The sequence below is a fragment of the Anolis sagrei genome, chromosome 3 (assembly GCF_037176765.1).
Source record: "Anolis sagrei isolate rAnoSag1 chromosome 3, rAnoSag1.mat, whole genome shotgun sequence".
In the NCBI taxonomy this organism is placed as follows: domain Eukaryota; kingdom Metazoa; phylum Chordata; class Lepidosauria; order Squamata; family Dactyloidae; genus Anolis; species Anolis sagrei.
Window position 1 is genome coordinate 23,372,321 of NC_090023.1, and position 60,948 is coordinate 23,433,268.

General features: G+C 40.2%; 3 protein-coding genes across 3 annotated transcripts in view; all 3 read right to left on the reverse strand.

Moving 5' to 3' along the window:
• Nucleotides 1-9,571, reverse strand: part of LOC132772199 (matrix metalloproteinase-27-like) — a 17,340-nt gene extending 7,769 nt beyond the window's left edge. The window contains 8 exon segments of the mRNA XM_060771049.2: nucleotides 389-509; nucleotides 1,101-1,262; nucleotides 2,504-2,620; nucleotides 4,043-4,171; nucleotides 4,267-4,415; nucleotides 5,912-5,934; nucleotides 5,936-6,151; nucleotides 9,340-9,571. Coding sequence (XP_060627032.2) covers nucleotides 389-509; nucleotides 1,101-1,262; nucleotides 2,504-2,620; nucleotides 4,043-4,171; nucleotides 4,267-4,415; nucleotides 5,912-5,934; nucleotides 5,936-6,151; nucleotides 9,340-9,546 — 1,124 coding nt within the window. The 5' untranslated portion in view covers nucleotides 9,547-9,571.
• Nucleotides 9,572-23,087: 13,516 nt separating this feature from the next.
• Nucleotides 23,088-33,651, reverse strand: MMP8 (matrix metallopeptidase 8). Its single transcript, XM_060771048.2, has 10 exons — nucleotides 33,494-33,651; nucleotides 32,014-32,258; nucleotides 30,967-31,115; nucleotides 30,370-30,498; nucleotides 29,772-29,933; nucleotides 29,474-29,591; nucleotides 28,827-28,957; nucleotides 28,419-28,578; nucleotides 26,074-26,177; nucleotides 23,088-24,381 (listed from the first exon to the last, which is right to left on the reverse strand). Exons 1-10 carry the CDS (start codon nucleotides 33,587-33,589, stop codon nucleotides 24,281-24,283), a joined length of 1,395 nt encoding a protein of 464 aa, XP_060627031.2. The 5' UTR covers nucleotides 33,590-33,651; the 3' UTR covers nucleotides 23,088-24,280.
• Nucleotides 33,652-43,284: 9,633 nt separating this feature from the next.
• LOC132772196 (stromelysin-1-like) lies at nucleotides 43,285-55,379 on the reverse strand. The gene is made up of 10 exons (XM_060771044.2): nucleotides 55,209-55,379; nucleotides 53,797-54,041; nucleotides 53,551-53,699; nucleotides 52,633-52,758; nucleotides 50,793-50,954; nucleotides 48,862-49,018; nucleotides 48,505-48,638; nucleotides 46,143-46,302; nucleotides 45,583-45,683; nucleotides 43,285-44,144 (listed from the first exon to the last, which is right to left on the reverse strand). Exons 1-10 carry the CDS (start codon nucleotides 55,296-55,298, stop codon nucleotides 44,044-44,046), a joined length of 1,425 nt encoding a protein of 474 aa, XP_060627027.2. The 5' UTR covers nucleotides 55,299-55,379; the 3' UTR covers nucleotides 43,285-44,043.
• Between the last annotated feature and the right edge of the window lie 5,569 nt (nucleotides 55,380-60,948).

The window sequence follows — 60,948 nt, forward strand, 5'->3', positions numbered from 1 at the left end:
TCAGAATTCCAGAAAAGGCATATATCACTGGGGATACTTGTGGTACAAAATGTGTACCCCCCGCCAATATACTCATAGGCACTGTGATGATGAGCACATCACCATCACAGATGATAAACAGTAGCAGCAGAAGCATGCTTACTGCTGTTTATCCGATTTCTGTTCCATTTTTGTAAAAAAAAAAAAAAACTTCTTCTAGGCCTAAAATCACATTAAAACTGCTTAAAATTTGACAATGACAAAATAACAAAAGCCATTTTTGGGGGAAATTATAAATGTTTCTAAAAAACAACAATCAGAGGTGGCATTGAGATAATATGAGGGTGATGCTTTGCAGCTTTACTAGACAGGGCCTTAAGAACTTGTCTGGAAGTGGACTTGCGCTTACCTGCCCTTCAAAAAGAGGATTTCTCTTCTCAGTGTAGTGATAGCATCGAATGAAAGCTTAGGATCACAAGCTTCAGGCCGTGTTGGTTTTACTGGGCTCTTTGGAGGATTTAATGATGGTCCTAACACAGGAGGGTTAACAAAAATCTTTAAGTTGTTTGCTAAAAATGGCTAGAATCCATACTTAGGCATTTTTAACAGGTTTGGTCAACTTGGGCTTTCATGTTCCTCCTCCCTACCATAGCCCCTTCAGACTCATACAAATATTCTAGAAGAAATTGAGAAACTTTACTGAATTGAGTGAGCTGTGGTATGCAGAATGAGATAGGGGAGCTCCCCAATTTGGGCCTCCAACTGCAGAGCAGTTGATGCCCAGGGGTCTTGGAAAACTCTCATTCATATTGTTGCCATAATTCAAAGCCTACTATTAACAATAAGGACAATATAAGCAATTTACTTTTTCTAAACTGTCTCATTTTGGCTTCCTAGGACTTCTCTCACTATTGAAACAGAGCTTTTCCATGTGTGAAAACACTGCTCAAAAGAACAACAGAAGCTAGGACAGGATGGACATTGGTGAGATCTACTTCCAAACAACCTTGTTTTATAACAACAGAGAGGACAATCTGGAGTGTATGTAATGGTTTATTTTTATCTTTGTTCTCAATTATTATTTTCTTTCAGTTTATTTTTGATAATCTGTTTCTTCTTACCGTAAATAGCCTGAATGCCATCAATATCATCTTGGGAGAGTGGGAAATCCTCAGGGTCAATGGGTTTATAATTTGGGTACATCAGTGCTCTTGGGTCACCAGAGTGTGCAAGGCCAAGTGCGTGACCAATCTCATGAGCAGCAACCAGCCATAAGTTGAATTCTAAATGAGTAAGAGGATAAACAAACAGAACCTTTACATGTGGATTCTGTGGTGTAGAGAGATGCCAGCTTCGTTGAATTTTTTGCACCTTACAGCCTACTACATTGTGCAGTTACAGCAGTGTGAGATCACCTAACTATTCCCCAATATTCCAGTGCTCCATAGGAATATGGCACACATGCTAAATAAGAAATAAATAAATAAAATTATTTCCTTGCATATTCTCAGGGAGGTATTCCACCATTTGAGTCATGTAAACTCATATGGAGTATCCCTTTTCCAAAATGTTTTTGTTTTGTTCTCCCCCACCCATACATAGATTTTTGTCCACCCCCCAGATCTTGTCTGTATTTTGTCCCCTCTCCCAAATTTTCAAATACCTTTATTTGAATGTATGGGTAAAATTAGATATCTTAAAGAGGAGACTCAAGTCTTGATATGTAATTGATTTCTGTATCATATGCAACTTATATACATAACATGAAGCTAATTTTATACACAATATTTGAAAAATAATTTGGTACATGAAATGAGGTTTGAGTACCTTGAGTATACCAAAAAGCAAAGATGCCACTATCCCCGTCACCCATGTGTGCAATTTTGAATTTTGGAATATTTTGGAATCCTGGATAAGAGATGCTCAACCAGTATATAACTAATGAACTCAGACAAAGAATACCCAACATTGGACAGATTTCCAACCATGTATTAAAAATCATTAATACGTCCATTAAAATCATTAATACATCCATTAATAAGTGGAAGAAGTATTAATACATAATACTTCTTCCTGCACGCTGACATTCTATTTGCTGTTTTCCCTTCTGTGAATTTCATTAATGTTTAATAATTCCTTGCTCCTCCAGTTGAGACCTTTGCTGGGGGACCTAGAGATTCCTAGACAGAACACTTCTCTCAGAATGTGTAGGTCCTTTAGCATGGACCTAGAGATTTCTAGAACAGTGTACTCTCAGGTTAAAAAATAGTAGCTTTTTTGTTTGTGGTTTTTCCACTTTTGCAGGAGTTCTGTGTCTGTAACCTCAGAGGATGAGGAGTGCTGACTGTAGCAACAAATTTAATCTAGAATCCTCAGAATGCCACAACTTTGTTTTGTTCAATAAGACACCTCTGCCTTTCTGTTTTGCTCAACATGATAATGCAGCCTCTTCACTACTGACAATTCTTTAGCGTAAATCGATCTTGCATTGATCTATATTACATGGCATCATTTTTCAACTTACCTATAGTGCTGTAGTGGAGTGGGAACATGGGGGAGTGCAACTCGGAGACCTTTTCCATAGCAGGATTGATGACATCCTCTGCTAGTGTGCCAAGGTAATTGGCAGATCTCCTTTGTGCTGACGAGTAAAAGCGGAAGCATGTTTTAAAGTTGTTTGTGACATTTTATCACATCAGAAGAGATAATACTCTAGCAGGAACTACGTACTTTTCTACTTTGGGCCAGCAGTGAAGTTTTTTTGCAGCTTTAATTGTATTTAATTGTATTTCTAATGAGAAGCTAAAGGTTGCATTGCAGCTGCTAAAGAATTCTTTTTGTTAAAGATCAGTGTCTTTTACAAGTTAAATTTATGACGATGCACCACTGATTTCATTTTCTTAAAATTTATTTTTAAACCTTATATTCTGACCTTGTTTTCATGCACCAGTCAAGTTGACTAATAGAGATTACTTACTTACTTAGGTGATCCCTCGTTATCCGAGTAAGATTGTCCCCCAAGGTTGGTGTACTGGCGATGGGTACGTAGGTGACTGTGGAGCCTTATTCTTGACATGCATGTTCTCCCACAGGGAGGACATCAGTTTCCCGGTGGAAGGCTCTAACACCCTCCCCAAACCCACAGAAAAGCCTTAAAAAGTAAAAATTACTTACCTGGCCAGCATTTCGCTGCTGCCGGCCCTCTCCTGGCACTTAGAAATGATGCACCAGGAGAATGGGGCAGAAAATCACTCTTGCCCTCCCTTCACCTGGCACATCATTTCTATGTGCCAGGAGAGGGCCGGCAGCAGCGAAATGCTGGCCAGATAAGTCAATTTTACTTTTTAAGGCTTTTCTGGGATGGGGGTTGTTAGTGTCTGTGTGCCAGAAGGTCTAGCAGGACATTTGGACACCCTCCCCCCGGAAAGCATGAGATTTCTGGTGTGTGTATGGACTCTAATCCAGGCCCATTGGGGTTTTTAAAAACCTGATTGGGCATGAATTAAATTCCTGTCTGGAACTGCCCCCAGATGATCAAATCAGATAATCCACATTATCTGCTTTGAACAGGATTATGAGCCCACACTGTCATAAAATATATTAAAAGATTATGAAGTGTAAGAAAAACAGTTAATATAAATACAATATTGCATAAAATTATTGCAATGATTATCTCATCAACTGCGCCCTGCCACAGCTGCAACACAGAAAAAGGCCTCTCAATCAATGGCTAAGTTCAGGTAGGCTGATCGGGGAAAAGGCAGTACTTAAAGTATCTTACTGTGAGGTTTAGATTCCCACAATGCAGATCCTAAGAAATTGGGTGTTATGCTATGTAATGATGTTGTGTTTATGTTAAGCTCTTATGCCAGTGCTTGGCAAAACCACTGGTTTTGGACTGCATTTCCCAGAATCCTCAAATCATCATGAACACTCGTCATGTTGACTGAGAAATTCTCAAAACTTCAGTCTCAAAAAAATAATTTTTCCAAACCCTAGGTACAAGAGCTCATAATGAGAACATGTGTATGTTTCCAAACTCTGGTACTGTGTCATTGCTTACCTGCTAAACCGGCAGTCCAGTTTTCATCCTCATCAAAGTGGACATTGCCACGGAAGGGATTGTTGGGGGGGAAGGCATGTCCAAGGACTCCCAGAGGCCCATCAAAATGTCGAGGACACCGGCCATGCACTAAGCACCAGAACAAGCAATACTGTTACACTATTATAGCAACATAAAGAATACATTTCTTTACATCATGAAGTTGGTTAATATTTTGATCCTACCTCTAGTTGCAAACTCAATTGTAATGTCTGCTCTCTCCTTATGAACCCTCCTGAAGGTCAGAGGAGTCACTGTACTCCAAACTTCAAAGGCCTTTTGGATAGCTGTGACCACATCAGCTTGTCTCATGTCAGGTGTGTAATTCACAATCCTAAAATTATAAAATGCAGGGGTGGATATCAATGGCATGCACCTTAGCTCTAAAAACTGCATACAAAATTGGAAATCAAAAGAGGATTAGAAAAAGTTGCTTATTGGCAGCAATGCGGCCGTGGGTCCATTGAAGGTGTGTGTAGGGCATTGTGCTAGATCCAGCCCAATCCTGCTGTTTACTCCTCCAAAACTCAGGGATTACTCTGGTTCTTCCTGGGAACTCAGAAGTAAATGCCATGCTCCCTTAACCCACATTAACAACTTGAGCAGTGTTTCTGCAGCACACCCAGATTTGGACTTCCTTCAATCCATGAATTTTGGCTCTGTAGACAAAACTTGAGTAAACTCATTATGTCAAGTGAGTAATGTGCAGTTTCTTCTATGACATTTTACTCAAAGGTAGATATCTGGTAGAAAGTCCAGACAGAGCTAGTCTGGAAACATCAGAAGATACTTTCATAATGATGTCATTTCTAGAAGCCATCTCTATGAACACAGAGGTGTTGCATCCCAAATTTAAACATGCCTCCATCTTGGAGCTTCTGAGAAGGAACATATAATTTAAATTCAAACTTTCCCTTTTCTCCCAACCATATGGTTGAAGACCCATGATGCATATGCCGATCTGGCTGGCACCTTCCCTCCATGTGCTATCCAGCGTTCTCATGAACTTAGCTTTAACAATGAATATTATTTTCAAGTTGTGGATAGTCTTGGATACATACTACGAGTAGAACAAAAATGTGTTGTTTAAAATATAATTTAAAATATAATAGCAGGAATGTAGAACATGTGATAGGATAATTTTCTCCCAGGTTACTATTAATAATAATAACAATAACAATAATGATAATACTTTATTTGTAACCAGCCCTATCTCCCCAAGTGGACTCAGGGTGATTACCCCAGTAGTGCAATGGATTAAACCCTTGTCCTGGAAGGACTGCTGACGGAAAGGTGGGCAGTTAAAATCCAGTGAATGGGGTGAGCTCCTGCTGTCAGCCTCCAACAGGATAGTAAAAAGATTCAAACATTCAGGCGTCCCCTGGGTAACATTCTTGCAGGTGGTCAATTTTCTCACACCAGATGCGACTTGCAGTTTCTCAAGTCGCTTCTGACATGAAAAAGGGGATTCAAAGCAGTTTGATATAAAAACATTTGTATACAATTGAAAATATACTACTATACAAACATTAAAACAGAATTAAATACAAACAGTACTAAAAATGCACAGTTAAAATGCCTGATATATTCACTATAATGCCTGATATATTCAATAACTATGCAATTTTTGAAAAATCCATCTACATCTAAAAGGCTATATGTTCCTTGTGTCTGCCAGGCACAAACAAAAGAGAGCCTCCATTGTTCGAAAACATATATCATATGCCTATTTACTGCAAAGAAAATCCAATGTTTCTCTTATTTTCAGTAAATGCTTAGTCATTTAGGATTGCCTTAATGTATTTATCATTGAACCTTATTATTAATTACCTGTATGTTAGCTTAGTTTTTTTTCCATCCAGGAGAAGCCAAGACATACTGTCCAACATCAGGAACTCCGCATCTTGGCTGCTGCATAACTTTCAGTGTGTCGTCATCTAACTTTCCAGTTACATTCAGGTTATAAAATCTTTGCATTTGTTGAATTTTGTCCAGAAAGGTGTAAGTATTGCTTTTCCAGCCCCGCTGCCCTGGTTCATGATCTTGCTCATAGAACTGACTTAGAAATTTCTGTCAGAAATGGAAAATAAAAAAACAGGATAATAATTTATGGAACATAAAGCATAAATTCTATAAGCACAAGATTGTTGCAGTTACAACTCAACTAAGCAATTTAATATCATGATGCTAAACTTATCCACTGGGGGCCATATGGTAAATGGTTTACAAGAATGATTAGATTTGCTTAATTTTATGGTGATTCCTTTCTTTGTGGAGAGCTACCAATATTCATTCTATCTCTATTTCAGCATTTGAGTATTTTATCCTGCCTTTACAACATTTAAGGTTATAATTTGCTTTCATTCTAACCAATTTCATTCTAATGAATTTATGTTTCATTGGGTTTGGATATTACATGCTTGAAAGCACTGAACACATTTAGCAGACGTCAGAGTTGCAATTTCAACAGTGTTGTGCTTATGAAAATAGAAAATCATGCATTTATGGCAGGACGAGAGGGTACCTTTCATCTTAAAATAAGTGTGCCATCTTATTGCTAAAAGTATTCTATGGAGGTCATGGGGTGGGGGGGGGGGGATAAAAGGACAAATTGGTAGCCAGGTCTTAGAGCAAGTCAAGCTATAACTCGATGATGATGATGATAGTAATAATAGGAATTATTTATTTATTTGTCACCCATCTCTCTTTATGGCTTGTGGTGAGATACAACATGGTTAAAACATAGTTAAAACACCAAGATAAAACAAAGCACTATTAAATTACATATATCAAATACATACAGGTAAAATGCAACACAGAATTTACCGATAAAATGCAGGTTAAAATTCACAAGTAAAAATGGACTAGAAGCAAAGATTAAATTGAGGATATTGTACTTTGGACATATGAAATGATATGACTCACTGGAAAACATAGCAGGGATTCTGGGATAGTAGGAAAACAAAAAGATTGCACTGCAGGCAGGCCTGTAGCGAGAGGGGTTTTTAGGGGTTCAATCCCCCCCCAAAATGTTTCAGATTTTTTTATAAAAAAAACCCTGGTTTGCTCATGAATTTTAACTGGTTAACCAAATCCCCATGCTAAGTCTATGAGATGCAAAAAATTAAGAATCCCTCCAGAACTGTAAGCACTATCTCAAGCAAATATTGACAATTTATTCACACTGTCATTACTTGCAGCAATAGCCGATGTAGTGAAGCAACCAAGTTGGGGGAGTGTTGAATGCTCTCATTAAGGAGGCCAGACTTGGTAGAGGTGGTTGACAGGGGTGGAGCTGCAGGCTATTGAAGGCTGTTCTGCCCCCTGCTGTGCTCTTTGTTTCAGCGTGAGCTAGGAGGCAGGTTTCAACCCCCCCCCCCCCCGAAAATTTCAACCCCTCCTGAAAAATTTTTCTGGCTACGGCCCTGACTGCAGGTGAAATGACACAACCAAGGAAGCCACACTCCTGAGTTTACACGTTCATGACCAAGGAAATCTTGGAAATCTTTCATTTAAAGGGTCATCATACATTGAAGTCAACTTGACAACAAATAATATAACAACAAGCCTTTTGTGTTTTCCAGGTTATCACCACTGCTCCTTATGAATATAGTTTTTAAAAGGATGCTCCTTAAAACTCTACTCTACTATCTGACCATGGTGTAAAGGTGACAATGAAGCCTTTGTCATTAAAGAAAGGCACAAGCAGGTTCAATCAAGCTAGAAAAGGTTTGAGGATTCAGGTCACCCAGCTGTCTTGACCAATGATAAGGGATTCTGGGAGCTAAAGTCCAATACACTTAGGGGAACAGAGTTTTGTGAAACACTGGACTTGTAGTTCAAAGTGCATGATATTCTGTATAGAAGTTCCCAAGAGAGATTAGCGACCTCATGAGACAGGGCTTGAGAAGCACCCTAGGACATTTCCTGCCATTCCAGTAGCAGAGGAGCACACTGCTCATCCCATGATGTTCCTGGACTTCCAGCACTTCCCTCCCAACATGGGAGCCTGCCTGTGTTTTACTGCCTCCAATGGAGCCAGCACAGATCCTCACTGCTTGGGAAATACTTCCCATGTGTGATGGGGGAAGCATCACCATGAAGGAGTGACATGCAGGGCAAAGTTATATGTAACCTATCTTCTTTTTCTGAAAAACCTTCCCCTCATGTCTTGCTGTTTGAAATAGTAGAATTGCACACATATAACATTTGTAAAGTTCAAAGCTTTATGTTAAGCCTTGGTATACACTCAATATGTATGGAGGGTGCTCAAGCTTTAAAGCCACCTCACATTGAAAATGTTCTCTCCAGTGGCATTTGCTGCTGCTGCTATTGTTGTTATTCCACTTTTCCTCTCCACCAGGAGACTCAAAGCGGTATACATTAAAAGCATTTTCATACAATTTAAAATCTACAAATACCCAAACATGAAAACAGAATGTAAATATGGGTATTAAAAAAATCAGTTCAAATCCCTAAAAACTTATTCAAAACTAAAAACCACAGCACTGACTTGATCTTAAAAACCTTCTTCTTTAGAAGCCTGTCTGAATGAAAAGGTTTTAGCTTGCCATCTGAAGGACAGCAAGGAAGGGGCCATTCTGACTTCCCTGGGCAGGAAGTTCCAGGGTCAAGGGGCAGCCACTGAGAAGGAAGCCCTGCTCTCTCGTTCCCACCAAATGAGCTTGAGATGGAAGTGGGATCGAGAAAAGGACCTCTTCTGAAGATCTCAGGGGTCAGACAGGTTTGTACAAGGGGATGCAATCACCCATGTAGTCTGGACCTGAATTTCTTTGCAGGCGTGAAGATCCAGAAAGGCCCAGCTGTTCTGTTAAATTTCACCAAAATGGAAGTCGAATTGTCAGACTGAAAACTGGAGATCGATCCTGTAACAAGCAACACCTTCTGAATCCCCCTCTTCTCCACAATCATTAAAGGGCAACAAACCTCTTCAGTTTTCACTCAGGCAATATTAAATTGAGACTTGGGAAAACTGGCATCCCAAAAGTCAATTGGCAGGTTCATGACAAAGGTAAGCTTCAAACTAGATATATTCTTTAGCAAAGCTTGTGACAAAGTCCTAGTTCCTCCTCAACTCTGAAATTCTTGCCACTTCCTTCTGAGAACTACCAGAACTATTCTTAAGTTTAGTCCTCATCCTCCATTTGAAGGAAATATGTAGCCCTGTCATTAGGTAAACACTGAATTGGAAAGGCATTCAATTGACAGCCTTAAAGTTTCTCACAAGGCATTGTTACCTGTGCAAGGTGTATATCTTGATTGTCACCTCTTTCCTGTGAAAGAATGGGGAGTCCAAAGGAAAATCCAACACACAGCAGGAGAAATGGAAGACTTTTCATCTTAAAGTGGAGATCCTCTTGTCTAGAGCAAGGAGAGAAGACTTGTGCTCTCCTACCACAGCAATTCTGACTTCTAAGTTTGAGTTTCTTTGTGTTTTGTTTCATAGAGCCAGCTGTGGACTGACTCACAGCTTATCATGCTCTGATTAGCAACAGAAAACATACACCAGGACATGGTGTCACAATGTGAGTAAACTGAAAACCCTGCTTTTGTAATCCTTTGCTGCCTGTAAGTAATTTTGATGTTCAAAATATTATTCTGGCTTAAAATGTTTGCCTTGCTGCTATAGAGGTTTCCCTATTTTTCACTCTGTGCAATGATACTGGTCCTCATACATGTACTTAGAGTGAAAGATATGGAGAAGAATGCATATCACCAGTTCCTGTCAACAACACATTTATTTGAATCAGGTCCTATTGTCCAAAGTCTGGAACTCCAATCTCTTTTCCACGATACAGATTTTATACCACTTTAACTGCCATGGCTGCATCCTTTGAACACTGGAGTTAACCGCTTTCACATCCCTGTGCTCACTAATGTCAGTGTGTTCACTATTTATGCGATTTCCTCTTTACTTATTTTACAACACTCATTCTCTTTCTGCATCAGTCTAACTTGCAGCTATTTTCTTCCTTCTTATTGGTATGTCTCATTCACACCAGTCAATTCAGCAGTTTTTAAAGGTCAATCTCTTGGTGTTGACTATTCCTCACCTTGAGTGCCAAAAATCACCATTTCATCATGCATTGCAGTTCTCCATTTTTAATAGTTTTGTCTTTAAATATTGGAACCTGTTTCTTTAGCTTTTCAGCTCAAACATCCAGTTGACCATGGTAGTCCACGCTCTGGTTACATCCTGTATAGACTACTGCAGCACACTCTACTGGGGTTGCCTTTGAAGACTGCCCGGAAGCTTCAAATGGTCCAGCAGATGGCAGCCAGGTTACTAACAGGAGCAGCGCTCAGAGAGCATACAACTCCTCTGTTGCACCAGCTCCATTGGCTGCCAGTCTGCTACCAGGCACAATTCAAAGTGCTGGCTTTAGCCTATAAAGCCCTAAATGGTTCTGGCACAACTTACCTGTCTGAATGCATCTTCCTTTATGAATCTGCTAGGACTTTAAGATCGTCCGGGGTGTCCCTGCTCTCGATCCCGCCTGAGTCACAAATACATTTGACGGGGATGAGAGACAGGGCCTTCTCAGTGGTGGCCCCTCGGCTATGGAATGTTCTTCCTAGGGACATTAGATTGGCCCCTTCCCTCTTAACATTCTGGAAAAGAGTCCAGACCTGGCTGTTCAAGCAAGTGTTTGAAAATGCAATGTAAAAGACATAGGAACTTGGAACGACTGGACAACGAGATGGATAATGTTTTTAATTAGGAGACGCAAATGGCTAATGTTTTTATTACTCTTGTTATGGTTTTATACTATGTATTAATGTTTTAAATGTTTTATGATGTTCTTGGGCATCGAATCGTTGCCTCTGTAAACTGCCCTGAGTTGCCTGAGGGCTGAGAAGGCGGTATACAACTATAGTAAATAAATAGTAAATAAATAAATATTTATGACATAATTTTGGAGTCCAGGTTCCAATTTTCTGCTCAGCCATGAAAGTCCACAGGGTAACACTGATGATTCATGCACTCTCAGCCCCAGAAATCCCCAAAATAGGTTCACCTTTTGATCATCATAATTTGGAAATGGCTTGAAGACACAGAACAACAGATTACTTTCTACTTCTAATTTGGTGTGTGTGTGTGTGTGTGTGTGTGTGTATTCTTACTCTCTTTCAGTGCATTTTTCCACTTTAAAGCAAAAATCTTAAGCATGTTTCTCCAATGGCAGTTTTTGTGATACCATTATCTAAAATGTATATCATAAGGAAAATCACAAACAAAAGTTTACATGTTAATAAAAATAATATACAAGAATGCAAGATGGATAAGCAACTGGAACTTTAAAAAACTATTTAAAAAACAAAAAGACAGTATTGCCTCAGGATGACGAAAACCAGAGAGAAAAGATATTTAGCAAAGAGGCTAACTTGCAGATGAAATTGATAAATCTAGTCTCTGTCCTTCCCACTCATAGTCTGAGTGTTTCCTTTCACCTCCCCCTGCCAGGACATCTGGGGTTTCAAGAGTACAGGGCAAAACACCATCTTGTTGACATCTTGATAGGATGTATGTCATTTTTGTGGCGTATTTCACAAAACTATGAGGATGAAATCACAGTAACTTGTGGTTAATCGTAAAATATTAAGAAATCAGTATCAGCTGCTGCTGGGAAAGATCATTCGGAGGATGCCATTGATCTCTGATTCTATTTGTGGACTTTTGAGAGGGATATTGGTTTGGTAGTAGGATACTAGAGACAAAGTTGAAGTACTTTGGCCACATCATGAGGAGACAGCAAAGTTTAGAGAAGACAATTATGCTGGGGAAAGTGGAAGGTAAAAGGAAGAGGAGCTGACCAAGGGCAAGATGGATGGCATCCTTGAAGTGACTGGATTGACCTTGTAGGAGCTGGGGGTGGTGACGGCCGACAGGGAGCTCTGGTGTGGGTTTGTCCATGAGGTCACGAAGAGACAATTGAACAAATGAACAACAACAACAAGTTATTGGGCAAGGAATGATAGGCTAACTGAACCATTGAGGTTCCAATGGTGGGGAACCTAAAACTGAGCCTTTGGGGTTCTATAGTTTCAGGAATCTCAAAGGTCCCAATTCCTTGCAATGCCTTCTTTTATTTGTTCCTCAGCTTTTATATTCTTTCCCACAAGCTAAAATATTCCAGTGCCTTTTCGAGTAGTTAATTACTTGCAATAAAGGTTTTCAGTTAAAAATACTTCTATTTTTTAATCCCACTTCCCTCTTCCGTTGGCTGTGACTGCCACCGGAATGTGGCCCGTGTTGGAGTGATCCAAAATGTCTTTTCTGACATGCAGTATAACTCCTTTATCCATGGACTCACTAGTAATGGTTTCACTTATCCAAGTTCCAAAAAGTATCCCCCTCCCTCGCCCCCCAAATGTTTGTGGGAATCTCTAGGCCTTCTTGTGTGGTTCCATGGTATGTTTCTAGCCCAAGTACAGTCAAAATACCAGGTTTACTTTTATCCAAGATTCCATGATATGTGTCCTCTGTGTATATGGGAGTCATACTCTACTTCAATCATTCTGTTTTTCATCTTTATTCATCCCTGGCCTCTTTCACTTAGAACTTCAGAGTGTCCCTGAACTTTGCCCAAACTGGGATAAATATACAAAAAAACAAACAAAAAAACAAAACAAAAACAAACACCCACATAATATTCACTGGAAGCAGCTGAACATTGTGCAGACAGCACTTGGGTTTTGGGGCTCAGGTAGACAAGCCCCAAGTCTTCTTTGTGAAACATTTTTTACAATCCAAAAATTCTTCTGCCCATAAATTTAAAATATTTTTTAAAAAGTTCAAAGAACCAACTTTTTTTATATAAGGGATATCATTTTATAATGCCACTAATTATGGTGGGTCTTGAGCATCCATAGATTCTGATATCCATGGAAGGTCCGGGAACCAGACCCTAGCCAACTATAGTTACAAATGGTCAAATAGGAGAGGAAAGAACTGTCTGTTACAGAATAGGACTGGAATGTGGAAAACAACCTATGTAAAATATGGATTGAAATACACCTGAAAATAATATAAAAGGGGCTTTTCAAATGCTCAATACCAGCGTGGCATCTAAACCCATTGTTTCTACAAAGGAAGTGATCAACTCTTTGGAAGGAGCCTGTTGTGAGTATGAGGCTGATTGAATGAGAGAATTAATGCTTCCTTTGTACCGAGTTACTGTATGATTTTTAAATGCTTAATAAAAGTTACATGCAAAGTGTTTAAACTCAGATCTGGTATCTTTGAGTATTCTTTCAGGTCTATAGTCTTGAGTGACAGCTATTCGGTTTTTCACTCTTCTCTGGATAAGAACAAGTTGCATTTGGTTACAATTATAGCTCAAACACTCAAAACCTATTATAATGTAATAATTATAATATGATTCAAGAATGGTTCTAAATAAAGATATCTGTGCAACAGATCGGGGAATGTGACAAAAATACTTTGTTTAAAAACCTGATTGCTAAATTGCTATACTTTCTTCTAGAAATAAAGTTCACTGGCTGTAGGGTTAGGGTGAATATTTCTTGTTTATAACTGATGAATTTCTCAATCCCATGAACCTGGCTTACAAAAATGTGATTGACTGATGCAACATGCACATGCTCTAACAACTGGAAAGAATTCTTTATTATCTAAGTTCATCAGTTTTTCAACAGGAGACATGCTAAATTCAGTGTAAGGTATTTGGGGAAATTAATTAAAATAATAATCATGGAGTCATTGAAGGGTCATCCTCTTCAACTTCTGCTATGCTAAAGCATTCCCATCCAGCCTTTACTTAAAATCCTCCAGAGAAGGAGACCCCACTATCCTCTAAGGCAGCATGATCCAGTGTTTCAACGGCTCTTACCATCAGGAAGTTACTCCTAATACAGACCTCATTACCTCTGAGGATGCTTGCCATAGATGCAGGCGAAACGTCAGGAGAAATACCTCTAGAACATGGCCCTATAGCCCGAAAAAACCCACAAGAACCTAGTTACTCCTAATATTTAGGTAGAATCTTTTCCCTTTAGTTTGAATCCATTTCTCCATGTCAAGTCTCTATTTATTTATTTATCGTATCAGGAGCGAACCAAGGGTACATTTGTATTGTATTTTTTTTAAAAGAACACAAAGTTTGAAAACATGGCATTGTATTAAATGTTCTTTGACCAGTAGCTTGTCACTTGGAGTGCCTCTGGGGTCGCTGTGTGAAGGTCCTCCATTGTGCATGTGGCAGAGCTCAGACTGCTCTGCCACATGCCACATAGGTGGTCTGTGGTTTGCTTTTCCCCACACTCGCACCAGCAGAAAACAAACCTACTCCATTTTCAATATGATGTCCTTTCAGATATTTAAACTTGGCTATCTGATCCTCTCTCTAGGCTAAATATAACCAGTTCCCTAAACCATTCCTCAAAGCCATATTTTCTAGACCTTTCACCATTTTGGTTTCCCTCCTCCAGATATTTTATTATTTATTTATTTATTTCTGCTACTTATACCCCGCCCTTCTCACCCCCGAGGGGGGACTCAGGGCGGCTTACAAAGAAGGCACAATTCGATGCCCTTATACAAATACATACAGATATAAAAACAGTAATTAAATAATTAACAGATTAAAAACATCAATATATAGCACCATAGCACAACAGTAAGCAATCTCATGGTCAGTGTTTCGCGTTCCGTAGGTCCAATAGGTTGAAATAGGTTCCTACAATATTTGCCCTTCATTATGGTCCTTCTTTTTAGCTGCCGGAGTTTCCGAAAGCCTGGTCCCACATCCAAGTTTTCAGCTGTTTCCTGAATGAGAGAAGGGAGGGGGCTGTTCTAATCTCCCTGGGGAGTGAGTTCCACAGGCGGGGGGCCACCACTGAGAAGGCCCTGCCCCTCGTCCCCACCAGTCTCACTTGTGATAAAGGCGGGGTCGAGAGCAGGGCCTCCCCAGAGGATCTTAAACTCCGAGGTGGTGTGTAGAGGGAGATCCGTTCGGACAAGTACACTGGGCCGGAACCGTATAGGATTTTATAGGTCAAAACCAGCAACTTGAATTGTGCTCGGAATTGGATCGGCAGCCAGTGGAGCTGGCATAACAGGGGGGTGGTATGCTCCCTGTATGCCGCTCCGGTGAGCAATCTGGCTGCCTCCCGTTGGACTAGTTGAAGTTTCCGAGCAGTCTTCAAGGGCAACCCCACGTAGAGTGCGTTGCAGTAATCCAGCCGGGATGTGACAAGAGCGTGGACCACCGTGGCCAGATCCGACTTCCCAAGGTACGGGCGCAGCTGGCGCACAAGTTTTAATTGTGCGAAAGCTCTCCCGGCCACCGCTGAGACCTGGGGTTCCAGGCTCAGCGATGAGTCCAGGATCACTCCCAAGCTGCGAACCTGCGTCTTCAGGGGGAGTGTAACCCCGTCTAACACAGGCTGTAACCCTATACCCTGTTCGGCCTTACGATTGACCAGTAGGACCTCTGTCTTGTCTGGATTCAACTTCAATTTGTTAGCTCTCATCCAGTCCGACACAGCAGCCAAGCACCGATTCAAGGTATGGACAGCCTCCTTAGTGACAGGTGGGAAGGAGTGACAGATTTGGACATCATCTGCGTAGAGATAACATCTCATTCCGAAACTCCGAATGATCTCCCCCAACGGCTTCATGTAGATGTTGAATAACATCGGGGACAGAATTGAACCCTGTGGGACTCCACACAACAACGGTTGTGGGGCCGAACAGGTGTCACCCAATGACACCTTCTGAGACCGACCCTCAAGGAAGGATCGGAGCCACCGCAGAGCAGTGCCCCCGAGCCCCATATCCATGAGGCGTCCCAGAAGGATACCGTGATCGACGGTATCGAAGGCCGCTGAGAGGTCCAGCAGAACTAACAGGGACACACTCCCCCTGTCTAGTTCCCTGCGCAGATCATCTACCAAGGCGACCAAGGCTGTCTCAGTACCATGTCCCGGCCTAAAGCCAGACTGTGCCGGATCTAGATAATCAGTGTCTACCAGAAACCCCTGGAGTTGTGTCGCCACCACACGTTCCATGACTTTGCCCAAGTAGGGGAGATTGGAAACTGGCCGATAGTTGTCGAATTGGGTGGGATCCAGTGATGGTTTCTTCAACAGCGGTTTTATAATAGCTTGTTTTAAGCTCGCTGGAAACTCTCCTTTCTGTAAGGAGGTATTAACCATCACCTTCACCCACCCTGCCAAACCCCCTCTGGCTTCCTTGATCAGCCAGGAAGGGCAGGGGTCTAGGATGCATGTGGTGGGTCGTACCTCTCCAAGGATCCTGTCCACATCCTCAAGCTGAACCAATTGAAATGAATCCAACAACACTGGACAAGCAGATGCTCTCGCCACATCCCCAGAGACTGCCGTTAATGTGGCGTCAAAGCCCGACCGAATCCGCCCAATTTTATCCGCGAAGAATCGAGCAAATGCTTCACAGCGAGCTACCGAGTCGTCAGGGGCCTCGCTTTTCGGCGGATTTAACAGACCCCTGACAACTCGGAACAGCTCAGCTGGACGGTTCTTCGCAGATGCAATGTTGGCGGCAAGAAATGTTTTCTGTGCCGCCGCTATTGCCACACCATAGGACCTTAGGAAGGCATTCAGGTGTGTTTGGGCAGGGTTGGTGGGGTTCCGGCGCCACACGCACTCTAGCCTCCTCTTCTTTCGCTTCATCGCTGCCAGCTCCTCGGTAAACCAAGGATCTGGTTTAGCTCGGTTACTCGAGAGGGGGCGTTCCGGAGCGATTGTGTCGATTGCCCTGGTCATTTCCCTATCCCAGCGAGAGACCAAGACATCGACAGAGTCGCCAGCCAAGAAGGTGGAAACTTCCCCAAGAGCCGTCAGGAAGCCTTTTGGCTCCATAAGCCTCCTGGGGCGGACCATTCTAATAGGTCCACCACCCCTGCGGAGGTTAGGAGGCGCAGCAAGTCTAAACCTGATCAGGTGGTGATCAGTCTATGGCAATGGAGCGATGGTCAGCTCCTCCACACCGTCACTTTCACCCCATCCTTGAGAGAAGACCAAATCCAGTGTGTGCCCGGCACTATGGGTGGGACCAGATACTAATTGGGACAGGCCCATGGTTGCCATGGTGGCCATGAAGTCCTGAGCTGCACCCGTAAGAGAGGTCTCGGCCTGGACATTGAAGTCCCCCAGGACTATAAGCCGTTGGAAGCTCAATGCCAAGTCCGAGACCACTCCCGCTAGCTCAGGTAAGGAGACTGTTGTGCAGCGGGGTGGTCGGTACACCAACAGAATCCCTATCCTGTCCCGGTCACCTATCCTAAAGCCGGCACACTCAAAAGAAGATGATTGTGGGATGGGGCACCTGATCAGGGGAATACAAACCTTATAGACCACTGCGACTCCGCCTCCCCGCCCTCCAAGCCTCGGTTGGTGCTGAACGGAGTAACCTGGCGGACAGAGTTGGGAGAGATTGACCCCTCCCCCCTCGTCCAACCAGGTCTCCATTATACAAGCCAGGTCAGCTTGTTCCTCCAGGATTAGATCTTGAATAATGGAGGTTTTCCCATTTACCGACCTGGCATTGAACAGCACCACCTTTAGCCTGGAGGGGCCACCAACCTGGCACCTCAGTTGTATCTTGTCAGGAGAATATTTTGGAGTTGTCAATGAGTCATTGTTACTTTCGGGCCGAATGAGTTGTTGAGATGGAAATTGAGTGATCTTTGGAGTTGCCAATATTCTATTATGAATTTTGGGCCGAATTTGTTTATGTCTGGGATTGCTTAGGTTCGCCAATTTATTGTTATAAATTTTGGGCCAAAATGGATCTTTTGTTCTCCCTTTCCCGTATCTCCCTCTACCTGTCACCACCTCTATGGCGGCCCCCCCACCCACGGAACCACCGCCCCCGGGGAAGTTCCCTCCATTCTCCTCTGTTGTTAATCCGACTGTCAGCATTTGGTAACAGATATTGTTATTATGATTGCACATAGCTAGGTCCTGGCCTTCCCGCCCCTTAATACATCCTGTTCCTTTCCCTATGCCAAGGATCGTAAAGTGCACTTGTATAGGTAGTTGATAAATTGTCAAAAGCAGCACAATTGGCATAGGTGGTGACATAAGGCGTAAAGTGCAGCTAGTTCACAGTATGTGTAATTAGTTCTAAAGTGACAGTGCAGGACAGTGCATTTGTTACAAAGTGCTATAGTTACAGTAATAATTGGATCATAGATATGATAATTTAGACCAATCAATTAATGGTGCGGACTCTGGCAGATTAAAAAATTAAAGAAGGACTGTAAAGTGCTCGGGCTAAAGTGCCTTAGTGCAAGAGCCAGTTCTGTAGTTCAAGTTAATGTCTCTAAGAATAGGTCCAGATCATTCAGTCATGGCAGCCAGTTCAAATCGTGGGAGCCCAGCTTCTTGGCCCCGTGGAAAGCAAGCCGGCAGCCAATGGTCAGGTCCCCAGATCTTCTTGGCTGTCCAGAAGAAATGATGGAGATGTTCGCGACTGAGATGGTACAATGAAGACAATAACTGTGTTTCCACTGGCTGTCAGCACAATATTCCAAGTTTTGCGAGATGATATAACTTGCACCACTCGGCTCAGCCAGAGGGGGCAGTGTGGAACAATTAGCTAGATCTTAAGTCTAGGGCATTGATGGTAAAGCCGCAGAAACGCTGAGTCATGAGGCGGACATATCTTCCGGTGGCTGTTAGGTCCTGTGCGTCCGCAGCTATGGTGTTGTCAAATTGGTGTCAGTTTGATGTTAAAAATATTGACACCACACAGCCCAGGCCCAGCAAGATGAATTGGGAGCGCGGAGGAGGGAGTGCGGGCCTCTGCCTCCGCTAGAGATGGAGCGCGGAGGAGGAAGCGCGGGGGAGGCACCAAAATGGATGTTCCCTCCGCTGAGGAGCGCCCCTCCCCTCCACTGGAGCCTCCGCCGTCGATGGATGGGTATGCGGCCGCTGTCCCCCGATGCCTCTGGATGCCGCTCCAGCTGCTAATGCGCGCCTGAGCCTCCGCTAGATGGAAAGCAAGAGGATGCAGCAGCTCGATCCCTCCACGATGCCTCCGCCAGATGGAGAAGCGGGGAGGGCGCCGCAGCAGCTCGATCCCTCCGCCACCCAGCCGCCAAGCGCAGGGAAGCGTGGGAAGGCGCAGGAGGATGCAGGGGGACGCCGGCAGAAGGGACAGGATGCAGGGCGGACAGACACGCCGAGACGCCGAGGAGGGACGGCTGGCCGATGGAAGAGCTGAGCGGGCGGAAACCTCCAACCGGCAACGAAGCAGCAGCCCCCCGGAGGGAGCAGCCCGCTGCCGAAGAAGGCGAAGAGGAGGAGGCAGCAACACAGCAGACCCGAATGATGGAAAGCGGAGCGGCAGCAGGAGACAGGCCGCTCGACCCGCCGGTAAGTTGCAAGTCCTGCAGTATTCTCGGGCTGTGGCTCGGTCAGGAGGGTTAGCAGCAGTTGGTCCGACAGCAACAGTCAGTAGCTCGGGGGAGCGCTCTTATGCTCTTACAAGGCCCCAAGATGGAGGTGGCCTCAGCGTTCAACCTCTCCTCCCTCTTCCTCTTAACTCCCCTTTTCCAGATGGAAGCTTACCAAAAAGACATCCAAAGGGCTCCTTCAAGCCCCCGGGCGCCAGAGGTGGCTGTTGGAGGTCTGGGGAGGTCTGGATGCGAGGGATTAGGCTTAGATTGAAAATCTCACCGGACTGCTCTGTGAGGGCTGTTACCTCTCCGCCATCATACTTGTCAAGTCACAAAGAAAAAGATCTAGCCCAAGCCCTAGCCCTATTGAAGGGTTACCCATGGTACATTGTTTTCCTTGTACACTTGAAGAGTAGTCACGTGTAGACATGAGCAAGTTATCTAATTGTCCAGATTTCCTGCTCAAATCGAGGCACTCCATACTAGAGCTATTGCTTTCCTTGTGAGCAAGCTTCTAATACAGGAAGTGGTTGGAGCTAATGTACTCATCTGCTCCAGCTTTCAAGAAAATATGGTACAGGCTGAGTATCCCTCCTCTGAAATACCAAAAGTGTTTTGAATTTCATTTTTTTGTATTTGGATATACTGGCATGTACATAATGAATATCTTGGAGATGGGGCCCAAATCAAATCACAAATTTGATGTATATTTCATATAGCCTTTATACACATAGCCTGAAGGTAATTTTATAAATAATATTTTTTAATAACTTTGTGCATGAAACAACATTTGAGTATACTGAACCAGCAGAATGAAAAGGTGTCAGAATGCAAATTGTGTGGACAATTCCAGATCTTGGAGTGTTTGAGATTTGGAATTCTGGATAAGAGATACTCAATCTATAAATTCTGACCAAGGCTCACAAATCTTACATAACCTCCATGATATTGGGGTTACATTATGTGCATTCCTGTGTCAAGTTTTACCCTTACATATATTCAGGGAAATAGTTGAAGAGGGCTCTAACTATTCAAGTAAACACAAAAGTCACTATGTTGACATGTGGTTCAAGATGAAGTTCATTCTTCACACTGATATTTAGCCTTTGATGGACATTGCAAAAGCATTTGCCCCAACATGGAGAATGTCGCAATTGCTGCTTGTAAATAAGAGAGGGTTAGACAACAGGACTAGCATACCTTGCATCATTGCCTTCCTGCTGCAATTCTAAGGAAGTGTAGGAAACCACACTTTGTATTGCCAAATTCTTTTCCTTTCTGATCTTCCCTGCAGTGCATCTCCCTCTGGTTCCAGTTCTTTTAAAAGTCTCTGTCTGCAAGTTCATTTTCCAAAACAATAAATCAGGCCAGCAGAGAAATTCATGGTTTGGGGAAAAGGCATTGTAGAAAAGAAAGCACAGGAAGGGAAAAGCCTTTCTCAAAGCAACTGGCAAATCCTCTTCTAAAATAGTTGATTGGAACTTAATATGACTAATTTAGCTGTAGTTTCTGTCCTCTGTTATCAGAACCTCTTGTCCTCTGAAAAGCAATGGGTCCTTGTAAGTTGCAAAGGGAGGTTTTCATATTTGCCCCCAACCTCTTATGACACTTCTGAAAAAAATGATCAAAGGAGGATACTGATTTGAATAAAATGTGTGCATGTATAGATACAAATATACACACTATAACTATAATTTAAAGTTGGGTCAGGAATTGTGAAGCTTGGGAGTTACATTACAATTCCCAAGAGCACTATGCAGCTTCGCTAATGTTGAGGAGTGCTGGAAATCGCAGTTCAACATTTGGAGAGCCACACTGCTCTCTTCTCTGCCTTCCATTTGAGGAAAGAAGAGGACTGTGCAATCTGCCAGATGGTGGAGGCCAAAGCTGTAGTCAATATATCCAAGGGTGAGGAATTCTGGGAATTATAGCCCAATAACATCTGGAAAGCTGCACGATTCACACCTTTCATATAAACAGAAATATTATACCTGAACATATAGAATTACAGGCTGGGAATGGTGATCTTTGTGTCCAGCTGCTTAGTTCAATGCTCAAACCACTGCATCATATTTACTGATTTATTTCCTACATGTCAAGCCATTTCCAACCTGTGGTGACTCTATCATGAAAATAGTGTGGGGGTTTCTTGGCCAGATATGTTCAGAATGGATTTACCTTTGCCTTCCTCTGAGGCTGAAAGTGTGTGACTTGTAACCTGCTGGCTCTGATTTGTAACTGTATCCATTTTTATATCTGTCTATCTTTAGTTTGTCTGAAATGCAGAGCAAGCTGCCCTTTGCATGTACAATGTTTTATTAATTAAAAGAAAAAAGATACTGCAGTGAGCAGAAGCAGGTGTTGGTGTCCAACACATGCACGTCTACCTGCTATTGCCAGGTTTATTTGATAATTTGCCACCTTACTTTCTATATTGTCTGGACCTCAACTGCATCACCTATTCATATCCAAGTAAAGTAATTTGGTTCATTTGGTGATCATGATTTTGTTAGTGTCATAATCTGAAAGTATGTGTTAGGCAAACATTGGGCTATGACTCCATTTGGAGACCTTGGGCAAGTCACACCTTTTTAGCCTCAGAAAATCTTTCGATAAGTTCACCTTAAGGTTGCCATAAGTCAGAAATAACTTGAGCCACACAACAACAACAATCTTGAGTGTAGAGATAACTATTTGGCTTAATGTATTGGTTTCCAACAATGGGATCTATGAAGATGTTTGACTATAGCTCCCAGAATCCTTGAACATTGGCCATAATGACTGGAGAGTTTCAGATTTCAAATCTGGTAACATCTCAGGACCTGCTGTTGGAAACCATTAACTTAATTTTTGTAAGGGTTTGCCATAATTTAGGTGTGTGATCATTTTACAATGTGAGGGGCCTGTTCTGAAATGATGATACAAGACAACATAATATTGTGGAATATTGTGTCCAATTCTGGGCAACACAATTCAAGAGAGATATTGACAAGCTGGAATGTGTCCAGAGGAGGGCGACTAAAATGATCAAGGGTCTGGAGAACAAGCTCTATGAGGAGCGGCTTAAGGAGCTGGGCAGGTTTAGCCTGAAGAAGAGAAGGCTGAGAGGAGATATGATAGCCATGTATAAAAATGTGAGAGGAAGCCACAGGGAGGAGGGAGCAAGCTTGTTTTCTGCTTCCCTGGAGACTAGGACGCGAAACAATGGCTTCAAACTACATGAGGAAGAAATTCCTGACTGTGAGAGCTGTTCAGCAGTGGAACTCCCTGCCCCGGAGTGTGGTGGAGGCTCCTTCTTTGGAAGCTTTTAAACAGAGGCTGGATGGCCATCTGTCAAGGGTGATTTGAATGCAATATTCCTGCTTCTTGGCAGGGGGTTGGACTGGATGGCCCATGAGGTCTCTTCCAACTCTTTGATTCTATGATTCTATGATTCTATAAAATAGTATTTATTTAACCAATGAATAGTGGCATCAAGTCCTTGCAAACCAAGACTGAATGGGGACAACTTCTAGAATGTGACATTTATAGGCAAAATAGAGATCTCGCTATGTAAAAACCAAGGCTTTTGCACAAAATTATTTTTAAATCGCTATGTTTATTAGTTTCTTTCAGCACTATGTTTTCTAAAGGCAGTAATTTCCCCATACATAATTTATATTACTATGTACACCAATGGAATTAGCTTTCCAATAAACAACAATCAAAATAATAAATGTAAAAGGTTAAAATGGACTTCCCACATCCCACTTCAATGATACACAATGGATTTATTAGTCTTCATTTTAACTTGCTATCTCAGAATTTTGCTTCATCTTCAAAACCCACAAGTGTTGTTACATTTTATTTTCTTTATAAATGATATAAATTATTCCCATTTTTTTTAGAAATTCATCAGTTGACTTTGCCTTTATTGAACTAGACAAGTCATCCATTTCTGCCAATTCCAGAACTTTTATAATCCAGTTTTCATTGGGAGTTGTTCTTTAGTTTTCCATTTCTGTCTTGCTGCAATAATCATAACATGTAATAATTTGAAATTCATGCATAAATTACTTCTAAAATCTGCTAAAAATCAGATAGTAGTTGTCTTCTTTCTCAATATGCAACTAAAATAAAATAAAATGTTTGCCATGTCTCTTTACAATTATCCAGTTATACAATTACAAGGAAATAATGATAAGAAATAAGAGAGATGAGTGTTGATGTACAAACTCTGACTACAAATGATGCAAGTATCAACTTCACTTTTTCATAGGTACTTATGAAATGGTTATGAAATGTAATATTGCAATGTTTGCATGTAGTCAGTAATTGATCTTACTGCAATGGACAACCACACTGTTGTACAAAGTGTTCTTAGGAGTTAATGCCAAAAGAAACACACACAACCATCCCACAAAAACACTTTATTGAAGAGGCAGAATCAAACCCGTTGCAACATATAAACAGAATAAAGTGCACTGGAGCTAGTTTGTTGGGATCACAAAATAAAGTCATTGCTGAATTTTAATAATGGTTGTCTTTGCATTGGGTTAGATTACCAGGTAGCAACAAGGGTAGCGGTCACTACCTGGGAATCAAACCCAATGCAAAGACAACCATATATTAGAAAAGGATGAATTTTCTACAGGGTTATTCCATGTGATGCTATCCATGGTGCTGAACCTGTTTTGGAGAGAATTTCTAGCACCTTGGATATCTGAATTAAAATTTAGTGCTATTCGGAATGGAAGCCAACAGTTATTAATAGATAGCATTGATAGCATGCTTAACAATTCAGCCAGCTATTACTTCTTTGAACAGACTGAACCCTTTGGCTGTTAAGGTTGTATTGGACCACGTTTGTCCCCTGGAAGAAGTAGATATACCCTAAAAACAAAGAAGTAAATTAGTATGATTGGTATTGATGTTTTATTTAAAGAGCCACCCCATAACATAAAATGCCTGGGTGGCTCCCAAAAGAAATACACCATTAAAATATGATATAACAAACACAATTAAAATACAATTAGCCGTTAGTTTAAAACTAAGATATCTAGACTGCATTGTTTTCAAAACTTACGTGTGGTAATAAAAAGACCATCATGATTCTATTAGGGTATCTTTTCTTGGAATGTTGTTTTGTAATTGGAGTATCACTTCTGAAATATCCCCCTCTCTAAAGATACAGGTTTTACTTCAATTTGTGGGATCATGAGAACATCTTATAATTCTGAGGCCCATAAAGTTCCAGTTGGTGTGTATTAGTTTGATTCACCTAAACCCAGGATTTGAAATGAACCCAGAAAGTGGATTGAAAGCCAATGGAATTGACAGCACATAAGGGAAGTATGGACATATATTTTTGCATCCCAGACCTGAATCAAGAGCGTTTTTCAAAGCCTGCTAAAAGGCAGCTCCGTGAAGCAACTGCTACAAAGATCTAAGTGGGAGGTGATCAGAAATTGATGGAGGTCACAAGAGTACAATTGAGGCCAAGTTTTCTTCATCTGGGTAAGGAGGTCCGGTTGCCAAATGCTACCACTTAAGAAATCTATTTCATCCATATTAAATCAGAGCTTCCTCTATGCAATTTAGAATATCATGGTGAAATAGTTTTGATCTAGCAAAAACAGCTTACAAAATGAAAGAAATCCTTCCACAACGGTGCTTTAATTTCAAACTGTCCTCTAAATTCAAATTAAGACAGTTAGGTGCTCAACTAGGACTCTGGAATACCAAATATTCAGCTCCTTACTTCGCAATGATAATCTACTGAGCAATCTTCTGCATGTCACAGGCTCTCAAACTCAAAAGAAGGCAGTAGAAGCCTTCTCCAGACATAGGAAGCCAGCATGGTGTAGTGGCTGACAAGTTCTGGAGATCAGGTTTCAAATCCTTGCTTGGTCATACAAACTTTGAGTAAATCATACTCTCTTAACTTTAGAGAAAGGTAAGCCACCTTTGAAGAAATTTTACCAGGAAATATCTGTGATAGGTTTTTATTAGGTGTCACTGTACATGACTTGAAGGCTGACAACAGCAATCACTCTGAAAATATCTGGCCAAGAAAATATGTGATGTTAACTATAAATCAGGTATGCAATGACAAAAGGAGTCAGTAGTTATATCCCACTCTTGACTTGTCTCATATAGTCACCAATCCAATTTCACCTCAAATTAGAATTCAGTTCTTTGTGTGAGTCAGCTCACAAAGAGTGCAGAGGTGGGGGGTTCAATAAAAAAAACTACTTATGTATTCATTAGTTACCCTGTTTTTTCCCCAATGGGCACTGAATTGTACCCTTGGAGAGACTTTAAAACAGTCCGTCTAGATTCGTCCTCCTGCATTACTATGTCCCTTAAGCTCTCCTATGCTCCTCTAATTAGAAATATGCATATTAATAACATGTACAACTTCTAAGAACATTGTTTTATGTCATGCTGAATGCCCAACATATAATTCTCTAGTGAAAGCATTTGCATCTTTTTTTCCTGGATAAATTTACTAATAATATTCTATTTTTTTCCTGGATAAATTTACTAATAATATTCTAATAAAAAACAACAACAATTACTTACCATCATGCTGTAAAGCAGCATCGATTTTGGGGCCGACTCCTCTAAAATGTTGTGCTGTATATTTCGGATAGCCATTTTCCATGGTCTGCCTGATTTCATCATATCTGAAGAAAAGTAAAAAAAAAGTTACCTGAAGATATATATGTATATAGTTCAATGTAAGTTAGGTTTCTTCAGATCCTGGAAAATATCTTATTTGCATGACAATCGTCGTCCATCATGATTGGATTACACACAGTGTATTGTAGTGAAAGCAGGTGAAGACTAGTCACAAATTTTGTCATCCTAAGTCAGAACATAATTTTCACAAGCTTTGATGATATTTGACATTCAGGAGAAGTTTTTAATCCAACTAGTTAAAGCTATGCTATAGTTCCATTATTATAAAAAGATTGTCAAATTGATTACTACTTGAAAAAGCAAACCAAATGGAATTCTACATGGAATAAAATGAATATTTAAAACATAGTTAATTTGCAACTAAATTATGAACCCTGTACCCGTAAAGGATATGTTCCAAGAGTCTCCCATAGATACCCCTTGGATAACAGTGAAGCATATATTTTGACAGTACTTGAGCTGGAAGTACCTAGGATCTGGAGCAATGTTTCTCAACCTGTGGGTCCCCAGATCTTTTGGCCGTCAACTCCCAAAATCCTAATAGCTGGTAAACTGCTGAAATTTCTGGGAGTTGTAGGTCAAAACACCTGGGGACTCACAGGTTGAGAACCACTGATCTAGAGAGACCCACAAACACTTCTGGAGGCAATATTTTTGGCAGTGTGAGCCAGTGACACTATTAATACTGAGTTCATGAATGAAGGAGTTATACTGTATTTACCAATTAGAAATTAATCACATTTCATTCCTTTGTTCAATAAGAAATAAAAATAATAAGTTATCTTGCTACTTAATGAAAACTAACTGTACTCCTTTTGTGATGTAGTTGCTTCTTAGTTATGTCTATAGTTATGAGGGTGTCGCCTCACTAAATAGAGGAAAAATATCACATGGTATAGGTATTGTCTTTGGCTGTTGTCTCATCTTCTGTTGTGAGAGTTCTTTGTAGGCAACCATGAGGAGTGTGGGAAGACAATGTCTAGAATCCTGGTGGTGATATATGGTGGCACTGACACCATGTGAATGATTTTTGACACTGTGGAGGGCAGTATCCTGTATGTCCATGCTCCAAACCCTGAGAACAATAACTGCTTGGGTGGTACCAGGTGCAACTCTGTCTTCTTGCTCACCAGTCTGCTGTGGGAGTTACCTGTGTGCATCCTGGTTGCCTTTGTGCATCGGGGAACAACAGTGCAGCCATACATTGAGATCAAGCAGGCAAGTTTTATGAGAAACAGTTGAGGGAGCTGGGTAAGTTTAGCTTGCAGGAGAGAAAGTTGAGAGCGGATTGCAGGAAAAGAGATTTCATTTAAATAGTAGGAAGAACTTCTAGATGGCAATTGCTGTTTGACAGAGGATATGAAACCCTGTTTTTCTCTAAAGACAGTATCCCAGGTGATTTTTAAGTATGATGGGTGAGTACAGGCCCGTAGTTAGGATTTCGATTCGGGGAGGGGGGCTGAATTTTTTTCAGGGGGGGTTTCGGGGGGGGGCTGAGTTTCGGGGGGGGGGTTGAGTCTGAGTGAAAGAGGGTCTACCCTAGCAAACCTTTTGTATCATTACTCCAATACCCCCATGCATATGGGATATATTGAGTATGGTGATCAGATCATGATATGATTAAACATAACATTTTAAATAATGCACCAGTAAGGCCTTTTCGTGAACCACCATGAGAATTTGGGGGGGGGGGGGAGCTGAAGCCCCTCAAGCCCCCACCCCACCCCACCCCCGGCTACATGCCTGGGTGAGTAAATATTTATGATATTCTCCTGGTTTTTTTTTTAAATGCCCACAAATATAAAAGGAAAGGTAGTTACTGCAATTGTTAGCTAATGTACTGCAATTGTTAGCTAATGTACTGCAATTGTACTGCAATTGTTAGCTAATGACTTTAAATGGCTTGGGAATGACCAAAGTAGCAAATAACTTCTAAAACACTCATTTCTAAGCTCTGGAATGGTGATACAAGAGGATCGTGATAAAAGGGTAAAAGCTCCCAATGACTAAATGTAATGGACACATGGCAAGTATCTGTTTGTCTGTCTATTGAATTCATATAGATCATTTTCTCCCAATTGGGGACTCAAATGATGTCCAAAGAAATAGCTGTAATATTTTAAGAAATTTCTAATATATGCCGCTGACAAAAAGTCAGTTGTTCTCTCCTGAAGGTAAAGTAACTAACAAAATTATGGACTAAACTGCAGAACATTCTGCCATACCTCCAATACTGTTTACCAGCAAAGAAATATGTTTTCCCTGATTCTGGATCACTAAATGCAGCATCAATTTTCTTCACAGTTTTGGGGAAGCCCAGACGGTAGATTCTTTTGGGGTATCCAGGTTGGATGTCATATCCATTTAGAACCCAGTATTGGTTTCCTGTGGAGAAAGTAAATGAAAATAAAAATCAATTTAAAGTCTTTTGACATACTTTTTTTGTTACAGTGTTTTCAATTGCATGTGTCTTGCAAAGTTATTCGTCTCAAAGAGAGGAAGGACAACGCGGATATTGCTACTATATGTGTGCCATTTTTTGAAGTACTAGCCAAATTGCTTATTGCTTGTTCTGTTGCATAAAGTAGTTCCAGGGATTTGAGGAAGAAATGGAAATGAGAAGTTTCACTCACCTCTAAAAAGAACCAGCTGGTCTTTTTCATAATTTTCATAGGCAGCATCAATACGAGTCGGCAGACTTGGCCAGAAGAGGGCAATGAAAAATAGTTCTACGTCCAGCTGAGGGTGTTTACGCCAGAAATGCCTAATTTTAAAATGTAAGGGTCATGTCAGAAGGTTTAGCATATTTTGTAAATATTAGGCAAAGGAAATAGCATGTGATCTCAAGAGGAAAGATTGATTTAATGACAGATGTCCAGTTTTTCATCAGAAAGGTACAGAAAGGACACCATATCCATTGATGATGTCAATCTGTTTCTGACATCTTAAGGTAGATCTTGGAAACACATTTCCTCACCCTGAAGAACTGTTGACAGTAATTAGAGATCAATCTTCTTTAATCTTGTACCCTCCAGAGGAGATGAACTACAGCGCTCCTCATTCTCAGCCACTGCGGACATTGGGTAGGCTTTACAGAGGAAACGCTACGGTTTTCCTCTGTAAGGAAAGTCATAGCATAAAAGCACTTAATTGCAGCCTGCAAACCAGCTGACTATGACCCCATTGAGCATCAAGCCTAAATCAGGTGACATTCCCATTTGAAACCATTTTGCAATTCAAATCTCATAGTTGTTTTCATTGTTTTTAGTGAATAATTTACCTGCCCTTAAAGAACATCATTTCTCCACGTAAGGTGGCAACAGCATCAAAAGTGGTCCTGGGGTCACAAGCTGTTGGTGTTGTGGGTCCTGTTGGTTGGACTTGGTTATTTGTTTTACCTAAAAGGAAGAAGAATTGGACAAAACCATGCATCATTTGGGCATTGTAAAGCAATCAAATATGGAACCTCAAGGTTTTCTAAAGTTGGCATATTTTATCAGATGTGAAACCACAAATGGCAAAAGAATATTCCTTCCTTCAGACAGATGCTTCATGCCCCCCCCCCCCATTAGACATACCATAGATGGCTTGGATGCCATTGATATCATCCTGTGGAAGCCTAAATAAATTAGGTGCTGTGTAAGAGTAGGTGGGGTACATCAATGCCCCAGGGTCAGTGGAATGAGACAGGCCAAGAGAATGCCCAAGCTCATGGGCAGCAACAAGAAAAAGGCTGTATCCTGGAAAAAAACCCATAGAAAAGGTATTTAGGTTTCAATTTGGAACACAAAGGCAAATATTAAACCAAAATCTGCTACTTTCATATGCTCTTGCGAATCACAGTTCAAACCTTTTTTTACGTTACATGGTTATAACAATACGATTCCATTTTACTGGCAATAATTATATCCTGTGGAATCTGTTAGAGACATCTAAATGTATGTGCTATAAACTTCCAATCCCAGTTTTCCATAGGAATCAGTGATTATATTTTAAGTGGAATCACAACTCGGCAATTATGTCGTGTGAAAGGGGCCTAAAGCAGTACAACTATGCCACAAATTGGGGCCAATTTTCACTTAATACTCATCAGTAGCCACAAGTACATAATTAGAGGGACCCAGAAGTTGGGTTCCAGTTCTGCCTGTTTTCTGCTTAAGAATTAGCAAAGCATACCTCGTGAACCTTGAGTGGTCCAAATTTCATCATCGTCAAAATGGACATCTCCACCAATATTGTCTCCTGGCTGAAAGGCATGTGCCAGCACCCCATTAGGACCATCAAAAGGAGAATTGTCTCTGTGGTCTAAATATAGAAAAGTGAATGAGTTCAATCATGTTTTCAACCTTTGCTTAGAAAATGCAAAAGGTACCTTTGCTCTTGAGCTCTATCTTCATAAATTTCATGCTTGCAGACAAGCAAAAATTTGTTCTTACTGTGAGAAAGTCATCAAAATTACACACATTTTCAAAACTGATTGGCACTTATTCTGTACAAAAATTGCAATTTTGACAAAAAAAGAAGACATTTTCTTTGCAGAATATAACAAAAATGTAGGGTGTTTTTGGTCCAGAAAACTTTCTGTCTTGCAGAGAAAATACTATTTTCTGTACAAAAGACCCACATGCATTTATAGTGCCAAATGAGCCCTGAACTACAAAGACTATAGCTCATCTAGGTTTCTTGTTATGAGAGGTTCCTAATAGTTAGTTCCTTAAAAAAATTTTCAATGTTCTTCAGTATTTGATATTTTGACTTTTTTGAGTGAGTTACCTCGTATTTCGAAAGACATCATTATATCAGCTATGCCATCATAAAGTCTTTTGAAAGTCAGGGGTGAGGCTTTGCTCCATACTTCAAAGGCTTTTTCTATTGCTTTGTTCACATCAGATTGATGCATATCTGGTGTGTAATTCACAATCCTGTAATAGAAAATATGAATAAAACTATGATGAGCCCAAGATACTGCTTAGAAAGAGGAGGAGAATGGTATTGATCCCTCTTCTTCTAGAAATGAAGGCAACTGAAGCACAACGAGAGAAGTATCCCTGTGCTTCCAAATCACCAGAGGTGGTCTTTGCTGAGAAATAGTTGGATCGACCACTGGACGGCACGGTCATTTTGTGGAGGGAGGGAATAACCTTTTTGAGTGCCACTGATTCCATCATAAACACATCAGATGATACAATACATGACACAATGCATTTGCCTTCTATTTTTAGAGTGGGTGGGAGGCAGCCCCATCTGGTTAAGCCTACCGGATGAGATAGGTCTTCAGTGGTATCTTGAATTCTGGCAGCTGACTTAGCTGTTGAATCTCTTCCAGCAGGACATTTCACAGGAAGTTACCATAGAGTCACTCTGGAGGACCTAGCAAGTTCTTAGAGAGGATACTTCTGTAGAAATTATAGGTCCTCCAGTGTGACTCTATGCTGAAGCTGAAAGTCAGATAATTTGATGTTTCATGCTTTCAGATAATTGTAGTGAACTGGAATATATCTCCCAAGGATATGAGAATCTCACTGTACTAATTAGAATAGACCAACTGAGTCAATGAAATCTATAAAGGAACCTGGAGGTTTCAGTGTTAACAGGAAAGCATATTTGCTTAGGATTTTAGCAATCTAAGCTGCTGACCTTATCTTCAAAATAAATTCAGAACCTTGGATAACTCCTTCATGGTCCCACAGACATTTGAGTCCACAAATGGATGTCTTCTCATTGGGACTAACAGTTGGTCCACTGACATACATTGAAAATTAAAATGATTTTTCCTATTGTAATGTAAACCTCTACTTCATGAAAATAATCCACCTTTACCTATATGTGAGATTGTTCTTTTTCCACTTGGGATTCCCATCAGTGAGGACAAAGCCTCCAAAGTCTGGAACCCCACACCTGGCTTTCTTCATTACTGCCATAGTTTCATTGTCAGGTTTCCCAGTCACTTTCAGACGGAAAAATTGCTGCATTTTCTTGAGCTTTTCAGTCAAAGTGACATTGTCATCATAATAGAATGGTGCGATGGCCTCATTTTCAGTGGTGTAATAATTATTTAAATAATTCTGAAAGAGAGGAACACACGTTATAAAAACAAACTATACTTTTAGGTTATATTAACAAAAAAAACTTAAGTATTAATTCAATATATCTAGGATCCTGTCTCTCCTTACCAGACTGAAATCATCTGATGAAGTAGAGTTAGTCTACAAAAGCTTATATTACAAACTTCTTTAGAACGTGCTGCAAGATTTCTGCAGACTAACATTTTTTTTTGTGTCAGGAGCAACTTGAGAAACTGCAAGTGGCTTCTGGTGTGAGAGAATTGGCTGTCTGCAAGGACATGGCCCAGGGGTCACCCAGATGTTTTACCATCCTGTGAGAGGCTTCTCTCAAGCCCCCACATGGGAAGCTGGAGCTGACAGATGGGAGCTCACCCACTCCCCAGATTCCAACCACTAACTTTTTGGTCAGCAGTCCTGCTGGCACACAGGTTTAACCCATTGTGTCACTGGGGGCTCCTACATGTTTAGGCCTTTGAATATGCCTTTAAAATATTTCTGATGGCAAAGTTGTTGGTGCATTTGTCTTTCACCCAGAGTGGGATCAATGGTGGTGCCCAAAAACTATCAATTAAAAAGTATTCAAAATAAAATGTAAAATGTTTGAAGCCAAACAAAACAGCATAAAAACATATATTCAAAAAATAAACACAAGTTTAAAAAGGACTTTTCCCCAGCCATGGATGGTGGAATCCATAGGTGAAGAATCCATAGATATGGAGGGTTAACTCTAATAGCTTTTTGTGTTCCCCAAAGTCTCACTATTTTATGCACCTTACAATAATATTACACATAAATGCCAAATCAAAATCTTAGAAGCCTATTATGCCGAAAAAGAGTATTAAATCCATTAAACTGAAGAAATATTTTCAAATTGATATGCAAATAAGTTCCTAGAACCTTTAATGGGAATGAATAGAGGAAAATGTGCAAGTAATTTGAAGAAATGTGGGGTACAACTAAAAACTTTAATTATTAGTTCTAACTATAAACAACCCAGTGTCTTGATGATTGAATTGTCAACATTTACCTAAATCACAGTGATTTAATAAATCTACTCCAATTAGGACATGCAATAATGAATAAATTAAGGATAAGGAGGAACTAATTATCGGAGCTTCTTGGGAGTCATAGCGCTGGCCTTGAAAAGAACATTTTATGTGGCAAAAAGAGAGAAAGAAACAAAAAGTGCATTTTCATTTAATAAGTGTTTTGGCAATTCAGGGTGAGTTTCTTACCTTAACAATATTCATGTCTGTATCCTGTCTGTCTAGATCCACTGGTGCAGCAAACGTGGATACACAGCTGAAGAGCAGAACTAGAAGGCACTTCATTCTGCCAATTCCAGCAGTGTCTTCCTTCCTCTACGATGTTTATTATTTCTTCTGTTTTGGGATACTTGTGTTCTGTTCATCTTCTGCTTATATAGCCGCTGGTGGCTTCTCTGACTCATAGGGTTCAATATCCTCTGATTAGCAAGCAGAGATAGGCTCATCATTGAGTAAGAGTCATAGAATGTCCATTTTCACAACCACTTTAAAAAAGGAAGAAGTTTTACACAATGTCCCAACATGCTGCAATAATCAAATCTCTTCCCTTAATTTTGTTCCCATGCACAGGGACTCAAGTTTGCACTTGATATATGGGACATTCTACTGGAGCTCAGATGAGCTGAAATGATACTCATTTTTGCAAATGTTTTGTCCAGAAGCCTGTTGGTGGACCAATCTTATTATGCTGCCCTTGTGCCAACATGGGATATTACGAGGGTTGAATGAAAAGTAATGCCTCCACCTTTGTTACTTGGGTTTGGATGGGGATATTTTAATAAATCAAATGCAGAAATAATCCTTAAAATGTGCTCTTTAACTACCACTCTTCACTTTTCCACATAATCACCAGATAATTGGATACATTTCTGCCAACGATGAACAAGTTTTCTGAAGCCATTACAGAAGAAGTCGACACTCTGTTTCCGGAACCAGAATCTCACAGTTCTCTCAACATCTTCATCAGAAGCATAATGATGTCCCCACAGATCTTCTTTCATTATCAGGAACAGATGGAAGTCAAATGGTGCTAAATCTGGACTGTATGGAGGATGTCGTACGGTGGTAAGATCCAGTCTCTGAAGTTTCAAGTCTGTGCACTTTAATTTCAGGCATCAACATGCTAGGTACCCATCATGCACAGATCTTCTGATAACCAAGCAAAGCAATAATGTGACCCACACATTGTTGTGAAATGCCATTTATGCTTGAAAATTCTCTCTGAGTGATATGACGATTGCCATAAATCAATCTGTCAACCTTTTGCTTGTAAAACTCGGTGGTTGCTGTCTGCAGTGATTTCACCTAGATGCTTCGGCAGCCCATTTGGAATTATTTCCAGAACACCTTTCACTACTAGGACTGCAGTTACTTTCTTTCTCAGAGGCACTGAAACTCATTTTATAGGTCTTTATAGGTGATCCTCTCCTTTTTCTTTGAATGCACCTACACTGTAGAATTAATGCAATTGGACACCACTTTAACTGCCATAACTCAATGCTATGAAATCACAGAAATTGTCATTTTCCAAGATCTTTATCCTGTTCTGCTAAAGGGTACTGGTGCTTCATCACCTATAACTCCCAAGATTTCATAGCAGCGAGCCATGGCAGTTAAGATCCTTATAGCGCTGATACATTCATAGTTATTGAAGTCACCAGAGAAAGTTACCCCATCAGCTTCTCTACTTCCACTTTGAGCCCCACCCATGGGAGAAAGGCTGGATAAAAATGAAATTATTATTATTATTATTATTATTATTATTATTATTATTCCGAATTCAGACAGACAGAGTTTTGGAGCACAATACTCCTGACCTCACAATTGTGTTAAAACACAAAGTATGGATTGTTGATGTTGCAATCCCAGGTGACAGCAGGATTGAAGAGAAACAACTGGAAAAACTGACACGATATGAAGATTTAAAGATCGAACTGCAAAGACTCTGGCATAAGCCAGTCTAGGTGATCGGCACACTGGGTGCAGTGCCTAAAGACCTTGGCCTGCACTTAAACACAATCGGCGCTGACAAAATTACCATCTGCCAGCTGCAGAAGGCCACCTTACTGGGATCTGCATGCATTATTCGCCTATATATCACACAGTCCTAGACACTTGGGAAATGTCTGACGTGTGATCCAATACAACAGCCAGCGGAGTGTTTTCTGTGGACTCGTTGTGTTTCTAATAATAACCCCATTATTGGAACTCATTTTTAGACAAATTGTTACTGGTTGTCCATTCTTCCATTCAACAGGTTCATGAGCTGAAGATTCTCCATCACATTCAATCCTGACAGATTACGAATCCTCCAAGTTTCAACTGGGTTCCCAAAAACCAGGATGTCCATTTGGAAAAACAACTGTTATTCTAAAATGTCTTTCTATGGTCATTTTCATTCCTTTTGCTGTGATGCTTTGCCATCATACTGACATCAGGGTCCCATTCCATGACCCATTTTTCTTGTCTTTCCTTTCTTTTTGTCACTGATTTTGGACTGTGTGTTGGAAAGTTTGGCTGTGCTGTCTGAGTTGTTGGGAGATGTTCTGTAATTCTGCATATATCTCCTATTTTTGGCAATTGAATGATATTTCTCATAAAATGTTCTTTCTCATAAAAGTTCAAATGACCAGACAGGAAGGAGCCTTATTTAATACGAAATTGTCATGTATTCATATATACATGAATGGAGATTTGCAACAGACTTAAGGAAAAACTTATTCATATAGTACATCATCGATGTATAGGATATTACAACACCAGATGTGGTTGTCAATGGTTCAAAGGGTTCCCTTAAAAAGGGAATTTGACACATTCATGGAGAACTCCATCACCAAGTATTAGTCACGATGGTTGTTTGCCCCTTCCAGCATGACAACAAGGGAGAAGTTTATATCCTATTTGGGGACTTCCTGCAAGGCATACAGTTGGTTCCTATGGGAACAAATGGGTCTGTTTAAGGAGCTCCACTGGCTGCCATTCATTTTCCGATCCCAATTCAAGGTGCAGGTTCTGACCTACAAAACCCTGAACGGTTTGGGACCCGCCTACCTGCGAGACCGCATTTCTGTGTACGAACCCACACGATCTCTTCGTTCATCTGGGGAGGCCCTGCTCTCGCTCCCACCTCCCTCGCAGGTGCGATTGGTGGGGACGAGGGAGAGGGCCTTCTCCATGGTTGCCCCTCGATTCTGGAACTCACTTTCCAAGGATATCAGACAAGCCTCCACATTGGCAATCTTTAGGAGGAGCCTGAAAACGTGGCTGTTCCAGTGTGCCTTCCCTGAATAAAGGAAACAATCCCCTGCAAATACTCTGAGAAGCACTTTAATTACCCGTTGGGTTGCTCTTTACTTTTGATGTAAAACCCTCCAAATAGATACATCCTCTGTTCATGTCCAGCATTTATTTTTAAAGTTTTAACTATTACATTTGGCCCAGCCATAGGTTTTTAAATTCTTGTGTGTTATTGTCTACTTGTGAGTTATATTAATTGTGTTGTTTATTTTGTTTATTGCTTGTTATTTTATTATTGCTGTTGGTTTTGATGTGTTGTTGGGCTTGGCCTCGTGTAAGCCGCTCTGAGTCCCTTGGGGAGATGGTGGCGGGGTATAAATAAAGTTTTGTTATTATTATTTCTTCTGATTCAAGATGGTTCTTCTCTTGTGCTCCCTTTCAAGTCTGTGCAAAGATCTACAAATGTGTCAAAATTATAAAAAAATAAAGAATTTGACTTACAGCAGTGTGCCATCTAATGTCACAAAATGTAAACATCAGGATTTATTAAAGATTGTTGCTTTGTAAAATTGGTTCCTAGTTTATCTCATTTGGGTTTGATTCCATGTAAAGAAATCAATATTTGGTAATATGGCATCACACTTCACACTTGTGTGTGTATGTACCATCAAATGTCAAACACACATTACACACACACAAATTTTAACTATTTCCTTGGTGTTTTTTAGGCTGTTTGAAGTACCATTGCTCCATTCTTTACACACACACAAAAACAGACTTCTTCCTAGAAGGTCAAATCTTAAATGATTCAGATGAAGTGATGAACAATATTTCCTCCATGAATCATAGAATCATAGGGATGGAGGAGACCACAAAGGGCTTACAATACAACCCCCTGCCATGCAGGAATATAGAATCAAAGCAAACCCAAGAGATGGCTATTCAGCCTCAGTTTAAAGATCTCCCATGAAGGAAACTAGTATACACAAAGACAGTGTATTCCATATTTGAACAGCTCCTACCATCAGGAAGTTCTTCCTCACGTTTAGGTGGGAACTTTTTTTTTTTTTGCAATTTGAATCAATTGCTCTATGTCCTAGTCTCCAGATCAGCAAAAAACCAAGCCTCACCACTGCTCAATACATTTTTTTTATTTCTAAGTTTCCAGAAGAGTCTTGCAGAATTTGAGAAAAGTCGTTAACGTTCTATTTTGATATAACATAGGTGTTATATGCAATTTATGTCTGGGTATGGTTTCTTGTATATTTTTTATTGTGATATATGAGAAAAAGCAACATACATTTTTTGAGATTCAACCATCAAAATACAAATATTATTTCCCCTGTCCCTCTTCCCCCCATTCCCACTCGTGAACTTCTGACATCATACCATATGAAACTAGCATCTAACAAAAATCTGCCCTTATCATTACACTAATAAATCCTCTGTTCGACTATTTCAAAATTTATTTTTGTCTTCTTTTTTACATACTCAAAGGCCAGTCTCCATTTTCTAGCAAATTCTTATTTGGGTTGTTGTAGGTTTTTCCGGGCTATATGGCCATGTTCTGGAGGCAATTTTTCTCCTGACATTTCGCCTCCATCTATGGTAAGCATCCTCAGAGGTAGTGAGGTCTGTTGGAAGTAGGAAAAATGGGCTTATATATCTGTGGAATGACCAGGGTGAGACAAAGGACTTTTGTCTGCTGGGGCTAGCTGTGAATGTTTCAGCCAATCACCTTGATTAGCATTCAATGGCTTGGAAGTGCCTGGGGGGAATCTTTTGTTGAGAGTTATTTTATGTGCCTGTTTGTTTCCTCTCTGTTGTTTTGCTGTTGTAGTTTTTGAGTTTTTTAATACTGGTAGCCAGATTTTGTTCATTTTCATGGTTTCTTCCTTTCTGTTGAAATTGTCCACATTCTTATGTTTTCTTATTTGGTTTATGAAAAGGTCCTCTGGGTGAATGTTGCCAGTCAGGTTCTTGCAGTCTGGATTAGACTCTTGCCAGAGGACCTAAGTGTGAAGGGTGGATTGTATGGAAAAAACCTGTAATGTCCTGGACACAAACCATGTATAGCAGGGGTCCTCAAACTTTTTAAACAGAGGGCCAGGTCATAGTCCCTCAAAATGTTGGAGGGCCGGATTATAATTTGAAAAACAAAGTTAATGAATTCCTATGCACACTGCACATATCTTATTTCTGGAGCAAAAAACAGTTAACAACGATACAATAATTAAAATGAAGAACAATTTTAACAAATATAAACTTACTAGTATTTCAATGTGGACCTACTTTTGGCTGATGAGATAGGATTGTTGTTGTTGTCGTGTGCTTTCAAGTTGTTTCAGACTTAGGTTGACCCTGAGTGAGGGCCGGGTAAATGACTTTGGAGGGCTGTATCCGGCCCCCAGGCCTTAGTTTGAGGACCCCTGATGTATAGCATTAAAGGTCAAAATAAACAGTTTGTACTTTGCCCAGAAATTAATTGGCAGCCAGTGGAATGACTTTCAGATAGGTGTAATATGCTCATTCCTGGATGTTCCTGTAACCAATTTGAGTACCAACTTTAGGCCCTCCAAATCTAGGAAGGGGCACAGCTGGCATATCAGCTGAAGTTGATCGTAAGCATTCCTGAATGTTGCTGACATTTGGATCCAACAGCACTCCCAAGCTGCAAACACAGTCTTTCAGGGGGAGTGTAACTCCACCCAGAACTAGTTGACATACCACCATGCCCAGATTAGAACTCTAGATGGCAACATGATGACTGACTTTCTCTAAACATCTTCTAAGAAATATCAGAAGCAATTTGGTGGTTTTAAAATATGAAACAAGTGTTGCCTACTTCTGCCAGCATTCTGATTTACTATACAGATGAGGCAGAACATATTTCTTTTGGTTAATGAAGGAAAGGCTGTTTGGAGACATGTAGAAGTGAAAACACTGCATTCAGAAATCTGATGGCTTTCTAATAGTTTATGGGATATGTATCCCCAGTTGCCCCAACTCACCTTAAAGAGTCTTATTTATAGTTGTATTATCCAAAATCTTTTTGTACTGATGGTTCTTTATTGTGTGGACAATTTTTTGTCCTTATATATTTTTTTCTCTGTATTCCCTGTGCAGACTTTTAAAAAAGAATTCAAGGAAACTTGATTGTCTTCCTTGTATTCTTATAAGCCAAGAAAAATAGAATGGGAAGTGACAAATGAACACTAAAATATATATTTCACATATTTACAGGGCATTAAGATGTCAGTATGATGTATCCCAGTGTCTTGGGAAAGTTTGGTCCTTATAACATATGACTCAGATAAGTTCAGAGAGGCTGAGGCTAGATTTCAAAATTAGTTGTAAAGAAGGATATGGAAGAATCCATGATAGGGCATTGAGCCCCCGTCAAGGGAGAGAAAATAATAATAATAAAGCATTACAGAAAATCAGAAACTGAAATCGAGGCACTGACCAACACAGTCAGAATCTTCAGCACTAACATCAGTATGGAGTTCAGCCTAGACAAATGTGCCACAGTGGCATTAAAAAAAGGGAAAATTACACAAAGCGAGGGCATAGAGATGCCAAACGGACAAACCATAAAGTGAAATCAGCCTGAAGCCTATAATATCTGGGCATACTACAGTTGGACAACATCAAGCATGGGCAAGTGAAAAATGTGGTCAGCAAAGAATATATCCAAAGAGTCAGAAAGTTTTTGAAGAGCAAATTAAATGGCAGAGATACGATCAAGGCTATCAACACCTGGGCCATCCCCGTCATCAGGTACATGACTGGAATTGTGAACTGGATACAAGCAGAGCTGGATGATCTGGACAGAAAAACAAGAAAACTAATGACAATCCACTATGCATTACACCCGCATAGTGATGTCAACAGACTTTACCTGCCCAGAAAATCAGGAGGCAGAGGGCTTCTGCAAGTGAAACAAATGGTAGAAGAAGAGAAGCATGCACTGGCAGATTATCTGAAAGGCAGTCAAGAACCAACATTGAGGGAAGTCAATAGTAGTAAACTGCTTAAAGTGCAAAAGACTAAGAGGGAACACCGTAAAAACACAATCCAGAGCAGAAGAGAAAAATGGCAAAAGAAAGCACTCCATGGACAGTTTCTGGCAAAAACTGAGAGCCAAATTGACAAAGAAAGAACATGGCTGTGGCTCACAAATGGAACTCTGAAAAAGGAGACGGAGGGCCTGATTCTGGCAGCCCAAGAACAAAGCATGAGAACCAATGCCATCAAAGCCAGAATTGAAAAGTTGACAACAGATCCCAGATACAGACTCTGCAAGGAAGCAGATGAAACAATAGATCACATCCTCAGCTGTTGCAAGAAGATCACGCAGACAGACTACAAGCAGAGGCATAACACCGTTGCTCAGATGATTAATTGGAACTTGTGCCACAAATACCATCGGCCTGCAACAAAGAACTGGTGTGATCACAAGCAGAAAGAGTTACAGAAAATGAACACGCCAAACTCCTCTGGGACTTCCGGAGTTTGGAGCATAATACTCCTCTGGACTTCCGGAGTTTTGGAGCATAATACTCCTGACATCACAATTGTGTTAAAAAACAAAGAATGAATCATTGATGTCACAATCCCAGGTAACAGCAGGATTGTAGAGAAACAACTGGAAAAGCTGACACGATATGAGGATTTAAAGATCGAAATGCAAAAACTCTGGCACAAACCAGCCAAGGTGGTCCCAGTGGTGATCGGCACATTGGGTGCAGTGCCTAAAGACATGCCAAATATTTGTTTCTTGAGGAAACAGACCATTTGGATGTGGCATTTAATTGTGCTGACCTGAGTTGCCTTTGGGTTAAAAAGAGCGGAATAAAAATGTGGTAAATAAATAAAATAAATAAATGTGATAATATCTAATGGGCACAGTTCACTCCACTGAACTGAGATTGAGAAAGCACGGTTCAGTTGTAAACTGAATGGTATGTTTTCAGTTGAACTAGTCCACAAGAATTTCTAAATATTTATAAACTATCAGTACCTCTTTAAACTGGTTGCTAATTTCTATCTTTCTCATTTAAGCTGTTTAGAAGTGTATTTATTTTCATTCTTTATAAAAAGGAAGAGTGCAATAAGTTAAATGATATTGTGGTCATTTTCTAGCATTCATTTCCACAGTATTAATAAAGTCAGAACCAACACCTGTGTTTGATTATTTTCACAGCCATCACTGACAAATACTAAGCTGAATGCAGGATGCTGTTGTGTGTCTGGAAAGACCCCAGGATTTTACATTGCTTACTAGGGAGAAACAACTCTGTGCTGGATGACTTCAAGCACGGAAGTGGTCAATAAATCATTGCCTGGAACTGTAAGCTGAAAGCAGGACATCTTTCTGGAACAAATGTGCTGGGGTTTTATCCAAGCTTAATGGGTCAAAATATTTGTTTATGAAGTATGAGAAAACCATTTCTCATCACTACAGAAAACAGTAGCAAAATATTATAGATAACGTTAAGACGTATGTTATACCAAATAACCCGGGTAGCTTTTTCTGGTTACACAATCTGCAGGCTGTTCTGTTTTTGAAAACGTTCAATGAATAGAAGTTGAATGTACTGGAAGACTATGAGCTGTTCAGGTTGAATTGAAATGCACATATTGACTTGCTACAAAAGGCCCAAGAGACACAGAAACTATTCTTATATATTGTCGAAGGTTTTTCTGGCCGGAATCACTGGGTTGTTGTAGGTTTTTCGGGCTATATGGCCATGTTCTAGAAGCATTCTCTCCTGATGTTTTGCCTGCATCTATGGCAGGTATCCTTAGAGGTTGAGAGGACCTCACCACCTCTGAGGATGCCTGTCATAGATGCAGGTGAAACATCAGGAGAGAATGCTTCTAGAACATGGCCATATAGCCTGAAAAACCTACAATAACATATTCTTATATATATGGCAATAGTTTTTAGCCCATTTTCAGATGCTTCCAGATGGTGGGCACTTAGCAGTATATTGAAAATTAGAAGATGTGCAGCTGTTCTTTTTTCCCTTGGGGAGGTGGGGGGGAGAGCTCTATTTATATTTGAGGTCTATCTTTTAGGTTCAAAGTATTTTAGGTCACCACTGGTCACATAAGAAGTACAAGAAAACTAATGATAAATTCAAGAAACATTATTTTATTTATTGTCAACATGACAAGTTATCACTGATGGCAATGTAACATTCATACAATGAGAACAATACAAATTCAAACAAATATCTGTGAAAAATCATACTGATTGACTCTACAATATACAATAAATTACTCATGATTAGCATATGGAGAAATGTTATAATAATATAAGAAATATTTTAAACACAAAGTTCACAGATTCAGCATTGATGCTGATGTGTTAAAAGGTTATGTTTAGCATTGGTAGTTGCTGTTATTTGCCTTAAAGATGTTTCAGATGGACGGAGACTGTAAAGTGAACCTATCACAGGATTTTCTTGGTAAAATTTGTTTGGAAGACGTTTGAATTACCTTCTTTTGAGGCTGAGAGAGTATGTTTTGCCCAAAGCCACCTAGTAGGTTTCATGGCAAAGTGAGAACTTATATCCTGATCTTCAGAGCCATCATTCAACAGTCAAACACTCAAACCACAATGACTCACAGAATCCTATTGAAAGTAATGGACCTTTCTTGGAAACATTGGACACATAATACCTCATAGGATGTTTCACATCCAACCAATTGGGTTTGAATAAAGTACTGAGAAGCAAACAGAAACTTTTATTCCTGGTATAGGAACTTTTTTTGTTCATCTCCAAAGCTCACTCTAACTTTGAAATGCCTGCATGAAGCATTTTGTAATTTCTTTAATTCATTATCTTTGAAACTTTTGAGGCACCTCTTTATTAACATGTTTGCTTAAGAGTAAGCTATACCCACTACATGAAAACTTTTCCCTAAGATAAAAATAAGGTCATCGAGGCAAATTACACAGATTGTATTTAGATCTTGATGGCATTCTCTTCATCAGCATTTCATTCTTTTCAGAATTGCACACCTGATAAATTCGATTCGGAAACCAAACCCATGCTTACTGTTTAGGGTGCATCTATACTGTGTAGATTTAGTGCAGTTTGATATCACTTTAACTGCCATGGCACAATGCTATGGAATTTTGGGGGTTGTAGTTTTGCAAGGTCTTTAGCCATGTCAAGTGAAGTGGTGTCAAACAGCATTAATTCTGCAGTAACTGGTCACAAGACAAGATAAGCAAATTTGCAAGATATAATAGATGAGAAAAGTTTGTTTTCAATCAACTGCAGGAGAACTACTACTAAACATTAGCTAAGTATATAGTCCAACTTGGCTTATGAACATTAAAAATACAAAATATATAAAAATAACAACCAGCATTAGATCTCACAGCCTAATAGGGGGCCATTTACAGAGGACCAGTGATAGTGTTGAGCATTCAATAGTGGTTATTTTACAACAAAGTTCTCCATATTTCCAGAGGTTTAATCTTCTCAGCATGAAAACCAGCTGTTGGCCTTTTTGATTTGTCTAACTCTACTGGTGTTTGGGTCAAACTCATATTGGTTTGTTCCCCTGAAGAAGTACAATAAGCCTAGAAAGGGAAAAAAAAGAAACAAAGTAAAGTTAAAAGAGTAAAGTATATACACTTTGTAAGAAATACAGCATGGATGACAGCTCAGCTGGACATAATTGCTTCTCCCCACCTTCAAAGTGACGACGAGGAAGGTGCTTTGCTCCCTTCCAGTGAAGGGAGAGCTTGGAAAATAGTCCTGACCGGGACTTTAAAGAGGCGGGGTCGGCGTAGCTCCAAATGCCCAACCTGCTCTCCATTCTGGTGTGATCTTTGACCCACTCTCCCACCCTTTAACAGTGTACCTTAAGGGTTGCCATTGGGGCCGAGTAGGAAATCCCTCCCCACCATGTTCTAGGGGGCATTTTTGCCTACCCTACACTGTTCAGTCCACTGTTCAAGCTACTTGAGTGAGTGGGCTTTAAATAGGTTATCATGCAGAAAAATGGGGATAGGTTTACATCTCAGTGTGCACCTGAGATACTCTTTTATGTTGTGGGCCATGAATGGGAACCCTCACCTGTGGCTAAAAGAAGCAAGGTGAGGGTGAACAATAATGGCCTTGATTGGAGAGCATTGCAGTCTCAATATCCTCTGGAATTGGGATGGACTTATCCATCCATTTCCCTTGAGTGGTCACCCTAGAATCAACAGTTGGTTATAGCCGGGGACCATGGTGTCTCGCTCTTGATAGATGAGAAGTAGGTCTTGGATAGCCACTGCCTCATTTCATATACACACCAAGTTCATGCCTTTAAATTGGTTGGCAGTTCACTTAGAGACTGATAGGTAACATTTCATCAAAGTTGCCCATAGTTTAACCTGCATTGTTGTGTTGACTCGTTATTTCATTGATTGGGGAGCAATAAGCTCTGGCGTGATTCTATCTGGGATCCACCTTCTTGACTCCAGATCTGAATAGATCTGCAGCATCTGGGGCCAATCTGAGACATTTCTGCTCTGGACTGACTCCAGATTTTTGTGTAGGTCTACATGAGCTGTATGTGTATTTCACAGTTTCCTGTGCAACTCAGGAAGATAAGAATTAAATGGATGGGTCCAGAGATTGCGACAGTGAAGCAGGTATGTTCAGCAATGTTCCCTCTAACATTGGTATAACTGCTAGGGATAATGCCCCCAAAGGAATAGAGAACTGGGAACATGTCTGTTAACAGATTGTCTCAGTTTTATGGGTCACCATGAGAACGTCTTCCCAGTGTTAAATACAGTCAGCAGTCTCAGTTGTGCAAACAACCTGACATAAGTTGAAACATTTTGATTACTTTTCAACATCTCTCAGTGGAGTTTTTATCCTTTTTTGTAAATTAATAAATCAGGAAGCATTGGGCACTTTGATCCAGATCACTGGAAGAATTTTCCTCATTTTGTTCATTTTTCAAGATCATCAAATGTCTAGAATTCCTTTATTTCCTCATGGGGGAAAAGGTTAGTTAGTTACCGTTATGTTGAAAGACAGCATCAATCTTCCCATCAATACCCGGGAAGTCATCTCTTATCCTTCTCGGTTTCTTTTCCAGGGTTTGGGTAACTTCGTCATACCTAAAGAAGGAATAAATTTTCAAACAAAACAACCAATTTTGTGGCATTTTGGGGGTGAGTGGTTCTATAATCTAACACTCCAGACATTAAACCCATGGATCACGGAGCCACTGACGTCATTTCTTACATTATTTGCAACAACATAAACCAAGAGGAAACCCAGGTCTATTCCTAGCATTAGGAAGAGTGGCATAGATGCATAATAAGCAACACCAGCTGAAATTCCCTCTGCTATGCAACTATTAAAGGGACAGAATGAATATAAGCATATTCTAGGCTTTACTCTGTCAATCCTATAGACATTATAAAAATGCAAGTTGCTAATTCTCTTGGTTGAACCAGAGTGTTTCGTTTTTGCTTTGCTTTGTCAATATTCTTATTAACAACAGGTTTAAGCATAAGCATGGAACACTTCCTAACAACACAAATTTTCAAGTCATCTTTGCTATTATTTCATACCTCCAGTATTTATCAGAAGAAAAGTAGTATGTTCGCTTTTCATTAGCATTGTAAAATGCTGCATCAATTTTCTTGACATCTTTTGGAAAACCTAGGCTTTGGATACGCTTGGGATACCCAGGAAGCCTGTATTCACCTCTTACAGCCCAGAACTGGTTACCTGTAATGAAATGGGAGTTAGAAAGTATTCTAGTTGGGATTTATCAATGGCAGCATCGGGGGGGGGGGGGGAATAAATTGGAGAACAAACATTAGTTACTAAGTGAATTTCTTGGTGAGCATGTGAGCAATAGATGTTTCAGTAGAATTAAAACTGACAGCCATAAATGGCTGAAGTACGTAAACACAAAACAAAATGCATCGGTCTGCTGAAGGGAAAATGAATAAGGAAAGGTACTATAAAGGAAACTGAGGTTTGTCGTGTGTCTTATCTGATTAATTGTTTTTTGGGCAAAGAACTTGAAAAAACCAACAAGTAAAATTAAAACAAAACAAAACCACTAAAATGCAACAGAATGACATAAGTAATCACAAAGGAATCATTAGTCAGAGAGAGACATGTGTTTGGGGTCATGTTAGGGAGCTGGGCATGTTTCACCTGGAGAAGAGAAGGTTAAGAAGGGACATGAAAACCCTGATTAAATATTGAGGAGGGATCAAATTCATTTTTTGCTTCCTCTGAGACTAGCATAATGAGCAATGGAATCGAATGACAGGAAAGGAGATTCCAACTGAACATTAGGGACTTTATCCCAAATTTTGGGGGGGGGGGGGGGTATGGAACGATGCATCATATTACAGTAGTGTTTTGTTCTGTTTGTCATTCCTTGCCACATGTTGTTCTTTCTTGCCCTTTCACCCCAAATCAGACATGTAGCTGGGGGGGGGGGGGCTTGAGGGGCTTCAGCCCCCCCCCCCCCCAAATTCTCATGGTGGTTCGCGAAAAGGCCTTACTGGTGCATTATTTAAACTGTTAAATGTTTAACGTATTGTCGAAGGCTTTCATGGCCGGAATCACTGGGTTGTTGTAGGTTTTTCCGGGCTATATGGCCATGTTCTGGAGGCAATTTGCCTCCAGAACATGGCCATATAGCCTGGAAAAACCTACAACAACCCTGTTAAATGTTTATTCATATCATGATCTGATCACCATACTCAATATATCCCTTATGCATGGGGGTATTGGGGTAACGATATAAAAGGTTTGCTAGGGTAGACCCTCTTTCACTCAGACTCAGCCCCCCCCCCCCCGAAACAAACTCAGCCTCCCGCCCCCAAATCGAAATCCTGGCTACGGGCCTGCCCCAAACAATTCATTTTCATATTTATCATACGAGTGAGTGCAGTTCTTGCCCACTCCATCTTTGAAAAAAGAAGACCTTGGGGGCAGAACTCTGGGCATACTGGACTTTCCCCTCCCTTCAATCCTGCTGCTCTGGAGTAGAACTGAGGCACTGATTTTAAAGAGACACCACTCTGGGCATACTTTCCTTCCAATTTCAGTACTCTCCATTACATAAGTCCAAAACTTTAAAAGCTAGCAGTACAGACAGGAAAAACAAAGATAATTTGAAATTTCGGTATTTTGAATAATTATATTAATTTTAAAAATTATCATGGCAGGCTCAGGAAGTAGGATTTGAGTAGAGAAATATCAGTGCTTGGTAAGGCACCACCCACAGTAATGCTCCTTATTCCACATCACTCAAGCAATTCCACACAGGCAAATTTGACAGCTCCTGTCCCACATGATTTTGCTGTTTTCTCCACTTACATCATAGTTACATAGCAGCATGGGATAAAGTCTGAGAAGGAACTATGCAGCCCAAGGTAAAATAAAAATATTGTGAGGCCACATTGAGTGGTCCATTAGGAACAATCTCTTGAAGGTAAGAGTTGTTCAACTGTGGAATAAACTGTCCCAGAGTATAGTTAAATAAATGCTAGATGACCATCTGCCAGGAGTGCTTTGACTGGGTATACCTGCATGATAGAAAGGGGTTGGACTGGATGGCTTTTGGGGTCTCTTCCAATCACCAGAGAACATCACTCCATCTTCCAAGGCAGCATATTCCATTGTCAAACAGCTCTTAGCAGCAAAAGATTATTCCTTATGCGCCACTCAATGCCTCATAATGTTGCTATTCTGCATTAGGATTGCATAGCATTATTTTGATTTATGTTCTGCAAATATTTATGTTACACTAAGGGGATATTGGATTGAGGCCTATAGCAGTATTTGCCATCAAAACATCTTCTTTTAATTTATTGTAATTTTTAAGTTGCTGTTTCCAGGTTTCAGAATGAATTGTACTGAAAAACCAAAATAACCACATACATGACGATATTTTTAAAAGATTACCTTTAAACAGAAATGTCTGATCTTTATCAGTATTTTCAGATACAGCATCAACACCAGTTGGTAAAAATGACCAGAACTGAGAAATTAAACTAAAGTCAATCTGTGGATATTGTGGGTGCTTTCGCCAGAAGTACCTGTAACAAATATATATTTATTATATTTTATGTGTCTATGGAAAGTATATTCATTTGCTTTTGTAGAACAAAATGATTCCCCCACCCCCTGATTATATAGAGAAAGGACAATCCTCGGTAGCTAAGTGGCTAATCAAACATTTCCCCTGTTCTCCACAGAATGGGGCACAAGGGATGTGAAGATCCTGATCTGATTTATAGACATTGAGGATTAGGCACTTACTTGTCTTTAAAGAACATCATTTCTCCCCGAAAAGGAGTGACAGCATCAAATATCAAACGAGGATCACATGCTGTTGGCAATGAAGCTTGGGTTGGCCGGATAGGTTCAATGGGATCATCATCCCCCTTTGGGTCTTGAGATGGGTTGGTTGATGGACCTAAAAGAAAACAAGAAACATAAAATTAATAGGAAGGCACCTTCTGGATCTGAATGATATGTTGATACTTCGCAGATGTCTGAATATTCTGGATTAATATTTCCCTAAATATATTTTGAAATTATAGTATAAATGAAGGATGCAGGATGTTAGCTAAACAAATCTGTGTGATTGTATTTATTTTTTTCATAATGCAAAATGAGTCACAAGTCCATGACTAGTAGGATCAGAGAGGTCATTCTGGACAGAATCTGTGCTAGAAAGTTATCTGGTGTAGGAAATATGGCATGAGACAGGCTCAAGATGATCAGGACAAGGTTCACAAAGGACATATGGTACATTTTCTGTCTAGCAAAGGCAAAGAAACTTCAAAGAATCTGACACCCAGTCACATATTACTGGTTTGGTAGCACAAATGGATATTGTTATTCCAAAGGTTATGACCAAAAATGAGTTATTGGAGAGAATGAATTCTTAGGCTCCTTCTACATAGCTGTATAAAATCCAGATAATCAACTTTGAACTGGATTATATGGCAATGTAGACTCTTAGACTCCTTTTACATTGCCATATATTCCAGATTATCAAAGCAGATAACCACATTATCTGCTTTGATTTGGATTATATGGGTCTGCACTGCCAAATAATCCGGTTCAAAGCACATAATTTGGATTTTATATGGCGGTGTAGAAGGGGCCTTAGTCTCCCAAAGTCACCTAGTTGCATATAAACTTGTTTGTTTGTTTATTTATTTGCTTGTTTAATTTAACAAATTATCTTTATAACTTTAAAAGTGCCGGGCAAAACAGCCTAAATTGTATCTCTCAATAGGATCAGCTCCATTGAATCATTTCTTAATGGTAAATTCACATGAATGGTAATCCCAATGAAAACATGTGGCTACTGAGGTTGGGCTTAGCATTCTCCAGTATTTATTTAATGTGCTGGGAGTTGGTGACCGACAACATCTGTAGAGCCACACGATTCCCACTGGTGATTTATGACTTCATCATACTAGAGAAAATTTAATTTAAGTGGATTTTTCCACTAGTGTGATGAGGCCCTGGCGATATATTCAATTTGCCCTCCATATCCTCTTCCAAAAGTTTCAGAGAGCAAATCTTGATTTAGTCATTTGTAAGGAAGACCATTTTACTCTGCCATTGTATATAATGGCATTTATGTATCCACAGAGGTTTGAAATAGATGTGAGTGGAAGTCCTGGAACCAAACCTCAGTGAATACTAATGGCCCACTGTTTAAAGAATGTAACAGGATAGAAACTATCCATTATGAAGATCTGATAAATCAAACACTGAAAGCAGTCTTTGACTAAATATGGAGATATTCAGAGAGAGAGAACAATACAGCAAATGTTTCAAGATGCCCCACTGGTGTTCTTAATTATCTTCAAGTCAACTCATGCAGACACTATGAAAGAGAGATCTCCAATTTCCCTGTTTTGAATAGACCTAATCAAGTCCTACGGGCTCAGGTTTGTGACTTCTTCAACTTAGCCTGCTTTGTGGACAAATCCACAAAGAAGCTGATTCTACCTAACATTTGCTGTTTACAAGCAATATACTGAGCTGATTCTTATTTTATTTCTGAAATTGTTAAACCCAGTTTGATGTTGTTTGGATTTAAGGTTGCTTTGTTGCATTTTTTGAAATGTTCTGTTTATTACAAAAACGGGGAAAAATCATATCAGTTAATGTTAATTTCATATGCTTGATAATATATTATTTAAGACTATAAATATTATTTAAATTACCATAGAGGTGCTGAATTCCTTGGATATCATCCTGAGCGAGAATCTGTTGGCCAAGTTCTGGTTGCCTATAGACTGGAAACATCACAGCATTTGGATCATTGGAATGATAGAGTCCCAACGAGTGGCCAAATTCATGAGCAGCAACGAAAAAAAGGTTGGAACCTAAAAGTAAAGGAGGAAGTGGGTCATGATAGATTTGCACATTGAAATTATACACAGATTCTGATGAACATCATGACACGTCAGATGTCACTCTTTAGCTGCCTAGCAATATCTGTACTTGAAGGGGAGAAGGCAGCTCCCTTGTTCATACTGCTGTGCAGGAACAGTCAAGAAGCATCCAAATGTGGATTTATTCCCCTGGCCACCAAAATGACAGATGATTATGCCTTGGAACATTCTGACTCCTTTGAGCAGAGAAGAAACAGAATCTACTTCCTGACTAAAACTCCCTCACGTTTGCTGGTGCATTAGGACAGCAGGAATGAACTTCAATCAGTTTTCAAGAGAACATAATCACATTGAGAAGTTTTCTGATACACAAAATGGTGACAATGTGGTGTTATGGATATTGCCTTGCTAAACATCATTCACATGCCTGCAAACCTAAGAGTACTATCAGCATATATCACTAACAGAATCTTGATCACGAAAGATATATATATATATCTTTTCAGAAAAATCAAGCATAAAGCAGGTTTTGCTACTCTTGATGGTCTCCAAGAGTGATAGCTTTAGAGCAAACAGGTTGGTGGCACCCAAGCCTTGGTGCTCCTATACCCTAAGTACAGGCATACCTCAATATTTGCAAGACATTTTTATTTTACCAGCCATCTGTCCACTGCTAGAATTTTTTAAAAACATTATATCAACTTGAGCAGAAAGGCTGGAAAAACACATGGTTTTGGTATCATGTTGGAGCAGCATGTCTGCAATAAACCATGCCCTGAAAATTTGAGCATGAGAAAAAGAATGTGATTTTCTTTTGTGTGCCTGCCTGCAATAGGCAAGTTAAACAGCAGGTGTCTCCAGAATCCCTCATTGATCATGAGTGAACAGAAAAATTAGGAAAAGGGGAAGGCAGATTAGCCAGTTATAGTCTAGCTAATGCAGTGATTCTCAACTGTGGGTCCCCAGATGTTTTGGCCTTCAGCTCCCAGAAATTCTAACAGCTGGTAAACTGGCTGGGATTTCTGGAAGTTGTACGCCAAAACACCTGGGGACCCACAGGTTGAGAACCACTGAGCTAGTATGTTAAAAAAGCATAGTTATATACATTTGGTCACAAAAAATAGAAATCATAAGAAAATCGAGCTTGATAAAAGAGAAAAGGATACCCTCTGGATGTATTTTGGAAGAAGCTTTAAAGTGATCTCTAGAAGTTTAAACATGTTTTTGTTTATTCATGGAAGTTTGACCCGATCATGTTATTTCATTTCAACTGCTCTTTTTATATGTGGTTTAAGTACTTACTACTCTGTTATTTTTACCCCTGTTACCAACTTTTCTGTTAATAAAGTATTGCCCGTGAACACAAGATCATCAACCTGTTTGCATCTAGTTACTGCCACTTTAAAAAAAATATTTTGCTCAGTTTTTCAGTGGCATTTTAATGGTGCACTTTTCGCTTCCACTACGTTGCCTACCTTTACCTGAAACCAATAAAACAGCAACATACCCACTTGTTACCTTCCTTTTGAATGGTAATTTCATTCATTCTTGCTGCCAAGTAAAAGTAACTATGCTCCAAGTAAATAATTACTTCTAAGCTCTGAGGAATACCTAACAGTTGATCTTTAAAAGTAAAACTGTTCTTATGATTTCTATGTTTAAAAATTACCTTCTAAGCCATGACTCCAGTTTTCATCTTCATCGAAATGAGCATCTCCTCCAATACCACTGCTGGGGGCATAAGCATGAGCAACCGTTCCCCCGGGACCATCAAAAGGATTGAAATCTCCATGATCTATGTAAAGAAGGGGAAAATGCACATCCAATTTTGCCAATGGACAGAATCTTAGCACTAGAAAGATTATTTCATATGTTCTTGGCTAAGTTTCTATTGAAATTGCTAATTTTCTCTAGGTAGGATGAGCCTACTATCTACCCATGTTTGAAGACATAGTTCTGTGGTTGATTAGAATTGATTTTGGTCAAAAGTCATCAATCTTTATATATTGCCATTATTTATTTTTCACTTCATTGATTTTACAGTGAATGTTAATAATAGTCAAATAATGATAGTACTATAAGAGCCCTGTAACTGCAAAACCCACATGCGCCTGTGGAGAAAAGATTTCTCTAGGAGTTTGCTAGATCCTCCAGGTCAGTCTATGACAAGTTTCTCCAAAAAGTCACCACAGAGGTGTGCAGAAGAACCTTGGAAATTTCTATATATTTTCCTAGAAATGTACAAAGTCCTCCAGTACATGTCTATGGTATGTGGGACTGAAAGTGAGCTAATTTAATGGTGTTTGGTCATATAGGCAATTTTAGGTAACCATGGTCCAACCGGGAACATATCCCCTGAGAATATGGGGTTCTACCTGTACTAAATAAAGACATATGCAGTCCACAGATTTAGCACAGATCAAGTGAGGGAAATAGGAAAGTTTTGCATCAAAACAAAATGATCCTAGTGTTTAACTAGTGCAATATTGCTAACTCATGGGTAACCCCTGCTGAGTCTGTAATGTGCCATGCCAAAGAAAAGGTGTTATTATCCCAACTCCCATTACAATATCCATCTACTTTTTACCTCCTGAACCAAACGAGATCAATATATCTGCATCGCCTTGCAAAACCTTGGTGAACGTCAGTGGTGAAACCCGACTCCAGACTTTAAATGCCCTCTCAATGTCTTTGTCCACATCAGGTATCGTCATGTCTGGCGTATAGTTCAATATCCTTGAAAATGAATGAAGCACAAATTTAAACAGAAGTTCTAGACTGTTATCACTTCAAAAAACAACATGAGGATTTCATCCTGGATAGGAAACATTACCTGTAAGTCAGGTCTTTCTTTCCCCATTTGGGTTGCCCCGAAAAGAAAGCAAACTGGCCAACATCTGGGTTTCCACACCTTGGTCTCTGAATTGTTTCCAGTGTGTTAGTATCCAAATTGCCTGTCACCTCTAGTCCCATAAACTTTTGCATTTCTCTAATTTTTTTAATTATCGGGCTGCTCTTTCTCCCTCTTAAGGTTGGTTTCTCATCTGATGTGAGGTTATAATAGTTTTCTAAGTATTTCTGGTAAGAGAAGAAAAGGAAGGGGGAAGGGAGAAAGAAAATTTGTAATACTTGTTTATGTCTGTACATAATCATACACACATATACACATTCTTCAATGATTTCTTCTTCTATGATATTCTTCACAGATTTCTAGTCAGAAATTTCAACACATTAGAACTTTAGCTCTCTTATTTCTGCAACAATTGATCTTTTTTGTTTAGTAATTCTCTTGAATCCCTACTTTTCTTTTACTTCTAGACAAGGACTTGTTAACTTCTGGCTGTCCCATTATTATTGGACTGCAGCTCTCATCACCATTCACATTTAGTGATGCTGTTCGGGTTGATAGGTTTTGCATCAATATGATCTTAGAACCATAGAAAGTTGCCTTATAATGAGCATACATCTATCCCAACAGATTGCCATCTACCCAAAAGCAGTATCAGGTATTCTCATCCCCAAAAGTCAAACACAAAAAGTACAAAACTCCAATCAGTAACAGTTTCTCATAGGGATCAGTCATTCCACTATACTGTGAAGAATTGGATATATGAATCTGCATTCATTTAGTAACAAAATTATCCTTCTATTCTTGCTATGCTGCCAAAACAGATCTCTCTCTAGCAATTCTATTTCCCTCTACTAAGCCTATAATATCAATCAAAACATATTAAAGTTTCCAAAAAGTTAGAACCATAACTTGTGGATAACAATGGGTGTATTTCATTATAGAACCTCTGAAATCCTGGGTGTTGTAGATTGGTGAGGCCCTAGTACTCTTTGGCAAAGAAGGCTAAATACTTTGCAAAAGTACGGTTCCTAGGATTTGATAGCACTGAGTTCAAGTGATATTAAACTGCATTAATTCTACATTTGGACATGGGTTTCTTGGTAAAGTCACACATTATCAGCCCCACAAAACCTAGAAATAGGTTCCTCTTGTGGTCATCTTCAAGTTGGAAATGACTTGAAGGAACACAGCAACAACAACAACAATTATTACCTCCACCACATATGTCAACTTTTATTTATTTATTTATTTCCCATATTTATACCCCACCCTTCTCCCCTGAATACATAGAAAAAAAATTGCCAATACATATGAAAAAAATACAAAAGTTTCCATTTGTCATTTTAAAGGCTTAATTGTTTCATTAGTGGATGGTTTTATTGAATCAGCATTACCTCAATGAGCTGTAATTTTTCTCTTTCACTCCAGATCGGCACTGCATGAGACAGAGCTGCGCACAACAGAACTAAACAGACTCCCTTCATCTTGAGTTGTGAAGATCTGCTTCCAAAGGTAGTCCCTAACTTCTAATGTTTACTATATGTTGCTTGCTTATATAGTATTGCTGTGCTTCATATCATACGTTTGAGTTTGACTCATTTCAAAAAGTTTCCCAATCAGCGAGAGAAAACACTGATTGGTTGAATATCTTGGCGTATTTTTTCCCATTTCCCACCTTGATGTTGCAATGGTACATCCTTGAGGACTAGGAAACAGTTACCATTTATCTGTTTCCCTCAATTAGTTGGTGAGGAAATGCCTCAAGGCAATGAATCCTTCTCTGTTTCTTTTTCTTCCCCTCCTTCTGGATTTGACTCATTTTACAAGCTGTGTGTTACAAAGAAGATATACATGTTCACAGCAAATTAAATCTCCAGGCTTCAGATGATGTATAATCCAGAAGCCAAGTGATGCCTGGGTGTTTATTTGATTTCATTCAATGTAATATCCTTTCTTTCAGTCTTATAGGCACTATTTCACTAATTGGTATAGCACTATTATTCCACTTTAATTACCATTTATTTATTTTATTTATTTCCAGCATTTGTACCCCGTCCTTCTCAACCCCTGAAGCGGGACTCAGGATGGCTTACATTTGGCACAATTTGATGCCTTTAAAAATAACAAAGCAATATATCAACAATTAAAAACAATAAATAGAACATTAATTAAAACATTAAAAACAGTATTAACGCCGTATCACCATTCCAGTCAAATTCCATATCCAAAGCGCTATTTATGCCTGCTGTCCAAAAGCCTGGTCCCAGAATCATGGCTTCAATTTCTTCTTCAAAGACAGGAGGGATGAAGCTGATCTTACCTCGTTGGGAAGCGAGTTCCACAGGTTGGGGGCTACAGCTAAGAAGGCCCTGTCTCTCGTCCCAACCAGACGTATTTGTGATGCTGGTGGGAGCGAGAGCAGAGTCTCCCTGGATGATCTTAAACTGCAAGGTGGGACGTAGTGGGAGATGTGTTCGAACAAGTAAGCTGGGCCAGAACCGCATACAGCTTTATAGGTCAAAACCAGCACTTTGAATTAAGTTCGGAAATGGATCAGCAGCCAGTGGAACTGACACAACAAGGGGATAGTGTGCTCCCTGTATGTTGCTCCAGTTAGTAATCTGGCTGCAGCCCGTTGGACTAGTTGAAGTTTCCAAACGGTCTTCAAAAGCAGCCCCACGTAGAGTGCGTTGCAGTAATCTATTCGGGATGTAACAATGGCAATATCATATGGAATGCCGGGATTTTCACTTTAGGAGGGGGATTTGGGATTCTCATCTAGAGAGTTCTTGGGCCTCTTAAAGCTACATAACACTGTCATGGTAGTTAAAGTGGAATGATTGTGCTATAACATTCAATGTTGTTTTACACTGACAGGAGAGACACACTACATAGATAGAGGTATCTAAGCGTTTCCCATCTTCAGTGTCTTGGACGTTGTGCTCAATTCCGGCTGTTGCTCCATCCACCATGCCAAAGAGCCCTGTTCACAGTCTTCCTCCTTTTGATTGAATCACTGGCATTTTTCTGGTATTTCCATATGGTGCCATTAAAATACTTCCCCACGTTAAGTGGTACCTATTTATCTACTCACAGCTGTTTTCAATCTGCTATGTGGGCAGTGAGCTGGGCTGAAGGTCAGGTGCTCACCCACGATCTGGGCTTAGAACTGCCAACCTTTGGATTGGCAAGATTTATTGCAGCTGATGGTTAACCTGCCATGCTAAATGGCGTCTTCTCAGTGGTTGTTCCTAGTCTAGGGAGGTTAGAATGGCCTCTCTCTCTCTCTCTCTCTCTCTCTCTCTCTCTCTTTCTGCTGCTTTTCTGTTGGCAGGCAAAGCCTTTAAAATTTTTCTTGGAAGTGAACATTTTTAAGAAAAGAGCTATTAAGAAGGTGTGGTGTTGTTTAAAATGTACTGCTTTAAACTGCTTTTTATACATTTAAAGTGTGTTTCCAATTGTTAAGAGTGTAATCCTATTTTAATGCTATCCCATTGTAAGATTTTAACTGTATTGTAATTGGGTTGTTGTAGGTTTTTCCGGGCTATATGGCCATGGTCTAGAGGCATTTTCTCCTGACATTTTGCCTGCATCTATGGCAAGCATCCTCAGAAGTAGTGAGGTCTATTGGAACTAGGATGTGGGCTTATATATCTGCAGAATGACCATGGTGGGGCAAAGAACTCTTGTCTGTATTGTAATTGTTTTATCCATAAGCCATGGTAAATTCCAGTTTTGAAGGAAAGAAATGTGGGTTGTAGTTAATATAGTTAAGAACAACAATAGCAGAAGCACAAATTTCAGGCTATAGCCAGGGGTATATCTAGTATGAGATGACCGATAATTTTTTTAAAAAATGTTGTGCTTTTCTCAGAATTGGAACACACAGCAGTAGGGTAAAACAAAATAACAAACACAATCTATAATGCAATTTTTAAAAAAAAAAATGAACTGCAATTCATTTAAAAGCATTAATTTAGAATAGTTGAAATATGTACAGTAAAACATCATAGCTCAAGTTACAGCAAGCTGGTTATACCAAGGGCTCATCCACACAGGCATTAAAACCAAACCAGACTCACCCTGGTTGTCTTCACAATATTTCTCTGCTTCTGGTGAGCATTGTGAGTTACACCAGGTTAAATTGGCTTTACCCCACTTTAGTAAAAGTCAGAGGATGCTCCAGAGTTTGCTTGAAACTCTACAATATTCCATGCTTCAGGGTAGTGCAGACAGATGGATAGAGTCTGATTTGGACCACTCTGCTATCCACATGGGGCACTGCCTCTATTACCTGTTCCTTGTGCTCATCAGAAAGGAGAGATGGAAGAGGGACATATAATGCTTATGTCATCACCATTGGGCTGACATCGGAAGAGGCACCTACATGGCCAGAAAGAAGGTAAGGGGATCAGCTCCCTCCTTCATCCTGGTCACAATGACACCATTGTTGATGTTAGCACATGGCATCTGCAGTAGCCAGGAACTCACATAGAGCTCTGTGGCCAACTGGGAACAGCGATGGCAACATGGAAGGTGAGGTGATGGTTCAGTGAAGCCGATGAAGTTTTGACCTGGTGTGGACTTAAACTCATCACTGTCAAAGATTTGGGAGGGTGCATATGGCAACAGGTGATTTTTACTTGTATTTTCTGTTGTTATGATACTTGTATGTGCTTCTGTAAGCTGCCCTGAACCCTTTTTGGGAGATAGTAGTAAAGTATAAATAAAGTATTATTATTATTATTATTATTATTATTATTAGTAGTAGTAGTAGTATTAGTATTAGTATTTTACTGACACAAAAACACAGTATGTCACAGCAAATGAGATCTATATGCTGGATTTCATAGCACAAAATCACAAGTCGAACACTTCCCAAGCGTCTAGGACTGTGTGATGTATTTTTGAATGATGTGTGCAGATCCAAATAAGGTGGCCTTTTTGCAGTTGACAGATTGTGATCTTGTCAATGTTTATTGTTACCAAATGCCAGCTGATATCTTTTGGCATGGCATCCAGTGTGCTGATGACCACTGGGACCACCTGTACTGGTTTATTATTATTATTATTATTATTATTATTATTATTATTATTATTATTTGAAACACAACAAGATGAGTCCACAGCAGACAAGATCACTCTGCTGGCTGTTGTATTGGATCACAAGTCGGACACTTCCCAAGTGTCTAGGACTGTGTGATATATCGGCGAATGATGTATGCAGATCCCAGTAAGGTGGCTTTCTGCAGCTCGCAGATGGTAGTTTTGTCAGCACCAATTGTGTTTAAATGCAGGCCAAGGTCCTTAGTCACTGCACCCAGTGTGCCGATCACTACTGGGACCACCTTGACTGTCTTGTGCCAGAGTCTTTGCAGTTTGATCTTTAAATCCTCATATTGTGTCAGCTTTTCCAGTTATTTCTCTTCGATCCTGCTGACACCTGGGATTGCGACATCGACAATCCATACTTTGTTTTTTAAACATGATTGTAAGTTCAGGAGTATTGTGCTCCAGAACTCTGTCTGAATTCGGAAATCCCAGAGGAGTTTGACGTGTTCATTTTATGTAACTTTTTCAGGCTTGTGATCCCACCAGTTCCTTGTCGCAGGCAGATGGTATTTGTTGCACAGGTTGTTGTTGTTGTTGTTGTTATATTTGTTCTTAACTTCTGGAGCCAGTTTCTGCTCCAGACTAGTACACTTTTACCAGCCACTATATATGGCCTATTTCGGTCTATTAAATGCTAGATGCCTTTTAAAATAGAAACATTTTCAAAATTTTATAATCTTTGACTGATAATGCTGTCATCAAGGTGGCCAAAAATACACATTGAACTGTGGAAATTCCCAAGTGGATCTCTTACTCATGCTCTCTTGCTCCAAAAACAATCATAAAACATGGCAACATTCAAATATTTCAACAGACTGCAGGATGTATGGCTTTTAAGAGTACATGCTTCATAATAACTGGCAAGTGAGGGCCTGCTAGTACATTTGCAAAATGTGCATTTAGCACCTATCTTTCGGTCGTAGGTTTGTTGGTTTTTTAACCCTCTGACACATAGATCTATCATGTCTTTTGAACCATAAATACATAATAATAATTAAACTTTGATCAAGCTGGTACAAACTGTTCTTTGAGTACCAGTAATAAGCCTTATTGGAAATTGCTGACAAACATTTATCAAATGGTTTACATCCAAATAAACACTATGTTTGGCACTCTCATAGTACTCTATGGGTTGGGAGAAGCCATGGCATGGAATGAGACAGCTTTCCCAACCTGGCATCGATCAGATGTTTAGGATAAGATCATAATTACACTGACAACTAGTGAATACTAGTTGAAGCTGATGAGAAGTATTGGGAGTGATCCTGGACTCATCGCTGAGCCTGGAACCCCAGGTCTCGGCGGTGGCCGGGAGAGCTTTTGCACAACTAAAACTTGTGCGCCAGCTGCGCCCATACCTTGGGAAGTCGGACTTGGCCACGGTGGTCCACGCTCTTGTTACATCCCGACTGGATTACTGCAACGCTCTCTACGTGGGGCTGCCTTTGAAGACTGCTCGGAAACTCCAACTGGTCCAGCGGGAGGCAGCCAGATTGCTCACCGGAGTGACATACAGGGAGCACACCCCCCCCCCTGTTGTGTCAGCTCCACTGGCTGCCGATCCAATTCCGAGCACAATTCAAAGTGCTGGTTTTGACCTATAAAACCCTATACGGTTCCGGCCCAGTGTATCTGTCCGAACGGATCTCCCTCTACGTCCCACCTCGGAACCTAAGATCTTCTGGGGAGGCCCTGCTCTCGACCCCGCCTTTATCACAAGTGAGGTTGGCCGGGACGAGGAGCAGGGCCTTCTCGGTGGTGGCCCCCCACCTGTGGAACTCCCTCCCCGGGGAAATTAGATCGGCAACGTCCCTTCTTTCATTTAGGAAAAAATTGAAAACCTGGATATGGGACCGGGCATTTGGACACCCGGGCAGCTAAAGAAAAACCTGATGACGAGCTGGAACTTGTCGAGATGGAATGGACTTATGAAACTTCGAACGCTGAGCTCAGGATTAACCTACTGCTGTGTTATTGTACTATTGTGTATTGATTATTTTAATTTTTAATTTGTAATTGTTT

Excerpts from the sequence above, each read along its gene's own strand:
- MMP8 (XM_060771048.2), bottom strand. The coding sequence starts at position 33,589 with ATGAAGTGCCTTCTAGTTCTGCTCTTCAGCTGTGTATCCACGTTTGCT. Across the intron at positions 30,499-30,966 it reads GATGTCTTTCGAAATACGAG|ACCACAGAGACAATTCTCCT; the intron begins GTAACTCACTCA and ends TTCTATATTTAG. Across the intron at positions 24,382-26,073 it reads TGCTGCTTTACAGCATGATG|GGTATATCTACTTCTTCCAG; the intron begins GTAAGTAATTGT and ends CTTTGTTTTTAG.
- LOC132772196 (XM_060771044.2), bottom strand. The coding sequence starts at position 55,298 with ATGAAGGGAGTCTGTTTAGTTCTGTTGTGCGCAGCTCTGTCTCATGCA. Across the intron at positions 50,955-52,632 it reads CTGGAGTCATGGCTTAGAAG|GTTCCAACCTTTTTTTCGTT; the intron begins GTAATTTTTAAA and ends CTTTACTTTTAG. Across the intron at positions 49,019-50,792 it reads AGGAATTCAGCACCTCTATG|GTCCATCAACCAACCCATCT; the intron begins GTAATTTAAATA and ends GTTTTCTTTTAG.